The sequence below is a fragment of the Primulina huaijiensis genome, chromosome 15 (assembly GCF_012295235.1).
Source record: "Primulina huaijiensis isolate GDHJ02 chromosome 15, ASM1229523v2, whole genome shotgun sequence".
In the NCBI taxonomy this organism is placed as follows: Eukaryota; Viridiplantae; Streptophyta; class Magnoliopsida; order Lamiales; family Gesneriaceae; genus Primulina; species Primulina huaijiensis.
In genome coordinates this window covers 8,187,543-8,259,631 of record NC_133320.1, presented here as the reverse complement: position 1 = coordinate 8,259,631, position 72,089 = coordinate 8,187,543, and the positions used below count along the sequence as shown (strand labels likewise).

Here is a 72,089-nt window from a genome sequence, read left to right as displayed (position 1 = left end):
ACGAGCTGTTAATGAGAAATCATCAGGCACGACCCACTGGTTCAACGGCATTTCCTGAAGTAAATGTCGTAAGCAAAAATGAATTTAAACCTGGAAACCAAAATCAAAGTTATAGACAAGATTTTGGTCGAGGACAAAATCGAGGTNAAAGATATTTCTTGGAACTAAAACCAACAAAAACAACGGTGAATACAATATCAGGTCCTGTAGACTTGATTAAAGGATGTGGTAAAGCACAATTTTTGTTACCTAATGGTACAAAATTTTTGATCAATGATGCTTTATATTCACCACAATCGAAAAGAAATTTGTTGAGTTTTAATGATATATATTCCCATGGGTATGATACTCAAACAATGAATGAAGGGAATGAGAAATATATGTGTCTTACCACATATAAATCAGGAAAGAAATATGTGATTGAAAAACTACCAATGCTCCCTACTGGATTGCATTATACACATATACGTCCCATTGAATCAAACATGGTAATTGATAATTCTTCAATATTAACCAATTGGCATGATCGATTAGGACATCCTGGTTCAACAATGATGCGAAGAATTATAGAAAATACACATGGTCATCCATTGAAAGACCAGAAGATCTTTCAGAATAATAAGTTTCAATGTAAAGCATGTTCTCTTGGAAAACTTATTATAAGACCATCACCAGCCAAAATCCAAACTGAATCACCAATGTTTCTTGAACGTATTCAGGGTGATATTTGTGGACCAATCCATCCACCATGTGGACCATTCAGATACTTTATGGTATTGATTGATGCCTCCAGCAGATGGTCACATGTATGTTTATTGTCAACTCGAAATGTTGCATTTGCAAGATTACTTGCTCAAATAATAAAATTGAGGAATCAATTTCCCGATTATACAATCAAGAAAATTAGACTTGATAATGCTGGTGAATTTACTTCCCAGACTTTCAATGATTATTGTATGTCTATGGGAATCATTGTTGAGCATCCTGTTGCTCATGTACATACTCAAAATGGATTGGCTGAATCATTGATTAAACGTCTGCAAATGATTGCTAGACCAATGATTATGAAAACAAAGCTCCCTATTTCTATATGGGGACATGCAATTTTACATGCTGCTTCATTAATTCGCATCAGACCAAGTGCATATCATAAATACTCCCCATTGCAGCTTGCATTTGGTAAAGAACCAGACATTTCTCATCTGAGAATTTTTGGATGTATGGTGTATGTGCCTATTGCACCACCTCAACGAAAGAAAATGGGACCTCAAAGAAAGATTGGAATTTATATTGGTTATGATAGTCCATCGATCATTCGATATCTTGAACCACAGACAGGCGACGTGTTCACAGCACGTTTTGCTGATTGTCATTTTAATGAGGAAATCTTCCCAATGTTAGGGGGAGAACAGAAACATACCGAAAAAGAAATTACATGGTATGTATCATCATTGTTACATCTGGATCCAAGAACAAAACAATGTGAAAAAGATGTACAGCAAATTGTGCACTTGCAAAGAATAGCAAATCAAATACCAGATGCATTTGCAGACACAAAAGGGGTAACTAAATCATATATACATGCTGCAAATGCCCCTGCTCGAATTGAAATTCCGAAGAAACAAATTGAAGATAGTCATGATGTCATTAAACGCCTGAAGCGTGGAAGGCCAGTTGGTTCCAAGGATAAAAATCCTCGAAAAAGAAAATTCATAGAGAAACACAATGATCACAAAATAGAGAATGATGTTCCTGAAGAAACACATAATGATCACAAAATAGAGAATGATGTTCCTGAAGAAACACATGATGATGAAAATGTTTTGTCAGAACCACAAACTGACGAGAATCATGAAATCTCTATCAATTATATTAATACTGGAAAAATATGGAACCGAAAAGATATAGAAGAAATTGATGATATATTTTCTTATAATGTGGCAATCGACATCATAAATGATAATGAAGATCATGAACCAAAATCTTTTGGTGAATGTAAAAATCGGCAGGATTGGATAAAATGGAAAGATGCCATCCAGGTTGAATTGGATTCGCTAAATAAACGTAATGTTTTTGGACCTATAGTCCTTACACCTGAAGGTGTAAAACCTGTTGGATACAAATGGGTTTTTATTCGAAAGCGAAATGAGAAAAATGAAATAGTAAGATATAAAGCTCGACTTGTTGCACAAGGTTTTTCTCAAAGGCCTGGAATTGATTATGAAGAAACGTATTCTCCTGTGATGGATGCAATTACGTTTCGGTATTTGATTAGCTTGGCAGTATCTGAAAATTTAGAAATGCGTCTTATGGATGTTGTTACAGCCTACTTATATGGATCACTTGATAGTAATATATATATGAAAATCCCTGAAGGATTTAAGATGCCTGAAGCACAAAGTTCAAAACCCAGAGAATGTTATTCTGTGAAATTACTAAGATCATTATATGGGTTGAAGCAATCCGGCAGAATGTGGTATAATAGGCTAAGTGATCACTTGATGAAAAAGGGATATGTAAATAATTCAATATGCCCTTGTGTTTTCATTAAGAAAACAACATCCGGATGCGTAATTATTGCTGTATGTGTTGATGATTTAAACATCATTGAAACGAATAAGGAAATTCAAGAAGTTGTGTCATACTTGAAAGAAGAATTTGAAATGAAAGATCTTGGAAAAACCAAGTATTGTCTGGGTTTACAAATTGAACAAAAAGAATGTGGAATATTTGTTCACCAGACAAATTATACAGAAAAGATCCTTAAACGTTTTAATATGGACAAATCAAATCCTTTAAGTACTCCAATGGTTGTTAGATCATTAAACATAGAAAAGGATCCATTCCGTCCATGTGAAGATGATGAAGATATTCTTGGTCCAGAAGTACCATATCTAAGTGCTATCGGTGCCCTTATGTATCTTACAAATTGTACAAGGCCTGATATATCTTTTGCCGTAAATTTATTGGCAAGATTTAGCACATATCCAACAAAGAGACATTGGAACGGAATTAAACATATATTCCGTTATCTACGAGGAACGACAGACTTGGGACTTTTGTATTCAAAAGATGCTAATCCAAGTATAATTGGTTATGCCGATGCTGGATACTTATCTGATCCACACAAAGCACGTTCTCAAACTGGATATGTATTTACTCGTGGAGGCACTGCAATTTCTTGGCGTTCACAGAAACAAACACTTGTAACAACTTCATCAAATCATGCCGAGATTATTGCACTACATGAAGCAAGCCGTGAATGTGTGTGGTTAAAATCAATGACTCAACATATCCAAATCTCATGCGGATTATCATTCGACGAGAAGCCTGTGATACTATATGAAGATAATGCTGCATGTGTTGCTCAAATGAAAGAAGGATACATAAAAAGCGACAGAACTAAACATATTCCTCCTAAGTTCTTCGCATTCACCAAGGAGCTTGAGAAGAATAAATGTATTGATGTTCGTCACATTCAATCAAGTGAAAACTCATCAGATCTCTTCACAAAGGCACTTCCTACGACAATATTCAGAAAGCACATATATAATATTGGGATGCGCAATCTACGAAATTTGTGAAGAATTGTTCGTGTCAACATGAGGGGGAGTTTACGTGACTGCACTCTTTTTCCCTTACAATGGTTTTTACCCCAATAGGTTTTTCCTAGTAAGGTTTTTAACGAGGCAGTATAAAAACACGTAATGAAGACAAACATTATGATCATCATCACAAGGGGGAGTGTTGAAAAATTATTTAAAAATGTAAAAAATATTTGTGTTGAAAATGTGAATGTTGAATGTTGAAAATTAGGTAAAATTAGGTGTTGAATATTAAAAATTAGTGTGTGATGATGTAGGTAATGAAGTATTTTATTTTTTTGATTATTTGTAAAAATTTTCTATAAATAGATATCTCATTTGTGAAGAAAAACACAATTGAGTTGAGAGAAAAATATTATAAAGTGTGTAGTGTGATAATTTTGAGAGTTTGAGATTTTTACTTTTTACCGTAAATTTTTATTTTTTCACAACACCTCTAAAATAATGCCAGTTGTGACTTAGATTGGCCCTACAATTTAGATTTTGCACGCCTCTGCCTGATATTCAAAGTAAGGGAAAAAATTTTTGGAAAAAATATTCAATGGAATGTAGCATATTCGGAGTCAAATTATTAGATTTGCAGGTCCATTAAAGCGGAAAATAGTGTCAGGAACAGTTGATCCTCCGAAATTTTGGTCGGAAAGGATTATTTTTGTAACTTTGATACATCCAAGTAAACTAATACATAGTTTCATAAAAAGGAATTGATCTTCGTCCAATGTGAATGTAATTTGGAATACAAATGCTATGCCACTATAATTTCAAAGTGTTTATTTTATTCGAAGTTAAATAAAATTTTTTATTTAATTTGATAATTATTATTGTTTGTGATAATTTACGAGATACACAATTTGTAGATAATATGTGATATTATTGAATTAATATAATATTGAATAATATATGTAAAAGGATGATCGAGAGCTATGACCAATTTGCTTGGTGTATATTAGGATTTCTTACGTATTATTGCATTTTAATTATTTGATAATTAAAAGTAGACATGGTTTATGGTCCGTCCCTACTCCATTAATTTGTATCCTAATGTACCATGGATATTTAACGTAAATATTATAATTAATGGGAGATTAAGATTTGAAATCGGTGGGCCCAATCCTCGGAAATAGTTTTGAAGATCGAAGATACGTCAAATATTGGAAGCTTATGTAATATTGCATTTGCATCCCTACATTTGCTTAGGTTATGGACATGGATCCGTATATGGCTCGTTCGGATTAATTAGCTCTCGGTTATCAATCATCCTTTATTATTTATGATGTATGTGATATATTATAAATAATTAGTATGTGCGTTATTATTAAAATAATAACAAGAGTTGCATGAATCCGGCAACCATACAAACGACACAGCACAAGTTTTTAAAATTAATGATGAGACAATTTCAAAATTAAAATATCTCATTTTGGATGAGATCCAAAATTTAAATCAAGCCCATTAAAAAAAATAACTAAAATAAAGTTTATTCTTTGTCTTCCATCAACGATGATTGTATAATGAACGCTACCTGCGGTCGGTGTCTGGCTCATAAAATTGGAGAGGCTTGAATGCCAGAAAACTGTGACTTCTAATGACATATTTGATGTGAATTACGTGAAACTTCCATGACTTCAGCTCATAAAATTGGAGGATTTTGATGCGACTTTGATTGTTGCACACCCAAGAGCAGGTTGTCCACAAGTAGTATAATTTGATGAGTCCAAATATCGTATACATTGGGAAGCTAAGGTAATTACAAGTCCACTACAATGTCATTTTGTTTTGTTTTTTTATTATTTGAATCTTTAATTGATCATTTTTAATTGTTCAAATTTTAATTTAAGTAGTTGAGATTAGAGGATCCACTCTTGGTATTTGAATAAAGTTATCATTAATGAACATTATTGAAATCCACTTAATAAAATGGTTTCAATATATATTAAATAATCATATTTATATCATGTTATATATTATTATCTTATAAGTATATAATATATACCAAAACTTATAAATAATGTCAAGTATTTATTGTGCTATATATATTTTTGTAAACACTAAATCAAGGTTCCCACTTTAAATGGTTGGTAAAACCAAACAAACATTTTAATGGTACAAAAAATTAAAATTATGATATATTCATATATAATAAATCAAGGTATCCACTTTGAATGGTTGGTAATATCAACTAACATTTAAATGGTTCCAAGAATTTAGTGTAACATATAGCAACAATAAATCACAACTCCCACTTATAAGTAGAGTATAATAATGCTTAAAAAAATAAATATATCATAAATAATAAATAATGATTAAATAATATAAAATATAGATTATTCTCATATCAAGAGTTTTCACCTTTTCATCTCAACTTTGGTAAGTTAGCTACTCATTATCCAAAGTGTAAAACTTTGAATATGAAATTAACATGCTAAATATATTGAAATGAAGAAATAAAAGAAAAACGAAGAGAGAAATATTATGAACTCAAGAGTTTGTTCATAAAATGAAGGATATCTCAATACATTACAATGCAACCCTATTTATAGCCAAATTTGGGGAGACAACTCCAAATAAAATATTATTTTCTACACATAAGTCTTCATTGGTGTTCCAAGAAATTATGTCATCATACACACCACTTTTGAAAATCTTCCGATCTGATTTTGCTTATTTACATAAAACAAAACATGTAGATAATTGAGTTGTTTGAATTGTGGTTTTTTTTAATACCATTTGACCAAGTAACTTGAGAGATATGGTCAAAATACTAGAGCATGGTAAAATTGTCACTCCTTTAGTAACTTTATTTGTTGCTTAATTTGATCTCAATTGTGAGAAGATTTTTATCTCATGCTTGCCACCAATATTGTAGATATTAAAATCAACTTTCTACAGGTCCAAGAATCATCTTAATCCCATTTGTAAAGCCAAGATTATTCTTGTTTTATCGAACATGTAAAAATAGTAAAAACTTATAATTACACAACAACTTATATTTTATACAATTTATTATAAAACATATAATATTTAAAAATTTAATAAAACAAAAACTATAATTTTATATTATATAATATTTAATTCATGTACAATTTTTTATGTTTATCACACCCCCTAACCCGCTTATTGCTAGTCCCTAGCAATTTAAGCATTAATATCAACACAAAACATATTGATTAATTTAAATAGAAATGTAATCGGAACTATCTAAATGTTTAAATTAAAGTTGAAAACAGTCAAAGTTATGTCAAGATCATCATAATTATAATTATGAAATAATTTGAGTTGATCAATTCAAAGCTTATGTTCATGTAATTAAATGTACATGACCTTCAGAAATTCCTAGTAAGAGTCTCAACTCCATATCCTCACAGGTTAATAAATGTGTCAATTCATGGGAACAATTTCTCTCATGGAGTTGGAATACAGATAAATGCTCAGGAAAATGGTTTACAGAATGCAGACAGACAAACGAGCCAAATTAATCAAAAGATAGGAAATCTATTTATTCAAAACATAGTTATTCTTATTATAAATTTTTTTTCCTGATCATTTTTTCATAATATCATGAAATCAGACTAAGTTTATGCTCTTTGACCACATATTTATTTAATTTGTACAATATATTTCCCTCTTTCTATTTTTTTTCTTTTTTATGAGAGATAAATGGTTCATAGCATATAACTTTAAAATTACATAGATCTTCAATATTTTTTTATTTTTTTCAGGAAATATTGTTGGGATCGGGAAAGAGTTTAGAAGGGGGGAGGGGGGAATAATGAACTCTTTCAAATTTTCTTTTCTAAAAATAGTTTTCAATCATTTTTTAAGGCGGTTGAAAATTCTTTCTCAAACGGTTGGAAACGTGAACCACTGATGAGTGCAGAAAACGGTTCACAATTCCCAATTGACAATTCAAACACGTTTAGCAAACTTGACAAATTGCGGTTGGAAAAGTAAGAGCTTGCAAGAAGTAAATAACACAATATTTTTATGGATGTTCGGAGATTGAATACTCCTACGTCACCCCTTCTTCATTTTTCAGGAAGGATTCCACTAAAAGACTTTGGCTTTACAATGTATTTGCAATAGCCCACTCCAATCAGGACTTATCACACTGCCTGTATTGGAACTCTTAGTGATAACTTTACACTTCTGGATATTAAGAACACTTTGTTCACCAGATACCAAAACTTGATCTAATACCCAAAAGGTTACTGATGAGAATAAACGATTTGGAGTGAGTAGCACGAAAATGATCTTAAGATGATCAAATAATTTTCTGTTTAAAGCGTGCTGATTGAGCGATGAAGTATGTGAACTTTTAGAGCGCTATGAGATCTTTTCAAGTATGCAAGCAAGCTGAAGTAATTCGATTGTCAATCGAGCTCTGTGTTTGCTAGCACACTTTTCCGTTAATATACACGATTTTCTTAACGGTCGGGAAGGACATAGCAACGTTAACCTGATTCTCTGAACAGATGAGTCGCTGTCGTCTTTATGAGCATTAAATGTTCTTTAATGAACGCATTTAATCTTCCTTTTGCTCTGCTTCATTCTGAAGTGTTTTTTCCTTTTATGGTAACTGTTTTTAGCATCAGAACAAGAAGTCTATACTTGGTCTCTCTTCTTTGGGATAGGATCATAAATGCAGATCATTCTTGGAACAGATGTATATACGTTGACTTCAAGATGGTGTAACACTTTGAATGAATTAGGCCGGTCAGAGAATGTCTTTTAAAAATAAGTAGTACTTCTTAAATGATCCGGTTTTGATAAGCGATTGAAACTCCTTTGAGCTTTGGCCGATTAGAAAGATACTCCATCATTTGAGCTGGACGGTTGAACTGATATATGTCACACATATGAACCGCAGAGCTATCTTATTTTTGTCATACACCAAAATTCTTGGGAATAATATTTTCTTTAACAATTTTCCCCTTTTTGGTGATGACAAAACCTAGAATATTCAAGATGACTAATTTCCCTTCTTTGAACCTGAACTTTGATCCCCAGCTTTTGCTTTGTTCTCCTTTTCTCTTGACTTATGTAATTCCTTCATTACAGATAATTCTGCTTCTTGAATTACTATTTTCCGCTCTCTTTCCCCCTTTTTGACATCACCATGAACAAGGAAAGTCATAATTCAAGCTGACTAATTTCCCTTCTTTGAACCTGAACTTTGATCCCCAGCCTTTGCTTTGTTCTCCTTTTCTCTTGACTTATGTAATTCCTTCATTACAGATAATTCTGCTTCTTGAATTGCCCTTTGCCGCTCTCTTCCCCCTTTTTGACATCACCATGAGCGAGGAAAGTCATAATTTCTGCAAGCTGAGCACCTTGGGCATCGAGGCGTTGTTCTAGATTTGTCTGAAGACGAGTCATTTGCTCCGAAAAACCAAGGCACATGTTAAGATGTGTAGAGTTGTGTTTTTCTTGCTTGATTGAGAAACTTGTTTCTATTGAGGAAAGATCAGTGCGGAGAGCCGACTTTACTAATTGAAAGGCCTCTTGTAGATCAAATTGTTTGCGATTGAGCGCCAGAATTGTTTGATCCATAGTGATCAATTTTCTCAGAATCCGATGTTGACAACTTTCTTCCAGAGCTTCTTCTTTTTCAGGTTGACCTTCTTCGGATAATGACCTGTCTTTGAAAGAAACCAGTTGAGAGGAAGATATCTTACCCGCAGATGTTGATGGTTCAGTCTCATGGAGTTCAGCTGTAATATTCTCAATTATCTGATCAATATCCTCAGTGGAGGCAGAGATTTTAGAGCCGATTTCAGTTGGTTCCTCAGGCTTTGCTGACGGAGAACTTGGTTCTGAAAGAGCTGTTGGATCATCTTTGGTGGGGAAACCTGGTGAAGAGACTGTTTGATCTCGAAAAGTGAAAGCGTTATCAAAGTCATATAGAAACTTCTCTGCCTCATCAACAAAAACAGTTTGAGAAGCTGAAAGATCAAGTGGAGGCAGTTGGGTAGACTTAGCCATGGCAGAGATTGTTGGAGACTCAGATGGAATATTGGTGGTGATCTGATGACTCTGTGTTTCAGTACTTGGAAAGTATTCAGGCGTGATTTTTTCAGAGAGAGGCATAGTGGTTTCTTCATCACCCGGTAGAGTTGTCAAGGTAAATACTGGTGAAGAGGGTTTTGTGCTTGTACCGGGAGAAATAGATGAGGAATCCTTTTTAGTAAGGATGGCTTGAAGCTGTTTAGAGCACGGGTCTTCATCTATTTCCATTATAGAGTCGAACTTACCCTGTTCTGTGGTTGGTGGAAGATTGAGATCTTGTCTCATGAAAGCAACCTTCATGGCAAGTGATAATGCATCCATCTCAAGTTGAGAGATAACAGCTGAATCGTCCGTAGCCGTAGGACACAAAGGATAAAAATTTGTTCTTTTCAACTGTATGATGATTCGGAGAGTGCTTTCTTTCATTTGAAGTTCCAGAAACTCTCGTCAACGAAGAGCGGTTTGAATACCAGCCGTTTCTGTCCATTCCAAAATGGACTGTTCAAGCTTAGCGGCTGTTTTATTTTTCCGGTTTGAAGTAGCGAATCAAAAGTTACAGCAGTTCGATATTTAACCCATCTATCAAACATTTTATCTTTTTCTGGACAGCCTCATTTACACGCTCGCTTGCGAGTACTATTGCCGTATGGACTGCATTGTTTTGTGGTGGATTCTCAATCATCACCTGTTTTCCCTTATCTGAGGAGAGAATAATGGGAACTCCAGAGTAAGAAGACTTAATCTCTTGTTATGTAATTTGAATCCCTTTCAACTTAGTGACTGAGATTGCTGGGATAGGGGCAGGAACAAGTGGAGCCAAAAGGTGTTTCACCAGTCTGATATTTGCTGTCTTGGATGTTTCAGTTCTTTTCTTCTTAAAAACTTGAGAGACAGGCATATCATATGTGGATTCTTCATCAGAACTGGATTTTAGAACCAGCTTTCTTTTGGTTTCTTTGGGTGGTGAAACCACCTTTGATGTCTTCTTCTTCTTCACAAACTCTTCCCCAGTCTCGGTTTTGACGGAGACTATTTCCTCAGCCGGTCGATTCTTTTTTATAAATTTTTCAACCGATACCCAGTTGAAGAGCTTAGTTTTGCCAACTTCAATCATATCAACCGGTTGAACCCCGGCATCAATTAGCACATGGCAGATTTGAACCGCAAAACCTTATGATTGATTTTCTTTGTTGATCATAGCCACCAATATCCTGAAGAGAACGTCAGACCAGTTTACTCGCAATTTGGATGAGATAGTGGCCATAACAAAAAATTTCTCCAAAGTTATTTTATCATAAACACCGGCTCTGGCATGCAGTCCTTTGGCAACTATATCTGCCAGCAGTCTGAATTCAATATTTAAGTCTTGTTTTCGACAAGTTGGATGAGAAATTGGAGAGTCTATGTCTTAGAAGGCACTACGCCAAATGTCAAATTTTCCATTTGGCAGTGTGGAGAAACCAGTAACTCCATCTGTGGGTAAGCTGAACAATTCAGCAAACATCTTCTGGGTGAACTGAAGTTTTTTGTTTTGGACGATACAAATAATTTTGCCGTTCTTCATCTGTGCAGACTCAAAGAATTCCTTTAGTAGTGTGTCGTAGTACTTATAGCTACAACCCAGAAAGGAGCGAAGCCCAGAATGTTCTATTGTGCGAAACCTGGCTTGCATCGATTTGTTGGGTGTGGCAAATATTGACGCGAAGTTAACAGCGACTGTGTTCTGAGCAATGGAAGCAGCCATTTTCTTGATTTACCAAGAGGGTTTGAATTCAGCACCTGAAAGTTAGATGAAAATGCGATCGAGTTGCAATAGCAAGGTAAGCTCAACGAGGTGGCAAATGTAGAGTAGGTATGTGCGGTTCAGATAATCACCAGTCAGTCCACGTGGAGGACTGTTAGTGGAGAGAATTTTGTAAATTTTGAAAAATTTGGGCGGCGGTAAAATAGTTAATTTGAAATTTCAAAAGTCAAAAAAAATGTCACGTCAGTCAGAGGCAATCGAAAAGTTTGAGTAATTTTTATGAAATGACGTGGAAGTATCGTGCCCAAGAAAAATGAACTGTATGCGTAATGTAGTTAGGAGGAAACGGTTGAGAAGTCTATTTAATTAATGACTTAACAATTTTTCCCCTAAACATGTGGATTAAAAAACTAATCCTGGATAATGAACCGTCGATGGCTTAGACAGAAAGCCTCTTTAAATTCTAGTGTATGTCAATATCAGAGAGATACCCTTCAAGCAGTTCATCAATAAATACAAGTATAGGGGTTAGTTTTACAGACAAAATATATCAAGATGGCGAAAGCAGGCAGTTCAAATGAGCCAGATTTAGTGAAAGAGTTTATGGAATCGGTGATAGCTTCCCACAAGGCTGCTCTTGAAGATAGCGTTTTTAAGAAGACGCTGTCAGTCTGGACAGAGGTCCAGGAGCTACGGGTCCTCACTGCTAAGGTGATGGCACTTCTGATGAAATATCAGTGACTTCTTTATGTCGCTGATGCATCATACATCTTCTCTGATGATGGAGTCTACCTCCTCATGCTCTTAAAAATGCAGATGACTCTGAGGAAGATTGCTTCCTCAGATGACTTTTTACGTACCTCTACCGGTAGGCACACCGCTTGGTTGGACAGCTGGTCGAGTCCGGTTGAAGATGAAATTAGGGATGTATTATTCCGACTGTTTTAATAAAATATTTCTATTTTGTATTACCGACTGTCTCTTTATATTTCCATTTATTTCCTGCAATACAAACTGAACAAACGCAAGAACTAAATACATCAAGATAAATTAATTAGTCCAAGCATATTGCAGAAATGAGAAAACTTAGCCTTTGGTAATGGTTTTGTGAAAATATCGGCCGTTTGTTAATCCGTATGAACATATTCAAGCCGTATTTCTTTTTTCATAATGTGTTCTCGGATGAAGTGAATTCTGATATCAATATGTTTTGTCCGAGTGTGCATAACTGGGTTGTATGTGATTGCTATTGTGCTGGTGTTATCGTAAAAAATGGGTGATTCAGTAGCTTGGATGCCATAATCTTTTAATTGTTATTGTATCCAAAGCATCTGAGCACAACAACTTCCAGCCGCAAGGTATTCCACTTCAGCGGTTGATGTAACAATTGACGTTTGTTTCTTACTGAGCCATGATATCAACTGTTTGCCTAAAAATTAACATGAACTGCTCGTACTTTTTCTGTCGACCTTGCACCCCGCATAATCTGCGTCTGAGTACCCTACAAGATTAAGACTTGAATCTTTGGAATACCAAAGACCCACATTAGCAGTTCCTTTAAGATATTTAAGGATATGTTTAGAGGCAATAAAATGAAACTGCATAGGTTTAGCTTGAAACTGTGCGCATAGACAAACCAAAAACATAATGTCCGGTCGGCTATCAGTCAAGTATAGCAAAGAACCTATTAACCCTCTGTACATTTTTGTGTCCAAAGAGATTCCCCCTCCATCTTCATCCAGTTTAATTGATGAGCTCATTAGGGTGGAAGCTCGAGAGCAATTTTCCATGCCGAATTTCTTTAGCATAACTCGAGTGTATTTGGCTTGATTGATAAATATACCATTTTCGGACTGCTTGACTTGCATTCCTAAAAAGTAATTTAATTCGCCCATCATGCTCATCTCAAAATGATCCTGCATCATCTTAGAGAATCTCTTACATAGCTTAGGGTTAGTTGATCCAAAAATAATATCGTCCACATACATTTGTTCAAACAATGAATTATCATTTTTTGAGAATGTAAACAATGTTTTATCAACCGTTCCAATAGAGAAACTATGCTCAAGCAAGAATTTGGTTAATGTGTCATACCATGCTCTCGGGGCCTGCTTCAGTCCATACAGAGCTTTGTCCAGTTTGTAAACATAATCAGGAAAAGTGTGATTAATAAAGCCAGGTGGTTGTTCTACATGAACTTCATCATTTAATAATCCATTCAAAAATGCAGATTTAACATCCATTTGATATACTTTGAAATCCTTAAATGCTGCAAAAGCCAGAAATATTTTGATAGCTTCTAACCTGGCAACAGGAGCAAATGATTCATCAAAATCTATTCCTTCCTCCTGTCTATAACCCTGAGCTACTTGTCGAGCTTTGTTTCTTATGATTGAACCGTTTTCATTCATTTTGTTTCTATAAACCCATCTAGTTCCAATCACATGAGTGTTACTAGGCCGAGGGACTAGATGCCAAACTTTACTTCTTTCAAACTAATTAATTTCTTTTTTCATGGCCTCTATCCAATTTGAGTCATGTGATGCGTCATCAATTTTCTTAGGTTCTATCTGAGAAACAAATGCAGCATGCATAACTTCGTTTATCATTTGATTTCTAGTTCTAAGAGGAACAATAGGGTTACCAATGACCAGCTCAAGTGGATGATCCTTTTTTCCACTTGAGACATGGTCCATATGGATTCAGTTAGGTTGGTTGAATAATTTCCTCTTCTTGCTCCAGTGCTTCTTCCATTTGTGCTTGTTGGATGTCCTCTGGTTCGTTCACCTGTTTAGTTTGTTCTTGAGTGGTTGGATTTTTTTTCGATGTGTTTCCCCCTGTTTTTCTCAGATCTACCTCATCATCACTTCTTGCTTCAAGGTTAGTTGCATCACGATTATTTATTAAATCATGTATACTGTTACTACTGTTGTCAAGACATATAGATGATTCATCAAATACAATGTGTATGGATTCTTCAACAGTGAGAGTTCTTTGGTTATAAACTCTGTATGCTTTGCTCACTGCTGAATATCCTAAGAAGGTGCCATTATCAGCTTTAACATCAAAAGCAGTGAGACGTGTTTTGCCATTAATGTGAATGAAACACTTACAACCAAATATGCAAAAGTATCCAACTTTTGGCTGCTTGTCGGTCCAAATTTCATATGGAGTTTTCTCATGATTTTTATTGATCATGGACCGATTTTGAGTATAACAGGCTGTGTTAATGGCTTCATCCCAGAACCTTTGTGAGATACCAGATTCGGCTAGCATGGTTCTAGGTGCTTCTTTCAATGTGCGGTTTCTCCTTTCAGCTACTCCGTTTTGTTGAGGTGATCTTGCTGCTAACAATTCATGTTTTATGCCATGATCTTCAAGATAGGATGACAAGAATAGGTTTATAAATTCAGTTCCTCTGTCATTCCTGATTCTGTCAATTACTACATTTTTCTCGTTTCGAAGTCTTTTGAGCAGCTTGATTAATTGATCAGCGGTTTGGTCTTTAGAGTTTAGAAATATTACCCATGTAAATCTGGAGAAATCATCAATTACTACGAGAGTGTATTTCTTTCCCCCTAAGCTTGTTACAGGTATTGGTCCGAACAAGTCCATATGGAGAAGTTTCAGGCATCTTGCTGATGAGTTTCTTCCTTTGCTCTTGAATGTTGCTGACAAGCATTGCAAATTCTATCTTTGGAAAAATCAATGTTAGGCAATCCAGATACTAATTTAAGTTTGCTGATAGTAGCAATGGATTTGAAATTAATATGATTGAGTCGCTTATGCCAAAGCCAATTTTTATTTCCATTTAGGGCTACAAAACAAGTAGGTGCGTTAAGACAGTCATCATTCCATTTAACTTTGTATGTTTTTTGCTCTCTATGGCCAGTTAACATGATATTACCTGCAGCTGTTTTGACAGTACATATGAGTTTTTGAAATTCTACGGTGTAACCACTGTCACATAGTTGGCTTATGCTTATCAGGTTATAACATAGATTTTCTACAAGAAGTACATCTCTAATAATAATTTTGTTATGGATAATCTTACTCTTACCAACAGCTTTACCTTTAGAATTGTCGCTGAAGGTGATTGTTGGACCTTTGTAGTTGATTACTTCTGACAGGAGATCTTTTCTTCCAGTCATGTGTCTAGAACAGCACTATCCAGGAACCAGATTGATTCCTCCAAGTTCTTCTTCTTTGACACCTAACATTATTGAAAAGAGAAATTGGTACCCTTTCGTATTTGGGTCCTGAGCTTATTAGACCCTTAGGAATCCACACTTGAATTATCCTGAAGGATTTTTCATGATGTGTCCTAAGGAGAGAGCTGTTATGTGCATATTCAGGTGGTGTATACAGTGTCTTTTTCTTTCCAGTATGTTGTTTGGACCATCTGTCATTGTCACTCTATCTGTATCTCTTTTGAACAGGTCGGCTATTGTGGTAATGGTTAGGTCTAATTTTTGAATGATATCCAGTTGAACCTGACTCTCTGCAAGCCCAACCGTTATGAGCGGTTGTACTGTGTCTGAGCCATGATCGATTGGATTTAGCATTCTCAATTTCAACATATCCTAGACCACATCGCCTTCTGTTGTTTTCAAGATTTACATTCTGAGTGCCTTGATCTTCAGGTTTATCATGTTCATATACCGTACTAGATCTGACAAATTTAATTGGTTTTAAATTGCCTTTTTCTAGTAGCGGTTGAGTTTGTGCTCCAGAGGTGCTGTATTCATTAATGCTATAACCTAGCCCGGTTCTGTCTCCGGCTGGTTTTTGCATTTCCTGCATCTTATTCAGAGAAATAGAGGATTTGTTCCAAGTGTTGACAGTATTTATCAACCGTTTGTTTTCTTTCAAAGTAGCATGGAACAATCTTCGCAGATCATCATTCTCAGCCGTTAGCAGACTTAACTTTACTCTCAACCGTTAACCTCTTTTTGCTGCGAACAGTTAGAGAGAGTTAACTTGTTTTCCAAGTTTTGTTTTTCTGTTTTGGCTTCTATGAACTGCTATGATAGCTTCTTAAACTCATCTACCATGTCGTGAAGTGCGGTGACAAGATCTTCTCGTGTGAATTCATCAGAGTTAAAGTCAAATACCATTTCATCAGTAGATTCTTGATCTTCTTTGGCCTTGAGACACTCTACTTTCTCATCTTCGCTTTCACTTGAAGATTCTTCAGAGATGGATTTCTCTGATTATGATTCAGCCCATTTGCCTTTGTCTTCTTCTACAACTAAAACTCGCTGATTCTTTTTTTTGATATATTTCTTGTCGTCTTTAGATCGTCTTCTGTCACCATGTTTCTTTTCATCTTTCTTTGGCATGTTGCATTCTGCAATGAAATGTCCTTTCTTTCCACAGTTAAAACAAGCTTGACCATCATCAGTATGGTCCTTGTTGAAGTTTGTTTTATTCATCTTTGATTGATTCTTTCGCATAAATTTGCTAAATTTTTTAACAAATAAAGACACGGCTTCATTGCTTAATTGCTCGGCCGATTTCTTACTTGTTGACTCTTCGATCAGAAGAGTCACACTAGTAGCTGCCAAGGTCTTTGTTTGTTGGGAGGTATATGGATCTTCTTCAGTTCGTATTCCTAGCTCGAATTCAAATGCTTTAAGGTCGGCGAAGAGATCATGAAGTTCCAGTTTGTTCAGATCTTTAGATTCTCGCATTTCTATGGTCTTTACGTCGCATTCTCTGGGAAGAGCTCTCATAACCTTTAAAGCAATTTCTCTGTTGGAATATTCTTTATCGAGTGAAGTGAGTTCGATGATGATACTGCTGAACCATTCGTCAAATTCTGCAAGAGTTTCTCCAGTCTTCATTTTTGCATTGTCAAACTTTTGGATAGCCACAGTCAACTTGTTTTCCTCAGTCTGATCATTTTCTTCGCATAGTTGAGTAAGCTTTTCCCATATTTCATTTGCAGTAGTGCAGGTCTTCATTTCGGCCAATATATTCTTGTCCAGAGTCTTATAGAGGATGTCTTTTGCAACGTTATCCAGATTTGCCTTCTTTTTATCCTCAGCTGTCCATTCAGATCTGTGCTTTTCAACCATCTGACGAGCACCTTCAGTTTTTGTTGCGGCTGTGTTTACTTTCAGAATTTTCATTGGCCCGTCAGTAATGACATACCACATGTCGTCATCTTGGGCTGCTAGATGTTCCTGCATGCGAATTTTCCAAACATCATAATCTTCTTTAGAGAACATCGGAATTTTATTGAAAGAAGCCATAAGAGTTTAACACGATGTCAGTGTTTGAGAAAACCCCGCTCGGATACCACTTGTTGGGATCGGGAAAGAGTTTAGAGAGAGAGTGAATGAACTCTTTCAAATTTTCTTTTCTAAAAATAGTTTTCAATCGTTTTTTAAGGCGTTGAAATTCTTTCTCAAACGGTTGGAAACGTGAACCACTGATGAGTTCGGAAAATGGTTCACAATTCCCAATTGACAGTTCAAACACGTTTAGAAAACTTGACAAATTGCGGTTGGAAAAGTAAGAGCATGCAAGAAGTAAATAACACAAGATTTTTATGGATGTTCGGAGATTGAATACTCCTACGTCACCCCTTCTTCATTTTTCAAGAAGGATTCCACTAAAAGACTTTGGCTTTACAACGTATTTGCAACAGCCCACTCCAACCAAGACTTATCACACTGTCTGTATTGGAACTCTTAGTGATCACTTTACACTTCTGGATATTAAGAACACTTTGTTCACCAGATACCAAAACTTGATCTAATACACAAAAGGTTACTGATGAGAATAAACGATTTGGAGTGAGTAGCACGAAAATGATCCTAAGATGATCAAATAATTTTCTGTTTAAAGCGTGCTGATTGAGCGATGAAGTATGTAAACTTTTAGAGCGCTCTGAGATCTTTTCAAGAATGCAAGCAAGCTGAAGTAATTCGATTGTCAATCGAGCTCTGTGTCTGCTAGCACACTCTTCCGTTAATATACACGATTTTCTTAACAATCGGGAAGGACATAGCAACGTTAACCTGATTATCTTAACAGATGAGTCGCTGTCGTCTTTATGAGCATTAAATGTTCTTTAGTGAACGCATGTGGTCTTCCTTTTGCTCAGCTTCGTTCTGAAGTGTTTTTTCCTTTTATGGTAACTGTTTTTAGCATCAGAACAAGAAGTCTATACTTGGTCTCTCTTCTTTGGGATAGGATCATAAATGCGGATCATGAACAGATGTATATACGTTGACTTCAAGATGGTGCAACACTTTGAATGAATTAGGCCGGTCAGAGAATGTCTTTGAGCAATAAGAAGTACTTCTTAAATGATCCGGTTTTGATAAGCGGTTGAAACTCCTTTGAGCTTTGGCCGGTTAGAAAGATACTCCATCATTTGAGCTGGACGGTTGAACTGATATATGTCATACATATGAACCGCAAAGCTATCTTGTTTTTGTCATACACCAAAATTCTTGCGAATAATATTTTCTTTAACAAATATAATTTTTTTTTCAAAATAAGAACTCAAGATCTAAACAATAGATAGCCTCTCTCATTATCAATAAATGCTCGAAAGCTGTTTTCTCAATCCTCTCCACTCACTCACAAAATATTCGTGAGTTTAAAATTTTACACACTTTTATTAGACATATCTTGAACAATATACTTTAATAATTAATCTTATCACAATAGTTAATCACTCGAAAAGATTTCTTAAATCATATTTTTATAGTGATCAGAATATTAAAATTGACTTTTTTTTTCCAAACAAAATTTAAACATCCTTAGATAGATTAATAAATTTTCTAATTAAAAACTTTCAAACTGTTGAAAAGTTATTATTCCCAATAATTTTGGTGTATGACAAAAACTAACCAGCTCGAAATCAGCTGCGGTTCGTTTATAAGATATGCATCAGTTCGACCGCTTCAAAGCTCAAAGGAGTTTCAACCGCTTACTTCAAGACCGATAGCAGATTCAACTTGAAACTTAATGTATCTCAGAACCGGATCATTAAAGAGAACTATTTATTGCTCAAAGACATTCTCTGACCGGCCTAATACATTCAAAGTATTACACCGCCTTGAAGTCAACGCATACTTACATCAATTCCAAGATTGATCTACATTCAATTATTTTTTCTAGAAAGAGGAAGAACAAGCATAGACTTAAAGCTCTGTTGCCCAAAACAGTTTCCTTAAAAGGAACTCCTCAAGAAAAGCAACTCAGAACAATGCTGTGCAAAAAGAACATTAAATGCGTTTATCAAAGATCATTTAATGCTTAACATATCGACAGCAACACGTATTTACAGAGAATCAGGTTAACGTTGTTATGTCCTTTCCGACCGTTAAGGAAATCGTGTATATTAACGGAAGAGTATGCTGGCAGAAACTCTCTCTCGATTCTCAGCTGTAATATTACAACTCGCTTGCATATTCAAAAAGATTTGAGAGCGCTTTTAAAAGTTCATATACTCCATCGATCAATCAGCACGCACATAAAGAGAAATTTATCTGATCATCAAAAGATCATTTACATGCTACTAAATCAAAACAATTTATTCATATCATTAACTATTTGGTTATTTGATTCAACTTTGATATCTGGTGAACTAAGTGTTCTTAAATATCCAGAAGTGTAAAGCGATCACCAAGAGTTCCAAAACAGGCAGTGTGATAAGTCCTGATTGGAGCGGGCTGTTGCAAGAAGTTTGTAAAGCCAAAGTATTTTAGTGGAATCCTTCCTAAGGAGGAAGAAGGGGTGACATAGGAGTATTCATTCTCCGAACATCCATACAAACCTGTGTCACTGTACTTTCGCAATCATTTATCTGTCTAGTCTTTATTCATTGTTTTAGCCTGATATTGTGTTTTAAGTTGCATTGAAGATTGTGAAACGTTTTCCGCACTTAATAGTGGTTCACATTCTCAACCGTTTGAGAAGACGTTTTCAACCACCTAGAAACTGTTGAAATCACACTCGTACACGAGAAAATTTGAAAGAGTTCATTCACCCCCTCCCCCCCTCTAAACTCTTTCACGATCCTAACAAGTGGTATCATAGCGGGGTTTTCTCAGACACTGATATATTTTGAATACATATGGCATCTTTCAATAAAATTCTTATGTTCTCTAAAGAAGATTATGATGATTGGAAAATTCGTATGCAGGCACACTTAGCAGCCCAAGATGACGACATGTGGTATGCATCACTGACGAGCCAATGAGAATTCTGAAAGATATCCTTTATAAGACTCTGGACAAGAATATGTTCGCTAAAATCAAGACATGTACTACTGCGAAGGAAATATGGGAAAAACTTACTCAACTATGCGAAGGCAATGATCAGACTAAGGAAAACAAGTTGACAGTGGCTATCTAGAAGTTTGACAACGCAAAGATGAAGCCAGGAGAAACTCTTGCAGAATTTGACGAACGGTTCAGCATCATCATCATCGAACTCACCTCACTCGGAAAAGAATATTCCAACAGAGAAATTGCGTTGAAGATTATGGGAGCTCTTCCCAGAGAATGGGATGTAAAGACTATAGCAATGCGAGAATCAAAAGATCTGAACAAACTAGAACTTCATGATCTCTTCGCCGACCTTAAAGCATATGAGTTCGAGCTAGGAATACGAACTGAAGAGGATCCATCCACATCGCAACAAATAAAAGCACTGCCAGCTACCATAGTGACTCTTCCGGTAGAAGAGTCCTCAAGTAAGAAATCGGCCGAGAAATTAAGCAATGAAGCCATGTCTTTATTCGTTAAAAAATTCTGTAAATTCATGCGTAAGAATCAATCTCAAATGAATAAACCTCACTTCAACAAGGACCATACTGATGATGGTCAAGCTTGCTTTAATTGTGGAAAGAGAGGACACTTTATTGCAGAATGCATCAGGCCAAGAAAAGATGAAAAGAAATCAGGTGACAAAAGACGAGTTAAAGACAACAAAAGATTCACCAAAAAAAAAAGTCAACGAGTCCTAGTTGCAGAAGAAGACAAAGGAAAATGGGCTGAATCAGAATCTGAAAAATCTAATTCCGAAGAATCTTCAAGTGAAAGCGAAGATGAGAAAGTAGAGTGTCTCATGGCCAAAGAAGATCAAGAATTTACTGATGAAATGGTATTTCATTTTAACTATGATGAATTCACTCGATTAGATCTTGTCACAGCACTTCACGACATGGTAGATGAGTATAAGAGGCTGTCACAGCAGTTCAATGAAGCCAAAACAGAAAAACAAAACTTGGAAAACAAGTTAACTCTCTCTAGTTGTTCGCAGCAAAAAAAGGTTAACGGTTTGAGAGTAAAGTTAAGTCTGCTAACGGCTGAGAATGATGATCTGCGAAGATTGTTCCATGCTAATTTGAAAGAAAACAAAATGTTGATAAATACAGTCAACACTTGGAACAAGTCCTCTATTTCTCTGAATAGGATGCAGGAAATGCAAAAGCCAGCCGGAAACAAAACCGGGCTAGGTTATAACATTAATGAATGCAGCACCTCAGGAGAACAAACTCAACCGCTACTAGAAAAAGGTAATTTAAAACCAATTAAATTTGTCAGATCTAGTACGGTATATGAACATGATAAACCTGAAGATCAAGGCACTCAGAATGTAAATCTTGAAAATAACAGAAGGCGATGTGGTTTAGGATACGTCGAAATTGAGAATGCTAAAACCAACAGATCATGGCTTAGATGCAGGCCTATTACAACCGCTCACAACGGTTCAAATTGGGCCAGCAGAAAGCCAGGGTCAACTGGAAATCATTCAAAAACTAGACCTAACCATTACCACAACAGCCGACCTGTTCAAAAGAGGTATCAATTGAGTGACAATGACAAACGGTTGAAACAGCATACTACACAAGCATTGCATACATCACTTGATTACGCACACAACAGCAACTACTTTAGGACACAACATGAAAAATCCTTCAGGATAATTCAAGTATGGATCCCTAAAGGACTGATAAACTCAGGACCCAAATAGAAAAGGGTACCAATTTCTATTTTCAATAATGTCTGGTGTCAAAGAAAAGGAACCTGGAAGAATCCATCTGATTCTTGGATAGTGGATGCTCTAGACACATGACTGGAAACAAATATCTCTTATCAGAAGTAGTTAACTGCAAAGGTCCAATAATCACCTTCGGCGACAATTCTAAAGGTAAAGCTGTGGGTAAGGGTAACATTATCCACAACAAAATTATCATTAGAGATGTACTTCTAGTAGAAAATCTTTGTTATAACCTGATAAGTATAAGCCAACTATGTGACAGTGGTTACATCGTAGAATTTCAAAAACTCTTATGCAATGTGAGAACCACAGCTGGTAATATCATGATAACTGGACATAGAAAGAAAAATACATACAAAGTCAAATGAAATGATGATTGTCTTAGCGTACCTACTTGTTTTGTTGCTTTAAATGGAAATAAAAATTGGCTTTGGCATAAGCGTCTTAATCATCTCAATTTTAAATCCATTGCTACTATCAGTAAACTAAATCTTGTATCTGGATTGCCTGACATTGATTTTGCCAAAGATAGAGTTTGCAATGCATGTCAATTAGGAAAACAGGTCCGTTCAAAATTCAAAAATAGAGGAAAAAACTCATCAACTAGATGCCTGGAACTCCTTCATATGAACTTGTTCGGACCAATACCCGTAATAAGCTTAGGGGGAAGGAAATATACTCTTGTCGTAATTGATGACTTCTCCAGATTTACATGGGTGATATTCTTGAGTTCCAAAGATCAAACCGCTGATCAACTAATCAAGCTGCTCAATAGGCTTCAAAATGAGAAAAGCAAAGCAATTGACAGAATCAGGAGTGACAGAGGAACTGAATTTCTAAACCAATTCCTATCATCCTATCTTGAAGATCATGGCATAAAACATGAACTGTCAGCAGCAAGATCTCCACAATAGAATGGAGTAGCTGAAAGGAGAAACCGCACTTTGAAGGATGCAACTAGAACCATGCTAGTTGAATCTGGTATTTCACAAAAGTTCTGGGCTGAAGCTATAAGCACAGCCTGTTACACTCAAAACCGGTCCATGATTAATAAAATCATGAGAATACTCCATATGAAATATGGACCGGTAAACATCCTGATGTTGGGTACTTTCGTATATTCGGTTGTAAGTGTTACATTCATATTAATGGTAAAACACATCTTACTGCCTTTGATGTAAAAGCTGATAACGGTATATTTTTAGGCTATGCAGCAGTGAGCAAAGCATATAAAGCTTACAACCAAAGAACTCTCAATGTTGAAGAATCCATACATATTGTCTTTGATGAATCATCTATATGTCATGACAATAACATTAGCAGCATAGATGATTTGATAAAAAATTTTGATGCTACTAACTTTGAAGCAAGCAGTGAGAATGAAATAGATCTGAGAAAAACAGGTAGAAGCATACCAAAGGAAAATCCAACCACTCAAGAACAAACTCAACAAGTGAACAAATCGGAAGACAACCAGCAACCGCAAAATGTACAAAATAAAGAAGGAACTTTGGATCAAGAAGAAGAAATCATTCAACCAACAGAGCTAAATCCATATGGACCATGTCTTCAGTGGAAAAAGGATCATCCACTTGTGCTGGTCATCGGTAACCCTACTGCTCCTCTTAGAACTAGAAATCAAATGATAAATGAATTTATGCATGCTGCATTCGTCTCTCAGATAGAACCTAAGAAAATAGATGATGCACTACTTGACAAAAATTTGATAGAAGCCATGCAAGAACTGAATCAGTTTGAAAGAAGTAAAGTTTGGCATCTAGTCCCTTGGCCCAATAACACTCATGTAATTGGAACTAGATGGGTTTTCAGAAACAAGATGGATGAAAATGGCTTGATTATAAGAAACAAGGCTAGACTAGTAGCTCAGGGCTATAGACAAGAAGAAGGCATAGATTTTGACAAATCGTTTTCCCCTATAGCCAGGCTAGAGGCCATTAAAATATTTTTAGCATTTGCAGTATTTAAAGATTTCAAAGTATATCAAATGGATGTTAAATCTGCTTTCTTGAATGGATTGTTAAATGAGGAAGTTCATGTAGAACAACCACCTGGCTTTGTTAATCACACTTTCCCTGAGTATGTTTACAAACTTGACAAAGCTCTATATGAACTAAAGCAGGCCCCGAGACCATGGTATGACACATTAACCAAATTCTTGCTTGAGCATGGTTTTTCAAATGGAACGGTAGATGAAACATTGTTTACGTTATCAAAAAATGATCATTCATTGTTTGTACAAATATATGTGGATGATATTATTTTTGGATCAACTAACCCCAAGCTATGTAAGAGATTCTCTAAGATGATTCAGGAGCAATTTGAGATGAGCATGATGGGCGAATTAAATTACTTTTTAGGACTGCAAGTCAAGCAGTCCGAAAATGAGATATTTATCAATCAAGTCAAATATACTCGAGACATGCTAAAGAAATTTGGCATGGACAATTGCTCTCCAGCTTCCACCCCAATGAGCTCATCAATCAAGTTGGATAAAGACGAAGGGGGAATCTCTGTTAACACAAAAATATATAGAGGGTTAATTGGTTCTCTGCTATATCTGACTGCCAGCCGACCGGACATTATGTTTGCGGTTTGTTTATGTGCACGGTTTCAAGCTAAACCAATGCAATCTCCACTTTATTGCAGCTAAACGTATTCTTAAATATCTTAAAGGAACACCTAATGTGGGTCTTTGGTATTCCAAAGATTCAAGTCTTAATCTTGTAGGTTACTCAGATGCAGATTATGCGGGGTGCAAAGTCGATAGAAAGAGTACAAGCGGTTCGTGTCAATTTTTAGGCGAGCGGTTGATATCATGGCTTAGTAAGAAGCAAACGTCAATTGCTACATCAACCACTGAAGTAGAATATCTTGCGGGTGGAAGTTGTTGTGCTCAGATGCTGTGGATACAACAACAATTAAAAGATTACGGCATCCAAGCCACATAATCACCTATTTTTTGCGACAATACCAATGCAATAGCCATCACATATAATCCAGTCATGCTCTCTCGGACCAAACATATTGACATTAGACACCATTAATTTCATCCGAGAACACGTCATGAAGAAAGAAATACGGCTTGAATATGTTCATACAGATCAACAAACAGCCGATATCTTCACAAAACCATTGCCAGAGGCTAAGTTCTCTCATTTCCGTAATATGCTTTGCTTAATTGATATATCTTGATATGATTAATTCTTGAGGTTTGTTTAGTTTGTATTGCAGGAAATAAACAGAAATGTAAAGATAGATAAAGTAATTCAAAATAGAAATATTTTATTTTTACAAACAGTCGGCGTTGTACATCCCCAACTTCATCATCAACCGCCATCGACCAGCTTCGCAACCAAGCTGTCAGCTTACCGGTGGTGGTGCGTAGAAAGTCATCTGAGGAAGCAATCTTCCGCAGAGTCCTCCGCTATTTTAAGAGCATGAGGAGGTAGACGCCATCATCAGAGAAGACGTACGATCCATCAGCGACATAAAGAAGTCGCTGATATTTATTCAGAAGTGCCATCTCCTCAGCAGTAACACCTACTCCTCCATCAATGGAGGACCGAAGCTCTTCGACCGTTGTCCAGACTGCCAACGTCTTCTCAAAAACGCTATCTTCAAGAGCAGCCTTGCGGGAAGCTAACACCGATTCCATAAATTCTTTCACTAGATATGTCTCACTTGAACTGCCTGCATTTGCCATCTTGATTTATGCTGTTTGCAAAACTAACCCCTCTACTGATACTTATAGATGGAAGGGTCTCTCGCAAATTGACAGACACTAGAATTCAAAGAGGTTTTCTATCTAAAGCCATCGACGTTTTATCATCCTGGAGTAGTATTTAATCCACATGTTTAGGGGGAAAAACGGCTCAGTCATTAATCAAATAGACTTCTCAACCGTTTTTTCCTAACTACATTACTGATACGGTTCATTTTACTTGGGCAGAATACCTCCACGTCATTGCGTAAAAATTACTCAAACCTTTTAACTGCTTTTGACTGACGTAACAGCTGTTATTTTTGAAATTACAAAATTACTTATTTTACCGCCGCCCAAGATTTTCAAAATTTTCAAAAATTCTCTCCACTAACAGTCCTCCACGTGGACTGACTAGTGCGTAATTGAACCGCACATACATACTATACATTTGCAACCGTGCTGAGCTTATTTTGTTTTTGCAACTCGATCGCACTCTCATCTAACTTGCAGGTGCTGAATTCAAACTCTCTCAGTAAATCAAGACAATGGCTGCCTCTATCACTCGGAACACTGTCGCGGTTAACTTCGCAACCATCTTTTCCATGCCCAACAAATCAATGCAAGCAATGTTTCGAGATATAGAACACTCTGGGCTTCGCTCATTTCTGGGCTGCAGCTATAAATATTCCGACACACTACTGAATGATTTCTTCGAGTCAGCACGCATGAAGAACGGCGAAATTATATGTGCCATCCAAAACAAAAAACTTCTGTTCACACAGAAGATGTTTGCTAAATTGTTCAGCCTACCCACTGAAAGAGTGACTGATTTCTCCACACTGCCAAAAGGAAATATTGATATCTGTCGCAGTACCTTCTCAGACACAGACACTCCAATCTTTCATCCAACTTGTCAAAAACGGGACTTAAAGATTGAATTCAGACTTCTGGCATATATCGTTGCAAAAGGATTGCTCGCCAAAGCTGGAGCTTATGATAAAATCACCCTGGAAAAATTTTTTGTTATGGCTACTATCTCCTCCAAATTACGAGTAAACTGGTCTGACGTTCTTTTTATGATATTGGTGGTCATGATTAACAAAGAAAATCAATCGCAAGGTTTTGCAGTTCAGATATGTCATATGCTGATTCATGCCGGGGTTCAACCGATTGATATGATAGATGTTGGCAAAACTAAACTCTTCACCTGGGTGTCGGTTGAAAAGTTCATCAAAAAGAATCGGCCGACAGATGAAGTGTTGGTCTCAATCAAGACGGAAGCCGGCGAAGAGTTTGTGAAACAAAAGAAATCAGCAAAAATCGGTTCGACCGCCAAGGCAACTAAAAGAAGCTGGTTCTAAATACAAGCTCTGATGAAGAATCCACAGATAACGTTCCAGTTGCTCAGGTCTTTAAGAAAAAGAGAACTGCACAACCAGCTAAGATCAAGCTGGTCAAGCATCTTTCGGCACCATTAGTTCCTGCCCCAATTCCTGCAATCGCAATCACTAAGCTGAAGGGAATTCAAATTGCAGAACCAGAAATTCAGTCATCTTATTCTAGAATTCCAATCATTCTATCCTCAGATAAGGGCAAACAGGTCATGATTGAAAATCCACCGCAAAACAATGCAGTTCATACAGCTATAGTACTCGCAAGCGAGCGTGTAAATGAGGCTGTCCAGAAAAAGATCATGATGTTTGATAAATGTGTTCAATATCGAACGGCTGTAACTTTTGATTCGCTACTTGAATCCGGAAAAATATAAGCAGCCGCTAAGCTTGAACGGTCCATTTTGGAATGGGCAGAAACGGCCGATATTCAAACCGCCCTTCGTCGACGAGACTTTCTGGAACTTCAAATGAAGGAAAGCACTCTCCGAATCATTATTCAGCTAAAGAGGAAAAATTTTGATCCTGTAAGTCCTATTGCCATGGATGATTCTACAGTAATATCTCAACTTGAGATTGACGCTTTGGGACTTGCTATGAGCGTCGCTCAAATGCGTCAGGATCTCAACCTTCCAACCACGGCAGAACAGGGCAAGTTTGATCCTCTGATGGATATTAATGAAGATCTGGATTCAGCACAGCTTCAAGCCATCCCTACTAAAAAGGATTCTTCATCTATTTCTCCTGGTACAAGCACTAAACCTTCTTCACCAGTATTTTCTGTGCCAGCTCAATCAGGTGATGAAGAAACTACTACGCCTCATTCTGAAGAAATCACGCCTGAAGCATTTCCAAGTGCTGAAACACAGAGTCATCAGATTGCCACCGATATTCTATCCGAGTCTCCTACGATCTCTGCCATGGAAAAGTCTACTCAACTGCCTCCACTTGATCTTTCGGCAGATCAAACTATCTCGGTTGATGAGGCAGAAAAGTTTTTATCTGATTTTGATAAAGATGTGACTTTTCAAGATCAAACAGTCTCTCCACCGGTCTCTCCCACTAACAATGATCCAACAGCTCATTCAAAACAGCTGTTGTCATCTACCAAGGAAGTACAGGAAACCAAGCCGATCATGTCTTCACTGCTTGCCCACTCTCATCCATCTAGTCCTTCAGCAACAAAACCCGAGGAACAAATTGTAACTGGCACCAAAACCTCCGACTCTCCGGGTGATATTGATAAAATCATTGCGAGCTTTACCGCTGAACTCCATGAGCTCGATTACTCAAAATCTGCTGGTAAGATCTCCTCCTCTCAATTGGTTACGTTCACAGACAAGTCTTTATCCGAAGAAAAACAACATGCAGAAGAAGTAGCTCTAGAAGAGAGTCATCAACAACAGATTTTGACTCAGTTGATCACCATGGATAAATCCATTTTGGCTCTCACTCAAAAACAATTTGATCTCAAGGAAGATTTTCGATCACTCAAGACTGCTCTCCGTAATGATATTTCCACCATGGAATCTAGTTTTTCTCTCAAGCAAGAAAAACATAATTCTGCACATCTTGAACTATGCCTTGGTCTATCAGGGCAAATAGCCTGACTTCAAACAAATTTTGAACAACGCCTCGATGCTCAAGGTGCTCAGCTTGCCGAAATCATGGAATTTCTTGTTCATGGTGATGTCAAAAAGGGGGAAAGAGAGCGTCAAAAGGCGATACAAGAAGCAGAAATATCTGTAATGAAGAAATTACATAAATTAAAAGAAATGAGAGATGATGCGAAAAGCAGTGGATCAAACTAAAAGGTTCATAGAAACTTTTCTTGCTAATTTTCAAAATTCATCTGGTTACTATGTTCATTGTAATTTCATTCACATAATGAAATACAATATTTTCGATCATATATATCTTCGTATAGCCATACAGCTAGGTTTCGTCATCACCAAAAAGGGGAAATTGTTGAAAAATTATTATTCCCAAGAATTTTGGTGTATGACGAAAACTAACCAGCTCAAAATCAGCTGCGGTTCGTTTATAAGATATGCATCAGTTCGACCGCTTCAAAGCTCAAAGGAGTTTCAACCGCTTACTTCAAAACTGATAGCAGATTCAACTTGAAACTTAATGTATCTCAGAACCGGATCATCAGAGAGAACTATTTATTGCTCAAAGAAATTCTCTGACAGGCCTAATACATTCAAAGTATTACACCGCCTTGAAGTCAACGCATACTTACATCAGTTCGAAGATTGATCTACATTCAATTATTTTTTCCAGAAAGAGGAAGACCAAGCATAGGCTTAAAGCTCTGTTTCCCAAAACAGTTTCCTTAAAAGGAACTCCTCAAGAAAAACGACTCAGAACAATGCTGTGCAAAAGGAACATTAAATGCGTTTATCAAAGATTATTTAATGCTCAACATATCGACAGCAACACGTATGTACAGAGAATCAAGTTAACGTTGTTATGTCCTTTCCGACCGTTAAGGAAATCATGTATATTAACGGAAGAGTATCTGGCAGAAACTCTCTCTCGATTCTCAGCTGCAATATTACAACTCGCTTTCATATTCAAAAAGATCTGAGAGCGCTCTTAAAAGTTCATATACTCCATCGCTCAATCAGCACGCACAGAAAGGGAAATTTATCTGATCATCTAAGGATCATTTACATGCTACTAAATCAAAACCATTTATTCATATCATTAACCCTTTGGTGATTTGATTAAACTTTGATATCTGGTGAACTAAGTGTTCTTAAATATCCAGAAGTGTAAAGCGATCACTAAGAGTTCCAAAACAGGCAGTGTGATAAGTCCTGATTGGAGCGAGCTGTTGCAAGAAGTTTGTAAAGACAAAGTCTTTTAGTGGAATCCTTCTTAAGGAGGAAGAAGGGGTGACGTAGGAGTATTCAGTCTCCGAACATCCATAACAAACCTGTGTCACTTTATTTTTCGCAATCATTTATCTGTCTAGTCTCTATTCATTGTTTTAGCCTGATATTGTGTTTTAAGTTGCATTGAAGATTGTGAATCGTTTTCCGCACTTAATAGAGGTTCACATTCTCAACCGTTTGAGAAGACGTTTTCAACCGCCTAAAAACGATTGAAATCACACTCGTACACTAGAAAATTTGAAAGAGTTCATTCACCCCCCTCTAAACTCTTTCCCGATCATAACACAAACATATAATGTATGATATTTTTGCAAAATTTGGTAAGATACAAACAACAAACATGGTTTTATTATAAAAATAATATATCTATTTTTTTTAAGAAAAAAGTTTGTTTTCCCCCCAATCAGGATTTGACATTGTCACTAATGTCAAAATAAATATTAATAAAATGTACATAATGAAAGAGATATCACCTAGAATTTTATTGAAGATAACAAACTGAAAAAAACACAAACCAATCCACGACTTTTGAATCAATGATCCAACTTTCTTTTCTTACTGATGGATTGTGACCAATTGATATTTGTTATCTTCGGATCAGGCATATGAATAAAAGCCTCCAAATCATCAATTAATTGGTCGGCAGTCGAAGTAGAGATGAGCATCCTTCGTGACTTTTCTGAAATGAAATTATGTTCCATAGCTTTATCAAGAAATGTCAACAAACAGTCATAATAATTATTGATATTCAACAAGCCCATATGTTTATTATGGATATTAAGTTGTGCCCAAGAAACAGTGTGAAAAATTTCTTCTAATGTACCAAAACCACCTGGTAGTACGATAAAAACATTATAATTTTCAATTATTTTGGTGATTCTTTCATACATAGAAGAAACTTTTAATTCCTCCTCAATCGTAACACCTGTAATATTTCCTTTAGCTAAAGCTGTAGGAATTATTCCCAAAACATGACTACCTCCAAGATGAGCAGATATTGAAACAGATCCCATTAACCCAATATTACCTCCCCCACATACGAAGTGAATTTTTCTCTCAACCAATATCTTTCCAAGATTATTCGCTGCTTCTACAAATATTTCATTTTTTACAGAACTCGACTCACAAAATAAACAAATATTTTCCAATGTTTGTGCAGAGGATCCAGCCATGTTTTTACTTTTTTTTTAGTGTGCAAAAATAGAGAGAAAGTTGAGATACTTTATAGTGGTAATATTTATCTTTACAAAACTATGGGTCACAGCTATAAGCAGAATAAATAGTAAAAACAATAATGACACACATGCATATAGACAGTAGTGTGATTGTGGCTCACAATTTTCCTCTTGTTTTACGTCCATAAACGACTTTAACGCCTTCTATGAGTCGAGGATATGCTTCCCATCCAATTTTCTTATAAATTGTCAAACATGGTCTTTTTTAGTCGGATTCTCAATACTATTACGATGACGTTCATCTTGGAATTATTTTCATAAACGGAGAAGTTCAATATGCACGTGTCCACTAGAATACGTCTCAAAAGTCAACAAGATGTTATCTGAAGACTCTGTACTCAGCTCAGTATTAATGAAACAAATTTTATCTTCTCTGTTATTAGAAACATATCCCAAAGATCTGCATTGTTCGTCACAGGTCCATCTTGCACACTTATGACAAACACCTAATCTTTTGGCCCTTCGTTTTTTCACATAAGTGTTTTTCCTAATCCAGGCATATATCGAATGAGCAATGACTGTGGAACTTCTCCTCTTATTCGGACCTTAGCTTCTATTACAAGACGAATATCTTCTGTAATTTTTTTTTTGGATTAGCAATCTCAATCTTTCACACCTATCTCTAAATTTTTCTTAGAACATTTTTAGAAACATAGGGAAAATATTTACAAAATTTTGAGAGAATTTTATTCATTTTGAAAAGAAAATAAATGATTTTTTTTTTAGTTTTTGTGTCAGCAATTGTGGAAAACTGATTTAACCGACTATGAGAGTCACGTAGTACTGTTATCCGGCATTTAACCGGGAAAATAAAAATATTAAGGAAACCTCAAACAAAAACAAACAAAATTAAATGAAACACAAAAAATCAAGGATCGGAAAGGGAAATAAACTCTTCTTGAAATATTTCATTTTCTAAAAATAGTTTAATTATTTGTCCATTTACTTTAAAAACATCGCCATTTTTTTGATTTATAATGTCCACAGCTCCATAAAAATACACATGTTTTACAACATATGGACATGTCCATCTTGATTGTAATTTTCCTGGGAATATGTGAAGTCGAGAATTATAAAGAAAAACTTTTTTACCAATCTCAAATGATTTTCTAAGAATTGTTCTATCATGAAATGATTTGATTTTTTTATAAATACTTGAATTCTCATACGCGTCATATCTGAGTTCATTAAATTCATTAAGTTGCAATTTGAGTAATTTGTTGGCATCATCTATGCTTGAATTAAAAGTTTTGATCGCCCAATAAGCTTTATGTTCCAATTCCACAGGCAAATGACAATGCTTTCCGTAAACCAACCTATAGGGAGACGTATTCAATGATGTTTCAAAAGCTGTTCAATACGCCCAAATTGCATCATTAAGTCCCTTAAACCAATCTTTTCTATTTGGGTTAACAGTTTTTTCCAAAATTTGTTTTATCTCCCTATTAGCTAATTCAAATTGTCCATTTGTTTAAGGATGATAAGGAGTAGTTACTTTATGAGTAATACCATATTTTTTTCATTAATGAAGCAAATGATTTATTAACAAAGTGAGTTCCCCATCACTTATCATGGCTCGAGGAATTCTAAATCTACTAAAAATATTTTCTTTCAAAAATTTGATGATGATTTTATGATCATTTGTTCTAAATGGAATTGCCTCTATCCATTTGGAAACATAATCAACTGCAACGAAAATATGCAAGTATCCAAACGACGGTAGAAAGGTCCCATAAAATCAATTCCCCAACAATAAATATTTCAATTTCAATGATAGGATTCAAAGGCATCATGTTTCTTTTTGAAATCGCACTCAATTTTTGATAATTTTCACTAATCTTGTAGATTTCATGGGTGTCTTTAAATAAAGTGAGCCAATAAAATCCACACTGCAAGATTTTTGCAACCGTTTTCTTTGAAGAAAAATGTCCTCCGCATGCTTCTGAATGACAAAATTTAATTACATTACTTACCTCATTGCCGGTTATTCAACGTCGAAAAATTTGATCTGGACAATACTTGAACAGATACGGATCATCCCAATAAAAGTTTTTACCTCATTCAAAAATTTTCTTTTATCTTGGGAACTCCATTGCGGTGACATTTTTCCTGTCACAAGAAAACTATGTCAGCAAACCAAGGTGTAGTAGTGACTGAAAATAGATGTTCATCAGGAAAATTATCATCAATTGGTGTCATTTCACGAAATGAACATGTTATTAGTCTCGATAAATGATCAGCTACGACATTCTCGGTACCTTTTTTATCTTTGATTACAATGTCAAATTCTTGGAGCTAAAAAATCCATCGTATCAGTCGTGGCTTTGCATCATGTTCGGTCAATAAATATCTAATAGCAGAATGATCAGTAAACACAATATTCGTTGATCCAATCAAATAAGAACGAATTTATCTAATGCAAATATTACAGTAAGTAGTTATTTTTCAGTTGTGGAATAATTCATTTAAACATTGTTTAAAGTTCGACTTGCATAATATATCACATAAGGCTTACCGTTTCTTATTTGACCCAATACTGCACCGACTGCATAATCACTATCGTCGCACATGATTTCAAATGATAAAGACCAATCAGGAGGTTGAATGATAGGAGCTGATGTTATAAGTCGAATGATTTTATCAAAAGCATTTTGACATTATTGAGTCCACTCAAATGCAGTGTCTTTTGTTAAGAGGTTACAAATAGGTTTAGTGATTAAACTAAAGTCCTTTATAAATCTCCTGTAAAATCCAGCATGTCCCAAAAATGAGCGAAATTCTTTAATGGTTTTTGAAGGGGGTAAATTGACAATAACATCAACTTTTGCTTTATCAACTTCAATTCCATGAGATGACACGACATGTACCAAAACAATCCTAGAAGTAATCATGTAATGACATTTTTCTCAATTTAAAATAAGACATTTTTCCTCACATTTTTTTTAAAATTTTTTCCAAATTTTCAAGACAATTATTAAATGTATTCTCAAAAACAGTTAAATCATCCATGAAAATCTCCAAACAATTTTAAACCATGTCACTAAAAATGCTTATCACACATCTTTGAAATGTTACTGGGGCATTGCATAAACCAAATGGCATCCTTCTGAATACAATCTTCGAGTGAAATGCGAATTTTATAATACCCTGAATATCCATAAAGAAAAAAATAGCAGGGATGACTTGATAATATTTCTAAAATTTGATACAAAATTGGAAATGAAAAATGATCTTTTCTAGTGTCGTCATTTAATTTTCTATAATCAATACACATTCGTCAACTAGATGGGACTCGACTTGTTAACAATTCACATTTTTCATTTTTATCACTGTGATGCCAGATTTTTTGGAACTACTTGTATTAGGCTTACCCACTTACAATCAGGAATAAGGTAGATAATCCCAACATCAAGTAGTTTGAGAACTTTAGTTTTTACAACATCTTTCATGTGTGGATTTAATCTCCTTTGTGGTTGTTGAGATGTTTTAGCATTTTCTTTTAAGTGAATTTGGTGAATGTGAATTAGTGGATTAATGTCTTTGAGATCTTTTAGTGTCCAAACAATTGAATTTTTATGTCTTTTAAGCATATCAACTAATTTATCTTATTGATCACTTGCTGTTTTGGAAGAAATTACCATCAGATAGGTTTCATCTTCTCCAAAAAATGCATAATTCAATTCTTCTAGCAAGGGTTTTAACTCCAATAGGGGTGGTTAATCTTTGTTCTCATATTTTGCCACAAACTCTTTCTCTGATCCTAGTAACGAGTGATACATAATCAAATCATCAAGATCAATTTCAACATTTTCTTTAACAGTATCAATTAAAAAAATATCTAATTGGTTACGAATACTCCATTATTGAATGTTTTCTTCCACAAGAGTTTCAATAAGTGAAACGACCTCTAAATTTTTATTTTTTTAATACTAAAGCATAAATCATAACTCAAAAATACCAAATAAATAAACTTAACAAATGAAATCTCGAGTATACAGAATAAATCCTAAATCATCGGCTAACCAAAACTCCTAAATCGACCTTTAAAAAGATCGACTAACAATAAAGTAAAGAATAAAAATATCTCTAATAAAAATCATTAACATAATTCTTTAAATCATTAATATGTCTAGTTAGTGCGGAAACATAAAGGCCCTCGGGTGTGTATTCGATCCACTCAAGCATCAGAACCTCCCATAAATCATCTAAACCTGCATCATACAAACCCAGTAAGTCTAAAGACTCAGCACGTTCTAAACATGGATAGCAAATAATACATATACATTCACATGTATTAAAATCATATTTTTATTTAAAATATCTTTTGAACATGAATAAACCATTTAAAATCATTTTAGCATAATTAAATCATAAATCGTAAAATTATTTTAAAATAACTTTAAGCATAAATAAATCCTTTAAAAATCATTTTTAAATATCTTTGAGCATAAATAAATCATTTTAAAAAATAGCTTTAATCCTCATCATAAATCATATATCATAAAAATCAATTTTATCATAAGCTTTCAATCATATATCATTTTAGGTGAAGTTTGATCCTTAAAAGTGACTAGCTTTTATCTTTTGGTCGACTGCAGTCTTAGCTCCACATGATCCACGGGGGTGTGCACTAGGCTCCACCGTGGAAAATATGATCGTCGGGGCTCCCTCGGGAGCCTTCTCCCATAAACGGACTCTCTCTGGGCACTTTTCCCACAAATGGGCTCCCTCTGGGACCTTCTCCCGTAAATGGGCTCCCTCTGGGGCCTTTTCCCCTCACGACATCCCCACAAAATCATATATCATATATCATATCTTTTGTCACAGTCAGTTCACATCCCTCAAAATATTTTCCTTCCTTTAAAATTCATAAAATAAGATTGCTTTCCAAAAATAGCATTTTAAACAGTTTAAATTGCAAAGCTTTATCATAAATCATAAATATACATATTATAATTAAAATCATCATTTTAAATCATATAATATCATTTAACAAGCGTTATGATCCTTCGGGACGCTGCCAAGCGTTTTCGTATTTTCCTAATTGTAAAATTACCGTTTTGCCCATGAACATAAAAATTCTCGAATTTATCTTTTTCTCACTTTTAATGACATGGGATTATTATAAATAATTATTCAAGCTTAAATATAATTTCCATAATTTTATGAGGCTTAAAACTAGGTTTTTCAATTAATTCTTTCATTAGCGTTTCGTGCGGCGATTAAATCTCGAATAAATCCCAAACTCATTATTTTGATCCAAAATTTTAAACATAGCATTTTTTTTTTATTCTACCCTTGTGAGCCATGAACCACACCCGCGACCCATGGTTCTAATTTTCCTCCTTTAATTTTCGAAATTGACACATATATGAACCACTCGAGCCATCTCCCAAAATACTCGAGCCACGCCCGAGCCACCTCAAACCAAACCATAGCCAACCTACCTAGGCACCCTCCGGACCAAGCCCAAGCCCCTGAACCTAGCCCTGGCTCGCTCAAACTAACCTAGACAAAAGCATAACCTGCACAAGGTAGACAACTCACGCCTATGGACTCCTAGCGAACCTAGGACACTTCTAGCCGAGCCACCACCGAGCCCACCTGACCCTAACCTTCCCTGGATCAAGCCCAAACTAGCCCAAGCCCTGGATCAGAAAACCAGTATCTGCGCGTTACCTGGCTCTCCCTCACGGTTTCTCATTTTTCCTCGAGCCGCAGCAACCCAGCCACTCCAGCCCCTAGCCCGACCCCTGCCCATCACCCTAAGACCCTACTGGACCATCCTGGCTCGTGCCCAGGCCAGCCGCAAGCCTCTCTTCCAAGATTTTCCTTCTCGCACGCTCAGGAAGAGTCCTCGCTCAAGTGGACTCTTCCCTAGCCACTCCCCTTGAGCCCTATCCATGCTAGGACTCTACTTGACCCTGACCCACATCAAGCCCAGGCCCCAACCCAAGCCCTATCCAAGCCGTGAGCCCCCATGCAAAGTAACGAGCCACCAAGTCTTGTGCAACCAAAAAAAAAACTCACGGTTCTCTTTCTAATTCTTCCCATGGTTTCAGCTTGTTTCCTTCTATCAATTCATCATGTTTTAATCATAAACAATCATATTTTATCATGTATTGGCAGCGTGTCCGTTGGAATCAAAAAAAATTTCAAAACAAGCTTAAAATCGTTAAAACTTTGAAAATACGTAATGTATCGTAAAATAATCGAACACCTAATGTTTTTCACCAATACACAATTAAATCATGCATAATATGATTTTTATGATGTTAAAAGAGTTTAAGAACGTGCCTTTGCTTTTATAACACTCGAATTTTCAATCGTCGGCCAGGAAGGACTAATGGGCGACTAAGAAACACAAGCTTTTCTTCCTCCAATTTTTCAAAATTCTAATGTCTGTATTGCGTGTGAAAAACGGCTAATGACAAGGAAGTATGGTGAAAGGAAACTCTAAAACACTATTTCTGTATTTTAATTAACTTGTACTTGGGCTTAGGTTTGGGCTTGTTTGCTTTGGGGTGATAGGGTCTACTTAATTTAGCTTAATTAGGCCCAATTGCCCTTATTTAATTGTAAAATAATATTCTACAAAAATTCGTTTTCGAAAATATTGCATTTGGTATTTTTAAAAATAATTCATTGGCCCAAAACCAATTTTCCGTACAAAATCGTGCTCGTCTCGTAAAATAACTCCAACAATTTTAGGAAAATTAAATCATTTTTAATCATATTAAGAAGCCTTGCCATTATTTAAATAAAAATACATATTCTTGTCTTGGTCGTCCCCGTTCTCCTTTCCCCTACCTATTATCGAATATTCGGGTAAAATCCTTAATTTCATGAAAACATGTCACATAATCATTTAATCATGCAATCATACATTTAATCGTATAATAAATATCATGCAAACATTTAAAAACAATTAAATAAAACAATTAAGCAATTAAAATAATTTTGCATTCATGTGGTTTACGTAGGTTGGTTTTTCGGACGTTACAATAGGATTTTCATCTTCACTTTTATCTCATTTGTCATGTGGTTGCTTACAAAGATTAAAAACATTAAGCTCCAAGGTCATGTTACCAAATGACAACTTCATTATTCCATTCCTGCAATTTATTAGAGCATTAGAAATTGCTAAAAATGAACGAGCCAAAATTACAGGAATTTCATTACAAGCTTCGATCAGTTGTATATCTAAAACTATGAAATCGACATGATATACAGAGTTATCAACTTGGACCAACACGTCTTCTACCATACCTCTTGGCACTTTAACAGATCTATCGACAAGTAAAAGTGTTACCGAAGTAGGTTTTAACTCGTCTAGATTGAGTTCTTGATAAACTGAATATGGAAGCAAATTCACACTAGCTCTAAGATCAAGCAAGGCTTTTTTAATTTTTCGTTCTCCAATAATACATGAAGTGGTAGAACAATCAAGGTCTTTGTATTTTAAAGTATTATTATTTTGAATGATTTCACTTATTTGTTCGATTAAAAATGCTTTCTTTTTCACATTCAATTTTCTTTTCACAGTGCACAAGTCTTTCAAAAATTTGGCATATGATGGTAGCTGCTTTATTGCATCTAATAAATGAATATTTACTTTTACTTGTTTACAAATATCGTATATATTATAATTCAAATTTGATTTTTTGTATTTTTCAAAGCATGAGGGAATGGTGGTGACACTGTCAGTTGATCCTCCTCTTCGAAAGTTATGGGTTCCACTTCCTTACACTTTGGAGTTGATTTATCATCATCTTCACAAGGTTCAAGAATGGATTTTTCCACAACCTTACCACTGCGAAGGGTACTGACAGATTTTACCTGATCCATCGGTTGGGTTCAAGAAGTTCCAGTTTGTGAATGATGATCCTTGGGATTAGGCTGTGGTTGTGAGGGAAATTTACCTTTTTCATTAACGTTTAAGTGCAGATGCAAATTTAGCAAGAGTAACTTTCAAATCTGTCATGGTTTGAGCAGTTGGAGTATTGATAGACTCTTGCTTTGTAATGAAAGCATTCAATATATCTTCCAAATTCCTTTTAGGTGGAGGAACATAAAGTGCATAATTTTGAAAATTTTGTTGATTTTGGAAATATGGTTGTGAAAATTGTGCAGCTTTATCATCCATCCAACTAAAATTTGGATGATTTCGCTGAGCTGGATTGTAACTTTGAGAAAAGAGTTCAAAATTTGGCCTTCTGAAATTGTTTAAAACATCGGTTTGTTCATGGAGACATTCTTTAAAAGAGGGCAAAGTGGGACAATTTTTGTAGAATGATCACTTGTATCACAGATGTGACACGCAATTTCTTTGACAGATTTTAATTGACCATTCTTTTTCAATTCAAGTGCCTCAACTTTTCTTGCCAAATAGGTAAATCTGGATCGGAGATCATGTTCATCCTTGAGGGTGTACATACTTCCACCAGATGTGGGAGATTGAATCTTGTTTGATTGTTCGATTGTACCTGTTGTGTCCCAATTTTGAGCATTTTCAGCTAATTAATCGAGATACTCAATTGCCTCGTTTGGATATTTATCTTCAAATGTTCTATTATACATAAATTCAACCATTTGCCTATCTTTAGGTGTTAGGCCTTCATAAAATTGAGAAACAACTCTCTAAATTTCAAAACCATGATGTGGACAAAGATTAAGTAATTCTTTATATTTATCACAACACTGATAAAATGGTTCTCCTTGTTTTTGAGTGAAGTGATGATTTACCTTTTGAAAGAATTTGTTCTATAAGATGGAAAAAAATTTCAAAAATTGTTGTTATAATTCATCCCAAATTCGAATAGACCCCGATCTAAGATTTCGTAGCTAAGTTTTAACTTTATCTTTTAAAGAAAAATGAAAAAGCTTAAGTCGAATGATGTTCATACTTTAATTTAGATCATTATATGTGTTACACACTTCTTCAAACTCTCGTAAATGGCTGTATGGATTTTCAGAATCTAAGCCATGAAAGTTGGGTAAAAATTGGATAATACCAGGCTTAAAATTGAAATGAGATGCATCAGGGGGAAAAACTAGACATGAAGGTTCACTAGTACGTGTAGGATTCATGTGATCTCTAAGTGTTCTTCGTCCATTATGATCATGTTGAGATTGAATTTCATCTTCATTTTGTTGGATGTGTTCTTTCGTCATGGTTTGTGAAAATAAAGGGTTATTTGGAATTAGTCGACCACTAAGTGTACGTGACCAAATGCTCATGCAATGAAAAAGAAAAAAAACACACAAAAGCAATAAAAATTCAAAGAAAAAAAATAAACAATAAACAAAATTAAATAGACTTAAAATTAAATTATACTTCTCTGCCAATGGCGCCAAAAACTTGATGTGACTTTTATTGTTGCACTCCCAAGAGCAGGCCGTCCACAAGTAGTATAATTCGATGAGCCAGAAAATCGTATCCACAGGGAAGCTAATGTAATTACAAGTCCACTACACTGTCCTTTACTTTTGTTTTTTTAATTGTTTGAATCTTTAATTTGTAATTTTTAATTGTTCAAATTTTAATTTAAGTATTTGAGATTAGAGGATCCACTCTTTGTATTTTAATAAAGTTATAATTAGTGAACATTATTAATTAGTTAACATTATTGAAATCCACTTAATAAAATGGTTCCTATATATATTAAATAATAATATTTATATCATGTTATATATTATTATCTTATAAGTATATAATATATACCAAAACTTATAAATGTTGTCAAGTATTTATTGTGCTATATATATTTTTGTAAACACTAAATCAATGTTCTCACTTTAAATGGTCGGTAAAATCAAACAAACATTTTAATGGTATCAAGAAATTAAAATTATGATATATTCATATATAATAAATCAAGGTATCCACTTTAAATGGTTGGTAATATCAAACTAACATTTAAATAGTTCCAAGAATTAACTCTAACATATAGCAACAATAAATCAAAACTCTCACTTATAAGTATGGTATAATAATGCTTAAATAAATAAATATAACATAAATAATAAATATTGATTAAATAATATAAAACATAGATTATTATCATATCAAGAGTTTCACCTTTTCATCTCAACTTTGAAAAGTTAGCTACTCATTATCTAAAGTGTACAACTTTGAATATGAAATTAACATGCTAAATATATTTAAATGAAGAAATAAAGGGAAAAAAAAGAGAGAAATATTATGAACTTAAGAGTTTGTTCATAAAATGAAAGATATATCAATACATTACAATGCACCCTTATTTATAGTCAAATTTGAGGAGACAACAACAAATAATATTATTTTGTACACATAAGGCTTCATTGGTGTTCTAAAACATTATGTCATCATACACATCACTTTTAAAATTCTTCCCATCCGATTTTACTTTTTCACATAAAACAAAACATGTAGATAATTGAGATGTTTGAATTGTGCTATTTTTGTTTTACCATTTGACCAAGTAATTTGAGATACATGGTCAAAATGCTAGAGCATGGTAAACTGTCACTCATTTAGTTACTTTATTTGTTGCTTAATTTGATCCCAATTATGAGAAGATTTTTATCTCATGCTTGCCACCAATATTGTAGATATTAAAATCAATTTTCTACATGTCCAAGAATTATCTTAATCTCATTTGTAAAGCCAAGGTTATTTTTGTTTTATCGAACATGTAAAAATAGTAAAAACTTATAATTACATAACTTATATTTTATACAATTTATTATGAAACATATAATATTTAAACATTTAATAAAACAAAAACTATAATTTTATATTATAAAATATTTAATTAATGTACAATTTTTTATGTTTATCACAAACCCCAACCAGCTATTGCTAGTCCCTGGCAATTTAAACGTTAATAGCAACACAAAACATAATGATTAATTTAAATAGAAATGTAATCGGAACTATCCAAGTTTTTAAATTAAAGTTGAAAATTGTCAAAGTTATATCAAGATCATCATAATTATAATTTATGAAATAATTTGAGCTGATCAATTGAAAGCTTATGTTCAGGTAATTAAATGTACATGGCGTTTAGAAATTCCTAGTAAGAGTCTTAATTCCATATCCTCATAGGTTAATAAATGTTACAATTCATGGGAACAATTTCTCTCATGGAGTTGGAATACAGATAAATGCTCAGGAAAATGGTTTACAGAATGCAAACTGACAAACGAGCCAAATTAATCAAAAGATAGGAAATCCATTTATTCAAAATCTAGTTATTCTTATTATAAATTTTTTTCCTTGATCTTTTTTTTCATAACATCATGGAATCAGACTAAGTTTATGCTCATTGACCACATATTTAATTAATTTGTACAATATATTTCTCTCTTTCTATTTTTTTTTTTTTTTTTAGAGATAACTTTAAAATTACATAGATCTTCAACAATTTTTATTTTTTTTCCCGGAATTGTCATTTTTTTTCGAAATAAGAACTCAAGATCTAAACAATAGATAACATCTCTCATTATCAATAAAAGCTCAAAAGATATTTTCTCAATCCTCTCCACTCACTCACAAAATATATGTGATTTTAAAATTTTAGGGACTCTTATGAGATATATCTTTGGTCATATACTTTAATAATTAATCTTATCACAATGGTTAATCACTCAAAAATATTTCACAAATCATATTTTTATAATGATCAAAATATTAAAATTGACTTTTTTTTTCCAAACAAAAATTTAAACATCTTTAGATAGATTAATACATTTTCTAATTTAAACATTTCAAAAATATAATATATGATATTTTTGCAAAAATTTCTAATATACAAACAACAAACATGGTTTTATTTTAAAATAATATATCTATTTGTTTTATTTTTATTTTTTTTTCAGAAAAAAGTTTGTTCTCCTCCCAATCAGGATATGACATTGTCCCTAATATAAAAATTAAAATTAATAAAGAGTACATAATGAAAGATATATCACCTAGAATTTTATTGAAGATAACAAACTGAAACAAACACAAACCAATCCACGACTTTTGAATCAATGATCCAACTTTCTTTTCTTACTGATTTATTGCGACCAATTGATCTTTGTTATCATCAGATTAGGCTTATGAACAAAAGCCTCCAAATCATCAATTAATTGGTCAACAGTCGAAGGAGAGATGAGCATCCTTCGTGAATTTTTTGAAATGAAATTCTGTTCCATAGCTTTACCAAGAAATGTCAACAAACAGTCAAAATAATTATTGATATTCAACAAACCCACAAGTTTATTATGGAAATTAAGTTGTGCCCAAGAAACAGTGTGAAAAATTTCTTCTAATGTACCAAAACCACCTGGAATTGCGATAAAAACATTATAACTTTCAATCATTTTGGTGATTCTTTCATACATAGAAGAAACTTTTAATTCCTCCTCAATCGTAACACCTGTAATATTTCCTTTAGCTAATGTTGTAGGAATAATACCCAAAACATGACTATCTCCAAGATGAACAGATGTTGAAACAGATCTCATTAACCCAATATTTCCCCTCCCACATACGAAATGAATTTTTCTCTCAGCCAATATATTTCCAAGATTTTTCACTGCTTCTACAAATATTTCATTTTTTCTAGGACTCGACCCACAAAATACACAAATATTTTTTAATGTTTGTGCGGAGGATCCAGCCATGTTTTTACTTTTTTTTTTAGTGTGCGAAAATAGAGAGAAAGTTGAGATACTTTATAGTGGTAATATTTATCTTGACGAAACTATGGGTCACAGCTATAAGCAGAATAAATAGTAAAAACAATTATGACACACATGCATATAGACAGTAGTGTGATTGTGGCTCACAATTTTCCTCTTGTTTTACGTCCAGAAACGGCTTCAACGCCTTCTATGAGTCGAGGATATGCTTCACATCCAATTTTTTTATAAATTGGCAAACATGATCTTTTATAGTCGGATTCCCAATACTATTACGATGACGCTCATCTCGGAATTGTTTCCATAAACGGAGAAGTTCAATATGCACGTGTCCACTAGAATGCGTCTCAAAAGTCAATAAGATGTTATCTAACCCTGTACTAAGCCCATTTTTAATGAAACCAATTTTATCTTCTCTGTTATTAGAAACATATCCCAAAGATCTGCATCGTTTTTCACAAGTCCATCTTGCACACTTATGACAAACACCTAACCTTTTGGCCCTTCGTTTTTTCGCATAAGTGCTTTTTCATAATCCAGCCATATATCGAATGAGCAATGACTGTGGAACTTCTCCTCTTAATCAGAACTTAGCTTCTATTACAAGACGAATATCTTCTGGAATTTATTTTTGCATTAGTAATTTCAAACTTTCACACCTACCTGTAAATTTTTCTTAGAACATTTTTAGAAACAGAGGAAAAATATTTACAAATTTTTGAGAGAATTTCATTCATTTTGAAAGGAAAAGAAATGATATTTTTTTTAGATTTCGTATCAACAATTGGGGGAAACTGATTTAACCGCCTATGAGAGTCACAGAGTACCGTTATCCGTCATTTAACCAGGAAAATAAAAATATTAAGGAAACCTCAAAGAAAAACTAACAAAATTAAATGTAACATAAAAAATCAAGGATCGGAAAGGGAAATAAACTCATCTTGGAAGATTTTATTTTCTAAAAATAGTTTAATTATTTGTCCATTTACTTTAAAAACATCGCTATTTTTAGAATTTTCAATGTCCACAGCTCCATAAGGATACACATGTTTTACAACATATGCGCATGTCCATCTTGATCGTAATTTTTCTGAGAATATGTGAAGTCGAGAATTATAAAGTAAAACTTTTTTACCAATCTCAAATGATTTTCTAAGAATTGTTCTATCATGAAATGATTTGATTTTTGCTTTATAAATATTTGAATTCTCATACGCGTCATTTCTGAGTTCATCAAATTCATTAAGTTACAATTTGCGCAATTTGTTGGCATCATCTATGTTTGAATTAAAAGTTTGGATCGCCCAATAATCTTTATGTTCCAATTTCACAAGTAAATGACAATGTTTTCCATAAACCAACATATAGGGAGACGTATTCAATGATTTTTTAAAAGCTGTTCGATATGCCCAAAATGCATCATTAAGTCGCAGAGACCAATTTTTTCTATTTGAGTAACAGTTTTTTCCAAAATTTTCTTTCTCCCTATTAGCTAATTCAACTTGTACATTTGTTTAAGGATGATAAGGAGTAATTACTTTGTGAGTAATACCATATTTTTTCATTAATGAAGCAAATGTTTTATTAACAAAGTGAGTTCCCCCATCACTTATCATGGCTCGAGGAATTCCAAATCTAATAAAAATATTTTCTTTCAAAAATTTGATGATGCTTTTATGATCATTTTTTTGACATGGAATTGCCTCTATCCATTTGGAAACATAATTAACTGCAACTAAAATATACAAGTATCCAAACGACGGTAGAAAGGTCCCATAAAATCAATTCCTCAATAGTTAAATATTTCAATTTCAATTATAGGATTCAAAGGCATCATGTTTTTTTTTTAAAGTTGCACCCAAATTTTTGACAATTTTCCCAGATTTTGCAGATTTCGTGGGTGTCTTTAAATAAAGTGGGCCAATAAAATCCACATTGCAAGATTTTTGCAGCTGTTTTCTTTGAAGAAAAATGTTTTCCGTATGCTTCTGAATAACAAAATTTAATGACACTACTTACCTCATTTTCGGGTACGCAACGTCGAAAAATTTGATTTGGACAATACTTGTGTAAGGTCCAAAATTAAGACGACGTAACCCAACGATATGCAAATCTAAGAAATATGAAAAAATAAGTAATTTTATGATTTAATTGCTTAATTAATTATGTGTCATGCATGACTATATGTTAAATATGATTTTATTAACATCATGCATAAAATTGTATTTTTAAGGAATATTCAAGTTGCGATTGAGGAACGGAGACCGAGGGCTGAAAAACGTAAAATGTTTTTATTAAATAATTAATTTTAATGGTTTAAAATATGGTTGATGGTTTTCATATTTTTTAAAATAAAGGGTTTTGAGGTGATTTTATACGCCGGGACGTAAAAATTATCGGTGTTGGTTTTTCAATAAAAATGAGAACGTTTTGGCAACCCGGTTAAATTCGCGAATTTATTTAAACAAAAAACTTTGATAACATTTTATTAAATCCTAATTAAGACTAATGGGCTTATTTTAGTGGCTTAATAGGCCTAAGCCTAGTTAGCAATCTAATTAGCTATTTAAAATTTTTAATCACCTAAAAACCCTACACTCCAACCCACGCCTCCCACATTCAAAAAAATTCAGAAACTCTCCCCAAAGCTCCCCAGCACACAGGGCAACCCACACACCACAAAGTTATAGGAATTTTTGAAGGTTCAAGGTAGAAACTAGCCAAGGTTTTCTCCGTTCTTCGTCGCCAACGGTTTTTCGTACGTTTAAAACTCAAAGGCGCGTCATATTCTTTTTTTCAAACATCTATCACACCATATTATTTATTTGAGCATGTTTTGAATAAAAACAAGTTACAAATCTTTTTATTTTCGCACATGCATCCTAGGTGGTTTTTAACACATGTTTTTTGATCTAGAAACCATGAAATTCATGTACCTAAGGGGCTGCCATGTTAGGAGTATAATTAAGGATGTTTACACAAAGCTTTAGGCTCATAAAACTCAACCAAAACGTTGCACAAACATGTATAAAACAAGTCGGGACCGAAATCAAAACATCTTGATCATAGGAGCTCGGTTGATGGGGAATTGTCGCTTGGCTTGGCTGGGGCTGGACCAGGCTGGGCTAGGGGCATGTGTGAGTTAGGGGAAGAGTCCTAGGCACGCTAGGACTCGAGCACCAGAGGCTGGGAGGAGTCCTAGCTAGGACTCCCTCCCGAGAGCATGAAGGGATGCGCAGGGTGTGTGGCTTGCGCAGGAGTCAAGGGCTTGGCTTGGGGGCTTTGGGCTGGGTTAGGTCGAGTGATAAGGGTCCTATAGAGAGCCTAGATAGGGTGGTTCAAGGTCTGGGTGGTTCGAGAAAGCTGTAGGACCAAAAAACGACAGCTACACAAAAATGGGCTCACGTGATGGCTGGTGCGGCTTCTGGTGTTTTAGGAGCTTGGGCCGTTCTAGGGCCTGAGGCAGTGGTTATGGTAGTTCCTTAGGGTCTTAGGATGAGTCTCGGTGTGTTGGTTCATGGGCTGGTTGGCTGGACAGAAGGCTGGAACCAGAAACATGAGGGAGGCAATATGGGGGGCAGCCTGCGCACAGCTTGGGCGTTCTAATCAGGAGCTTCGCTGCTGGGTCCTAGGGATCGGGCTGGTCTGGGAATGGTCTGAGTGTGGTCTAGGCTTGGTAAGGATCGGACAGAGAAGTTATGGCGACTCTACTGCAACTGCTACAATGGTGATGGGAGTGGATTGGGGGAAGGTTTTCTTCTTTCTTCTTTCCTTTCCCTTTCCTATAAATGGAAAGGTGTGTATATTTTATGTATTTTAATATTAATAATTGATTACTAGATGTTGAAACATTTCATGTTCGCAATCTTGATTTTGATGTTAACAAAATTTATTATTTTGTTTCTAATGATTTATTGTAGTGCGCAGGAAACTGGAACTGACGAGGCTTCGAACTAATCAGTTAATTGAGCCAAACTGAAGCTATCAAGACGCAACTGAAAGTGCCAGCTTATTGCCCAAACTGAATCAGCTCAACTGATATATCAAATAACAATTCAACTTATTGTCCAGCTGATAGGTGGTTCAGCAGGAAAACTTCAGAAGCCCGGCCAGCTGATGAAGAGCTCAATTGATGAAGCGCCCAGCTGACTAGTTCGACTGAAAGAGTGAAATCTGTTCAACTAACGAATCAATTGATTTCACCAGCCCAACTGAAGATCAGTTCCGATGACCAGTTAGGAGAATCAGTTAGGAATCAATCAGTTGCAGATCTAGTCAAGCTTATGGATTCCAGCTACGCACAAGGATACAAATCATCTATACTATTGGTAGTACAATAATGGACGTTGCAGCAAAGCTTAAAGCCAAAATGTTCCAGAAGACTGTCGAAAAAGTCGAGACACAAAGTCCAAGGAACAAATTCAAGATGCAACAGATAAATTAATTAAGTCTCACTGTACGATCAGTTTTCCGCCAATAAATAGAAGATCAGTGAAGACCAATACAACAACAAGAAAAAGAGAGGTGAGAAAAATAAATAAAGGGCACGCTTACTGCTTATCAGCTTACAAGGAAGCAACCGCCCAGTTGAGGGAACACTCTAGAGTTTTATCAGCTTAGATCAGAAGCATTTTTCCCTAAGTGTGTGAGAACATCTTTCGGGTTGTTTTCAGAGATCAGTTCTCACACACGCACACACCACCACCCAAAATACAGTCTTGCACAAAGACAATAAACTTGTGTATGTAGTCTTTGACACACAGACGTTAAACAAGTGTTGGCTGGAAGGTGCTTCCTTCAGTCTAGTCTGGGAGTTCAGTTAGCCAGTGGCTAAGTTCTAAGCTGGGTGGATTTGTATAAGTAGTTGTATAAATCAAAGTCTTCTAGTGTATCCTACCCGAGGAGGTAGAAGGGGTGACGTAGGAGCAGTTGAAGTCTACGAACATCTATAAACATATCTTGTGTACTTTAACTGTTAACCCCTTGCTTTAAACTGATTTGATCAGTTCGAGTAGCTATCAGTTCAGTTCTCACCATAACGGAACTGATACATGCGAGAACTGATCTCCATTATTTTCAGTTATTCAATTACACGAGATTAAAATTTTTAACTGATCAGTTTTCTTAACGAAAGATTACTTTGAATGTTTTTCACTTGGTTTCTAACCAAACTCGATTTAATTCATCGGTGTAAACATTCTTAGAACACGAGCTATTGCAGCTCATTGGAGAATATTTTGTTTGATGCACCTCAAGGTGCCTAGCAAACGATCATTCAATTGATATCAGAGCTATCTTTTATAAGAAGGACATTTGAAAACTGATTTTTTTAAAAATATGTTTTAAATTTGTATTTAAAATGGATTTCAAAATCCTCTTAAAAATTTTATATGAGTTTACTGTTTGAAAAGATAAGGTCTTGGCTGTGCAACTAACGTTGTAGCCACTTCTCTCGACTCCTTAATTTTGTTGTTTTAGCAGCTTGCAGGTTGTTGAGTCTAAGATGAAAGCAGTTTAGCTAAACCAATTCAGTGGACAAGATTTCAGCTGTCAGCCTACCAGTTTAACTGATCAATAAACAAAGCCAAGCTATGTTGAGATGTTGGATGATTTAAGCGGAGCTTAATCATCAGCAGTATGCTGCCGCTTCATTGTCATATCAGATCATAATAGATGATCAATGCGGTTAAGCATTAGTTGAGTCCAGTTTGAGTCAGCTTAACCAGTTAGCCATCAAAGAGATCAATTTCAAGTCAAATTAGCTGCTCTTCTGGCAAAGAGACTCAAAATCGCTGCAGCATTCAAGGGAACCAGTTGTTAGTATATTCAATTCTATTATGTGTAAACTAACTGATATTTGATGTTATTTAAAGTATGCTATTGTAGTAGTAATTTCCCTTACACTTGCTGGTGTGCGTAAATGTATAATAAAAGGGACGCTTATTTGATTAAATAAATATCATGCTAACCCACTTAGCCTTCATATAACTGAACTATTATCTTAATATTTGTTGCCTAAACTGCTTGAATGATGTTAATCGCGTAAACAATTATATTTTTGAGGGAGAGTTTTTCTTTAAAATTATCCCTCGAAGTGAAAAATGTTTTTAAACTCGTTTTTTAAAAATGTTCTTATCCCTCAAACTGAAAAACTTTTAAATGTCCAACTTAAATCATAAAAATACATAGACATTTAAAAATCATAATTTAACCTATAAAAATTCATAAACATTTAAAACCAACATTTTAACATATTAAATCGTAAACATTTAAAATAAACATTTTGACATAAAAATCCATAATCATATAAAATAAACGTTTTAGCTTATTAAAAATCCATAAACATTTAAAATAATCATATTAGCATATAAAACAGTATTCAGAGCACTGCCATGACGTTTACTAATTACTAAGTGTAAAATGACCGTTTTACCTAGATGTAAAATTTCACGTTTTTGACTTTTTCTTAATTGCATCGACTCTAACATGTCCCAAATAATTATTTAAGCCTACATGAATTTTCTCATATTTTTATTTAGCTTAAATGAAGGACTTTTAATTTAATCTTTAAATAAGACGTATTACTGCGTTTTAATCTCGAATTAAACCAAAACTTAATATAAAATTCCCAAATTTAAAACTTAGACTTTTAATAATTATTTGAGCTAAAATATAATTTTTCATAATTTTATAAATCCTAAAACTAGGCGTTTCAATTATTTCGTTAATTAGCGTTTCGTGCGGCGATTAAATCCCGGATAAATCCAAAACTTATTATTTTGATCCCAAATTTTAAACATAACATTTTTAATATTTATTCTACCCTTCCAAATCATGAGACACACCCGGGGACTCATGCATTCAATTTTTGTTCTTTAATTTTTGATTTTGACACATTAACAAACCCACCGAGCCTTCTCCCAAATTACTTGAGCCACGCCTGAGCCACCTTGAGCCAAAACCTAGCCAACCCATCTAGAGACCCTACTGACCAAGCTCAGCCCCAAAAACTTCATGGAAGTCGACCTAAAATTCTGCACGTGTGTGTGTTTGTAGTGTCCTTGTTGCATTGGGACTCCTAGCCGCCTAGGACTCTACCAGCCCTTAACCACCGACCACCCATAACCCTAACCTTCCCTGGACCACGCCCAGACCATACCCAGACCAACCCAAGCCCCTGGACGTGAGCAGCAAACCACTGAACCAGTGGCAGCAACTTCACGCGCAACACTTGCTGCCATGCATCCCTCACGTCTTCTTGAACCAGCAGCTAGCCAAGCCGCCACAGACCCTGCCAGGCCCTTTAGCACCGTCATAGGACCCTAAAGAGTCGACCTAGCCCAGCTCAGAACCCCCAGGCCAAGCCCCTTCTTCCCTGCACAACAGCACACCTGCATTGCCCCCTTTGAAGCTCTCGGGTGCTAGGACTCTTCTCCTGACCCAAGCACGTCCCTGGCCCAGCCCTGGTTGCAACCGAGCCAAGCCATAGCCCTTAAACCCTTGTACCCGAGTCCATCAACCCCATGACAACAAATTAGCTTCAGCCGGTGTTCTTTTGTGTTTGTGCAGCGATTCTTTGTGTATCTAGGACTCTAAAGCTTCGTATAAACACTGTTGACCATATTCATAACATGGCAGCCCTCTTATACACATAATAATCATGTTTTTAAATTAAAACACAAGTTTTAAACATCATATAATGTGTTTGTGCGAAAATCTTCAAAGGTGCTCCATGTTTCATGCAATGTCATACATAATCACATAATATGGTGTGATGATGAGTAAAAGAAGAATATGACGTGCCATTGTGTAGATTACGCACGAATTCTCGTTGACGATCGCGAAGAACAGGGCAAGAACCTTGGCTTGAAATCTTTCCTTGAGCATTCGAATTTTCTCCCTCAATTTGTTGTGTGGGTTGTCGTGTATTTGAGTGTTTTGGTGTGCTCAAATTCTGAAATTCGAGGCGTGTGCTTTTGTGAATGGTTTGGGGTGTTTTACATAATTTATACTAATTAATTCTTTAATTAAGCTTAAGCCCACTAAGCCCCCAATTTAAGCCCACTAGTGCTTGATTTAGGAATTAATTAAAATATGATAATAGTTTTGTTTAAATAAATTTGTGAATTTATTAGCCGAGTTGTCAAAAATTTTTTATTTTTGTTGAAAAACCAACACCGATAAAAATTACGTCCTGGCGTATAAAATCACCTCAAAACCCTTTATTTTCAAAAATAAGAAAAAGCATCACCCTTAATTTAAATAATTAAAAACAACTATTTAATAAAAATATTTTCTATTTTTTTCAGCCCTTGGTCTCCGTTCCTCGATCGCAACTCGACTAACCTTTAAAAATACATTTTAATGCAACCATGTAGAAAAATATAATTTAAACATGTAAATATGCATAACATAATTAATTTATGCAGTAAAAACATTTAATTAAAATACAAAGAAATTTAATAATTTGTATGCATGTTGTTCGCATGGACTTTTAAATTTTCTGGGCGTTACAGCATGCCTTTGCATAACCGGCTTCACACTTTCTTTGGTATGTCGTATAATACTTTTGAATTTTTTTCTCGAGTTCTTCCAAAGATGTAAAGCATTTTAGGTCCCACTGAGATGTGAAGTGATACTCTAGCACCCATAGTTGGAGACCATCTTCGGAGATTATAACATAATATAGCTTACCTTGGGATTCTCAAATACACATTTCCGATATGCTGCACAATTGTGATGCAGGTACAGGAACTGTTATCAACCATAATATCTCGTTGTTAGGGTCAAACATCAGAATTTGGTTGCCATATGTGAGCCAATGCAGAATTCCTGCAACTAAGATGCCTTTGTTTTTAGCCAGATTGTACTTGCATTTACAACATTCTTGTGATCTTCTCCACAACCTTGTTTTTGAAGAATATTTAAAACCAACGTTAATATAGCAACAAATTTATAAAAACCGCTGCCAAATTAGTGTGGTTAAATAAAATATAAAATAGCGACAGTTTATACTCGTCGCTAAATTAGCGACAGTATTTTAACCGTCGCTATATTAGATCGGCGACGGTTCTGATTTATCATAACCGTTGCCAAATTTGCGACGGGCACATAACACTGTCGCTACATTAGCGATGGTTTTTATTAACTGTCGCTATTTAGATCGACAACGGTCTTTTAAACCGTCGCTAAATAGCGACGGTTTATTAAATCTGTCGCAATATAGCGTCGGTTTTAGAATACCCGTCACTAACGTAGCGACGGTAGTAACAGACCCGTCGCGAATAGTGACGGGTATGTCTAAAACCGTCGCTAAATGTCTTTATAATCGACAGCTTCTTGCTCATTTTTTCACTACGATTTCTTCTCTCGCTCTTTCTATACTTACGTGTTTGTGTCTTCTCCGACGACCCCGTCTTCCCCTTTTTGAGGTATCGAACTCGAGTTTTCATATTTTGAATCTTATTATATTATCTTGTTCAGATTACGTACTATATTTTATATCGCATGTCAATTAATTAAGTGTTGAAAATATTTAATTTCGGATTTGTAGATGAGCATAGATGATTATTTATAAATGTGTACAAATAATTTAAAAAATAGCTAATATTTTTAATTTATATTATAAAATAAATTTTTTTAAAAAAATTTATAGAATTTGTGACTATTTTAGGTTATAATCGTCGCAAATTAGAGACGGTTTTCCTGAACACGGCTGAACCGTCGTATTAATAATTAGCGACGATTTACATAATTAACAATAAAATTAGTCAATTAATTACATGATTTTGACGATAATTGCTAAAATCTATTGTCAAAACAGAGTTATATTACTATAATTTATTCGACAAAAGTACAAGATTAAAATAGACATTTTACATATTTAAATTTCCAAATTTAAATCAGTTTTTCTCTAAACAAAAATTAGATTTCTAAATATCATTTTTTAATTTCAAACCAATTCCAATTAAAAATCTTAAGTCACGTTTGGATTGATGTATTTCAAATATATTTAAATATATTTTTGTAGTTTTAAATAATTAATATCATAAATTTCAAATTCAGTCATTCCATGTATATATAGGATTTTATATTAATTACGACGGATTTCAAATTCAAAAATAATGAAGACGTTTGAAAATTATTCTATTTGACTAATGTGCAAATAAGTAAACAGGATTTAATATTTCTCATTTCTGATACATTTCTTGTTGGAAATAGAAGCTGCATTTTCAACAATGTCATATATGAAAGGAGATTTGCTTGCAAAAACTAGGAAACTCGTCAAAGGGCTAGCAAGAGCTGAGCCAATGTGGCTTAAAGCCATGGAAAAGTACGTCGATTTTTCTTCTTTTACTTCAATTTTATGAAGAAATTGGTTCACATTTTTTATTTTTGATTTGTGTTTTCGTGATATTTTGTAGAGCACCGCCTGCGACGTTTCCTCGGGCGGAGAAAAAGCTGAAGTCCATAAGTTTACCCGAGGATGTTTATGTGAATAAGTTTTTTCAAAAGCATCCCGATTCCAAGCATGAGGGGGCGATCAGGTATTTTGCTAGATCCCTTTTTCTCTCCATCTTTTCCGTCTGAGATGTTCATCTTGTTAAATTTTTTAGGGTATTTTATGGAAGAGGGCTAAAAGAAAAGGGAATAGGTTGATTCTTGGTTATACACAAAAGATGTTTTAATTTTGATATCATGTGTGATTTGAGGATTAATATTAAGTAAGCTGCTCATTGGATTGTAAGATTGTGTTTCTACTGTGAGTTTATAGATTTTCTGCAAATTTATAGCCATTAAAACCTTTTAGCTTATGTCAAGATTAAGCCGATTGCAGGTACTATTGCCTGATGACAATCAACATCATATTAGTTATTTCTTGCATTAATTTTTAACATGATTAAATAATGTTTCCTTGAATATGTTCAGCAATTTAACTCTTTTTTTCCACCTAATCACAGATCTATATTTTCTCATGTTGTTCGATCCATGTCATGATGCCTAACAGTCCCTTTTATATATATACCCACAAAGGTGAAACAAATAGGCCGAAAACAAAACGTGTTGTGGAACACGATGCATATAGATCTGGATGTATCGAATTTCTTTTCCTTTTTTGTCGATGCATGATTATTTATGATGGCAAGAAGAAGACTCTTGTTCATCACTTGAGGAAACTGCTAACATCAGATGTGTGTTTTGTGTAATTTTACATCACACTGATTCTTCGAAGCTAACACCACCTGAGATATTTTTGTAATTAATAATGATAATTTCCTTTAGATTAATGAATGAGGTTTGATATAAAGGACATATGCACACAACATATGTTTGTCGATGAACCAGTGGCTACTTCTGCGCATCCAACTTCTAGTTCAGGGACTCTGAGCTTCTCTATTAAGGAAAAAATCATTCAGAGGTCTAATTGTGCATTTCTGTATTTATTTGATAATACTAGTTATAAAGTATGATTCAATTAACTCTTGAGGAAAGAATGGTTTGCGACGATTTTGTGGAGAAGATGTTGAAGGTATATATGACTCAGTCTTGAGTTTAACTAACGAACTCACTATTTTTTCCCTTTTGGTGATATTATTGGGATCTGATTTTTATTTTTTTTTGTTAATTGAGAGATGAATAACATAATGTCACAGTAAATCTTAATCTTCGTCAGAGTGAGAGTTTTTCACACATTGAAACTCAGGAAGTTTTATTTTATGTACTTCAAACATTTTTGTGTTACGATATTATGATATTTTTTTTCATATTATACAATAAGATATATCTATGTCACATAAAAATCAAATAAGTGAACAAATAATTATACTCCAAGTATCCATTGTTGTGCATGCAATGATTATTCTTTGGTCGATGATGGATTGAATTACAGTTGCCTGGTCAGTGGCTTAACACATATGAAAGATTTTGAAGTTGATACATTAAATACAAAAATGGCATTTGTTATATTTTGTGTTTATATTCATATTTGATGACATATTTGTTATTCAAAGACCTTTTATAGTGATTGAATGTATGTATTCACTTGTTTTTTTCTAAAGACGTCGTTCATGAAGATATTTCTTGTTTCCTTCTTTTTTATAATTGACAGGACCAAAGATCAAAATAAAATATATACAAAAGGAAAATGAAACCCCTAGGTGAATTATGTGCTTTATGGAATCAAATTGTGCCATTTCATAAGGAAGAAGAGGTTTTAGTTCTGCATGTTAGACTTCTGTTTGATCTTATTTAGTGACCGAGTTTAACTAAGAGACAGTTTAGAGAAGTGTATGTCCATTTTTCAGGATAGTGAATATGAATCACTGATTCTTGCACGTGAACAGGATATCTGGTTTTGATCCACCTGCTGCCCGTGTATTTGCTTGGAGGGTGCTTGAGTTAAAGGATCATGGAATTAGTGATGAGGATGCTATAGCCGTTGCCGATGTTTGTTCTCTGTCACCTACTCTCATTTATTGTCATAAATAAAGTAGTCAAACTTGAAAATGAAATCCCATTTGTTCACCCTCTGAATCGTGGTTTCTTTGTGGGTAGATGGAATATCGAAATGAAAGAAAAGCCAAAAGGAAGGCATTTGCTCGGCTGAAACAAATTGCTCGGATTCAAGGAAGGAGCCCACCTCCAAATCCATATTCGAGTGCTATCAAAGAGATACAGGCTGAGGAAAGAAAGTTTGTTCATGATCGATTTTATGATTCTGCCACACGAGAAATCTTGCAGAAACTGAAACAGGAGAGGGCAGCTGAGTTCCAGGACAGAAGAGGAGGGTTCATTGGCTCATGAGGTGACTTTATCAAAACATAAGTAAGCTTAAATGCTTATTATTGGAGCTGAATTTTGTTTAGATTTATTCCCAGTGGCTCTGGCCGCATCACGTTTTGAACGGATCAAGATTTCTTAGATGATTAATAAAAGAGTACACTAGTAGCGGATGTATTTGGAATTGGCTTATTGTGTATTCAAGAGATATTATCCCAACATTTGTATTGAAGTTTCCTTCAGTGGTCATGGATGCATTTGAATCTCCTTGATTCTTTCTATAAAAGCTTTTAACACTACAAGTTGGTTGATCAAACGGCAGTTTGAACTGCACATGTTAGAAACTAGGTGGACATAGAGAGAATTGGGAAAAACTGCTAGCGTGTTCCAGCAGCTAGTTAAATAGCTACTTCATTATTTCAAACAAATGAAGCTATATTTTCCTTAGGACCATGGATTTATTCAACCTTGCCATGTGAAGTAGAAATTTTCCAGGAACATTTTTACAAAATTTCTACTGAACTAGGTTCAAAGATTCCAATAAATACATTTGGCTTTTGCAATAAAAAAAATTAAAAATTGAGTAGACAAAATTAATTTATACAGAAATCTAAAATCACTGCCACTTTTCCAACCTTCGTAAAAACAGGGGCTAAGACGAAAATCTTTGAATTTCAACATACCATTTCCTAACATTTGCAGAATCTATCTAAAACAAGACCAACACATTTCTCCTACTCATCAAGTGGAACCAAGCTCATAGTAGTTAATTTATAAATTAACTAATTAGTTAATTTAATTCTAAACTCCCAAAAGAAATGATTGTTTAAAACATCATCAACCACTTCCCGAAAATCAGAGTATAAAAATATTAGACATGCTTAACATTTTAAATAAAAACGTGGGCGGTCCTCGGGTCTAGCCTCCTGCTCAGTCCAAGCCAGCTCCTTGGTCCCCACCTCTAGTCTCCTCAACATCCTCCTCACCTGCGTCGATCAAGTCTAGTGAGTTTAAAGCCTCAACACGTATAAACTGGAAGTAGCAAATAATACGTAAAAAAACCATATGCATCTTCAAAATAGAGCGTACATAACGGAATATGAACTTGATCTTGTTGACATAAACTTACTGGGAACTTAAACGTAAAAGCATAACATATACGTGTCATGGACATAAAAACTTTCGTAAACATACTTGTATGGTACATACATGAGCATACATATCATAATTTTTGCGTAGAGTCATGTTTCAAAGCAAGTGACTCATACATAAAATTGCCTAATCATACTAAACCACAGTACCGGGCTGACAGGGAAAAATCCACTGCCACATACATGAGATCCCCGTTCATGCTTTAACGGGTGGATTGGTCCCCGTTCATGCTTTAACGCTTTCCAATCCTGATCTAATTTGGTCACAAGATATTTAGCATACTTCAAAAATTTAAAAATATTTTCTTTGCACGTCAACATACTTACTTGGCGTTGTGGGATTCGTTGCTGCAACATACTAAAACAGATTCAATACTTAACTTGCATAACTTAGACTTAATAACCATGCTTATACTCAAGCTTATTCATTTCCTTAGGACGTTCTAAATTTCCCGTGACTCAACCTTGTTAATCATTGCGCTAAACCAAGACATCATCTTAAAGCATTCAATATATTTCTCAAAATGTGAAGTACACGGACCCCGTGCCCAAGTCCGGCCCCGGATCCGTGTAGATACTGGAAAAAGAGACTCTGAAGGAAGCAAAGACACGGACCCCGTGTCCGAGTCCGTTTACACCTCCGTGTACCTACTGGAAAAGTGACACTCCGAGTGTAACAAAGTCACGGACCCCGTGTCAGGGTCCGTGTACTAGTCCGTGTAGCCTCAGAAAAGACGAAACCTGCGGGAAACTTATCATGACATTTCTTTCTTCCAACCAAACCAAATGGACTAAGAATCGACACCTCGAGACACATCCTAGGACACTGAAACGACCTCGATTTTTTTTTATTCAAAAGCATAAATCATAACTCAAAAATAACAAATAATAAACTTAACATATGAAATCTCGAGTGCATAAAATAAATCCTAAAGCATCGACTACACAAAATTCTTAAATTGACCTTTAAAAAGATCAACTAACAATAAATCAAAGAACAAAAATATCTCTAATAAAAATCATTAACAAAATCCTTAAATCATTTATCTATCTAGCTACTGCAGAAACATAAAGGCCCTCGGGTGTGTACTGCTGCACTAGATCGACTCAATCGTCACCGCCTCCATAAATCATCAAATCCTGCATCATACAAACCTAGTGAGTCTAATGACTCAGCACGTTCTAAACATGAATAACAAATAATACATATACAATTTTATATGCGCGAATATAATGATCGTACAGTGAGACTCAATAATTGTATCCGTTGCATTTTGAATTCGTTCATCGAAATTTGTCTTGTACATTCTATAACGCTTTGTCTTTATGTTCTTGATGCAACGTTCATTATTGTCCTTTGATTGGACAATTGTTTTTTTACCTTCGCGTTGAGCTGGAATCCACTAATGTTGACTGTCGGAATCCGCAACTGATTGCTCTTAACTGATGTTCTGAACTGATCAGTTAAAATGGTCTTCAGTCGGTGAGGTGAAATCAGTTGGCTCGTCAGCTGAACTAATTTCACTGATTCAGTCGAACTGGTCAGCTGGACTCTTTATCAGTTGAACTCTTCATCAGCTGGCCGGGCTTCCGAAGATTCTCTGCTGGACCACTTCTCAGCTGGACACCAGTTGAATTGCTTACGGTACATCAGTTGACTGATCAGTTCGCGATTTCAGTTGGCGCGTTCAGTTTTTCAATTTCTTCAGCTCGTAACTGATCTCAGCTGTGCACTAAGGTAAGTCATTAGAAACAAAATAACAAGTTTTGTTAACATCAAAATCAAGCAAATGTTACGAATGTAATGCCAGGTTACCGACCGTAGGAACCATATTCAGTACCTTCTGTTATACCTTGACCTCTTCCACGACCATGACCATGGGTCGAGGTGTGAATGCTCAACAACAGTTGAATCTGTTCGCCATGGACCTTCGCTTGTTCTTGTAATAACTTACTGAATTCATCTACAACTTTGGCAGTCTTATCAGTAGTAGGGGTCCTATCATCCCCTTCGGTACTCTTTCTTTTGGGAGGTATGACCTACACATATGCTCACTTTAACATAGATAGGAAGAAATGATACATCAATGGCAATGAAATAGAATCAATTCTCAATGTTAAAATCAATAGATGCAGGATCAAAAACATACCGGATTGTCCTAGGTAGAAGAAGTCATATATGGCCCGAAGAACTTTCGCTCTGATACCAATTGAAACAACCCACTCCCATGGCATAACATTTAAAAAAAATAACATACACGGAAGCATTTGCATTTAAAAGGGAAAGAACAATATACCATGTACATCATAAGAATTTTCCAAAATACATAACCATTCACAATCATATCCTTCCACAGCTAGCCAAAAGCCAAGATAAATTTTTCCCCATCATTCATTTAGCAAAAATACATGATATTTTAAAACTTCACATGATCACTAAACCCAAAACAAAAGTGACATGGCCAAATAAAATCTTTTCCATTGCTTTCTATATGACTAGGGAAACATAAATACTCGTATAACATAAAACATTACCAAATCTTAAAACATAACCATTTATAAACCATCATCAAAATATGCCCAAAAGCCACCAATATTTTTCCTTGTTTCATTTGACAAAAAACAAGGTACTAAAAGTTCTAATGTTTCATTATGCCAAATATAAATGATACACTTCAAAAGTTTTCCCCTTCATCATGCCTTATGACTTCTTCTCCCTTGGACGATCCGTTTCACTCTTTCTTGTCAACTGCATCACATGACATTAACTGGAATGAGATAAACTCAGTAAGTAGAAATATTTACATAACAAATACATAAACATGGCTTGACTTGAACATGGCTATGGCAATGGCAATGAGAATAAAACAATATCATCTTCAATGAGCAAGGCATAATCAAGGCAATATAGATGGTATATCATGGCATGAATTAAAGGAAAGGAAATGATAGTTCTGTGACCTGTGACCTGTGATCTGTGGATAGTATCTTGAAGATATAAATATATCAACACTGTGAGAGATACTCATAATCATGAAATTGGCCAATGACATGCATGAATTTACTATCATTCATTGGCTTTAATCATAGGAAATTTCATTGAGGCATTTTCACAAACACTTGTTAGGGACAATGAATTACTAGCTCATTTGTCAATGGATTCAATAGAAATCTTTGAACAATGAACATATATAACAATATACATATCAATTATATGCCAATGGAAGGAGCTAGTTAACAATAACATGGCTTGATACATATATAAATCATGTGAGCACAAAGGAAAAGCTTCCACTTACAACCCAATCAAGCACTATGATGGCTAAAGTGATCTTGAATGTTTCATACAACAATAATCACAATAATAACCATAAATCATTACCAATAATCCAAGGAATCAATCAATTCAACTTAACCCTTCAATATAAACCTCAATATCTCTAACCCTTCCAACTCCAATAATAAAATTCTTACCTTGAAGCTTGAAATCTAAGGTAGGAGATACTAAAAAATCAACTAAGAGCCTTGAACTTGAAGTGGAGAATGAAGGAGAGAAAACCTTGTAGAGAAATAAGCTAGAACCGATGGAGAATGAGGGAAAAGAAGATAAGTGTGAAGAAGTATCTAGAAATGAGTATATAAGCCTTCCAATCCATAAAAAATGTTTTTTATTTTTTTTATACAGGCTGATGGGCGCATATGCGGGCCCCGTTCTGCCCAAACACTAAACTTCAGCACCCGGCGCATATGCGCACCACATTCTGCCGAAAAGCTCATTTTTAGCTTCCGAATTTGCAAAAGAGGCCAACATGAAGTTGTAGCCCTATGTGTTTTCTTGCATCTCCAATTGACCTCATGTCATTTGAAGGTCTGAGTAAAGAGTTATGCTCATTCTCCCAACATGTGTCAGTGCAGGAACAACGATACACACGCACACTTCGGGCCACTTTCGGCTCGTCTTCCCTGATGATTTGAACAAAACTCAAAACATGAAAGTTATAGTCTTATATCTTGTCGTTCTAATGGAAGTGGCCTCACATCAATTGGATCAATAAACAAAACATTATGCTAAAAATCCCAACTACTGTCATATTTTTCATGCCGTTTCTGCACTTCCATTTCCTATTTGGTCCAAGATCAACTTTCTATTCTACCCATTCATTTCTATAATCACTTCCAACTATGAACATAATATCAAAACAATAACCATAAACAATGATCATATTTTAACCATTCCAATAAACATATTTCCTAAACACCCAACCAAAAATAATATCATAAATAATAAAATGCTAAAAGGTTGGGATATTACAATCTCCCCTCCTTATAAAAATTCCGTCCCCGAAATTTGCTTACCGTCAAATAAATTCGGAAAACGATGTTTCATCTCCTCTTCTGGTTCCATGTGGCTTCTTCAATCACATGATTTCTCCAAAGAACTTTGACAAGACCAATTTCTTTATTCATTAACACCTTAACCTTGCGATCAAGTATTTGAACTGGAACTTCCTCATAGCTCAAGTTTGGTAAAAAGTCCAAAGATTCGTAGCGAAGAACATGAGATGGATTAGAAAGATATTTACGAAGCATAGAAACATGAAATACATTATGAACTCGATCCAAGTCCGGTGGCAATGTAAGACGATAGGCTCGGTCTCCAATCTTATCAAGAATATCAAACGGCCCAATGTATCGAGGACTTAGTTTACCTTTCTTGCCAAATCGCATAACTCCCTTGAGCGGATCTATTTTAATAAAAACATGATCACCAACCTCGAATGCTAAAGGCCGTCGTCGCACATCAGCATAACTTTTCTGTCTAGGCTGAGCGGTCTTCATTCTCCCTTGGATCAATGACACAACATCTGCGGCTTTTTGAACCAACTCCGGGCCCAACATCTTTCTTTCACCAACCTCTTCCCAATATAGAGGAGATCGACACTTCCTTCCATATAAAGCTTCATAAGGTGCCATGCCGATTGAAGACTGGTAGCTGTTATTATACGTGAACTCTACCAAAGGTAACTTAGAATCCCAACTTCTCGGGAAATCAATCGTACAAGCCCTTAGCATATCCTCCAGAATTTGGATAACCCTTTCAAATTGACCGTCGCTTTGTGGATGGTAAGCGGTACTAAAGGACAATTTCGTTCCCAAAGCTCGATGTAAACTCTTCCAAAACTCTGATGTAAACCTTGGATCACGATCAGAAACTATCGATACCGGTATCCCATGAAGTCTCACAATCTCTTGAATATACGCGTCAGCATATTGATTCATAGAATACGTCCTCTTGACAGGAAGAAAATGTGATGACTTGGTCAATCGATCCACGATCACCCAAATAGAATTGAAGCCCTTCTGCGTCCTTGGAAACCCAACAACAAAATCCATAGTTATGTGTTCCCATTTCCATTGCGGTATCGGTAAGGATTGCAACAATCCCGTCGGTCTTTGATACTCAATCTTTACCTGCTGGCATGTTAAACATTCAAAAACAATAAAATGATATCTTTCTTCATACCTTGCCACCAGTAAAGACGTCGAAGATCTTGGTACATCTTGGTACTACCAGGGTGTACAGAATATGGCGCTATATGAGCTTCAATGAGTACATCTCTTTGAATGTCATCACCCATAGGAACACATATTCTACCTCGAAAGGTCAATAAACCATGACGATTCAACCCAAACTCAAAAACTCCTGTCAAATCACTCTTTCTCTTCAACTCTAATAACTGAGTATCCAGCTGTTGTTCCTTCAAAATTCGATCAAATAAAGTTGAGTGAGGAACCAGTGCAGATAATCTAGCAACTGTACCTGGGGACAACAAAGTGATTTCTTGTCTTTGTGAATCAAGCAATAATGGTTTAGAAATCATAGAACCCAATAAAGAACTCGATTTGCGACTCAAACCATCCGCAACCACATTAGCTTTACAAGCCAGGATGATAGCTAATGGTGCAATCATAGTCTTTCACAAGTTCCAACCATCTTCTCTGCCGCATATTCAATTCCTTCTGCGAAAACAAATAACTCAAAATTTTGTGATCCGTAAATATTTCACATTCTCACCATAAAGATAGTGCCGCCAAATATTTAAAGCAAACACCACAGCTGCCATCTCCAAATCATGAGTGTGATAATTCTTCTCGTATTCCTTCAACTGACGAGAAGCATTTGAAAGGGGATCGATTAAGGTGCTTGCTTGCGCAACGGAAGTTTCAAAATTATAATTCATACAAGAAAACCGAGCACCCTAAACTATAGTGTGTAGCAAATACAATAAAACACAAAATATGTCATACATAGGGTGTTTTTAAGATTTTTACCTATCAATCTTAAAAGATTGATTGTGGCTCCAACTTAGTTGCCAAACAACTAAGCTCTTCAAGGATGACAATCTACAAGCTTCCCTTTGAGCACTCCTTGCTAAAAAATTAAGCCACCACCAATAAGCTAGAACCCTTCTTATTTTGCACTAGAAAAAAAAAGAGGATTTTTCTTTGAGAAATGTTTTCTTTCCTCAACAATTGAAGAAGAAAATTAGAGAGATTTGGGAGTGAAATTTTCGGCCAACTAGTGTGTAAGGAGAGAATGGATTTTTCTTGGTTGCGTGAAAAAGTAAAAAGCATTTTTCAAAGGCATGCTTGCCTAGTTTATTGAAAAAGCTACCTCTAACCCTTCATCTCACATGCATGCATTTTATTTGGAAATGTACAATAACAAAGCCCATGGATTTTTATTTAAATGTATCAAACATATTTGATAGCATTTAAATTTTACTTGAATTTACTCAAGCCCACTAGTTGAATAATTATTTCTAATTGAGCTCTACAAGACCCAATGTTATTTAATTAATTCAACAATTGAATTAATTTAATTATTTGGACTCTACTAGGTCCACTAGTGTTTAATTAATTCAACACTTGAATTAATTTAATGTAGACCATAATAATGTTTATCAAAATCACAATTTTCAAAGACATTATTTATTTGGCCAACTTTTAATTTAGGAACACTTACACAAATTAAAAGTTACATTCCCCTTATAGAAGTCGTACTTCTATTTTTCTTTACGCTTATAAACTCCTTTATAAGGCATTCAACACATTGAACTATTTTACTTCTCAACGTGATCTAGAAAGCTAGTACTTGTGTGGCCGTCAATGATTCATAGATACAACTAGCAGTGGGTTCACATCTCCATGTGATTCGGGACTAAATATGACCTTATATAAGCATACCTCAATTGCTCCATTCTTACTTATCAACTCCTTGATAATAAGAACGTCAGAACTCAAGTCTGATAGTACCCAACCAATCATGTTAAACGCCTAGCAGCATCGCTTACATGATTCCCTAGGTATCAAATGATAGTGCCTGCAAGAACCATTTAATTATGGTTAGCGTACAGTACGGTCCCTTCATCTCATATATCTCGACCGATTCGACAACTATTGGTTTATCGAGAGCTGTCAAAGAATCGATACTATGAGTCATGTCGTAGTTGCATCGATGGTGTAACCTATGAAACCCCTTTCATAATTACTACCAATACTCTGATCAGAGATTTCATACTACATACACATAGGACATCCATACCCGAAGGTAAGCGGTGAATCCCTGACTACAATGCATCGACTCCTATATGTTTCGACAAAGCACCCAAGCTTGCCACCTGATGACCTCATGAGAGTCGGTAAACGAGTCAAAGTGCAATGCTAGCACATAGAGTCTCAAAGTTTTCCCGGGTCATAAGGACTAATGGTGTACAACCATAAACTAGGACGTTTTCCACTCGATAAGTGAGAACCACTTGGAAAGTCCTTTATGGAGGGTTGTTCAGTGTACTCTACAAGGAGCACCTATCTGCATGTTCGGACATCACAATGTCCCCTACCAATGAAACATGGTACTCACATCGCAGATACTAGTCTCGAACTCGAGCGGCCTATATCCTTCTTAGCGACGGCTGAATCGACTAGGAACTGTTTAGAATATACAGTATTGCAAATATGAGTTTCATGATACTCATCATATGAGCATCTCATATTCTTTTTACTATTTGTATATTCAAGAACTTTATCTATGCAACTAGCATGGGTATACAAATAAAGATGTGCCAAAACAATAATTTCAAATATTATTAAAATAAAGATTGTTTATACATAGAGTTTCAACATAAACCCTCGGCCAACACTTGGCTCGACGGACACCTACTCTAACAATCTCCCACTTGCACTAGAGCCAAATACCCATATGCTTCACACCCATCGATTCGCGATGCTTCTCGAATAATGGTCCAGGTATAGGCTTAGTTAGCAGATCATCAACATTATCTGCGAAGCCGACTTTGTCAATCAACACTTCTCTTCCTTCCACAATCTCTCGGAGGATGTGGTACTTTCTCAATACATGTTTGGACTTCTGATGAGACCTTGGCTCCTTTGCTTGCGCTATAGCTCCCGTGTTGTCACAAAACACCGAGACAGGAGCAACTCCATTAGGAATGACGCCCAATTCTTGGACGAAATTCCTTATCCAAACAGCCTCCTTTGCTGCAGCAATGTATTCGGCCTCAGTGGTGGAATCCGCAGTACTCTCTTGCTTGGAACTCTTAAAAGAGACAGCAGTACCATTGAGCATGAATACAAACTCAGAGGTTGACTTCGAGTCATCAATATCGCTTTGGAAGCTAGAGTCGGTATAGCCTTCCAATTTCAGGTCTCCACCCCCATAGACCAAGAACAACTTATTGGTCCTTCTCAATTACTTGAGGATGTCTTTCACAGCTTTCCAGTATGGAAGACCAGGGTTCGATTGATATATACTCACTACACTTAGTGCGAAAGCCACGTCAGGATGTGTAGATATCATCCCATACATGATGCTACCAATTGCAGATGCATAAGGAATGCTTGTCATCGCCGCTATCTCTCACTACACTTAGTGCGAAAGCCACGTCAGGACGTGTAGATATCATCCCATACATGATGCTACCAATTGTAGAAGCATAAGGAATGCTTGTCATCGCCGCTATCTCTGCATCAGTCTTGGGAGACATAGACTTGGATAGGGACACGCCATGACACATTGGTATATGTCCTCTCTTGGACTCATCCATCGAGAATCGCTTAACGATGGTATCAGTGTATGTGGACTGGGTAAGACCAAGTAATCTTCTCGATCTATCTCTATAGATCTGTATTCCCAATACAAAAGATGTTTCACCCAAGTCCTGTATCGAGAACTTACTCGCTAACCATATTTTAGTTGATTGCAACATTCCTACATCATTCCCAATGAGTAGAATGTCATCAACATAAAGCACCAGGAATGTCACAGCACTCCCACTGACCTTTTTATACACACAGGGTTCCTCAGGATTCTTAGTAAAACCAAACTCTTTGATTGTACTATCGAATCTAAGGTTCCAACTCCTAGATGCCTGCTTTAGACCATAAATAGATCTTTGAAGTTTGCATACCATATGCTTACTTCCGACAGATATAAACCCTTCAGGTTGAGACATGTAAATCTCTTCCTTAATATCCCCATTAAAAAAGGCTGTCTTGACATTCATCTGCCATATCTCATAGTCATACCATGCAGCTATGGCTAGCAATATCCTTATAGACTTGAACATTGCAACTGGAGAAAAGGTTTCCTCAAATTCAACTCCTTGTCTTTGAGTATATCCTTTTGCCACCAATCGCGCCTTGAAGGTCAATACCTTCCCATCCGCCCCGAGTTTCCTCTTGTAAATCCATTTACACCCTATGAGAACGGTTCCCTCAGGTGGATCCACAAGGTTCCACACTTGGTTCGAATGCATGGAATTCATCTCAGATTCCATTGCTTCAAGCCACTTGGATGAATCGGCATCAGATAACGCTTCCTTGAAGGTCCTTGGATCACATCCATGGCTAGGCTCATCATGGCCCTCTTCAAGAAGCAGACCATACCTCATAGGTGGTCTCGAGAGTCTCTTGGATCTTCTAGGAGCTTGTATCTCCTCTCTTGGCTCTTCGGGTGTGGGTTCTATAATTGTGGGTGTCTCTTGAACCTCTTCGAGTTCTATCATCTCCCTTTTCTATCCAATAGAAATTTCTTTTCCAAAAAGGCTGTATTCCTAGAAACAAACACTTTTGTTTCTTGGGGATGATAGAAATAGTATCCAACTGAATTCCTTGGATATCCCAAAAAGTAACATAAAATGGATCGACTATCAAATTTATCTCTCACTGCCTGCTTCACATTAGCAGGGCATCCCCATATTCTAAGTTAAGAATATTTGGGAGGCTTACGCATCCATATCTCATATGGTGTCTTATCAACTGCCTTTGAATGGACATTGTTCAACAACAATGGCGCTGTCTCAAGCGCATATCCCCAAAAGGATGGCGGAAACTCCGTGAACTCCATCATAGACCGAACCATGTCCATCAAAGTCCGGTTACGACGCTCTGAAACACCATTCAACTATGGTGTAGCAGGAGGAGTCCACTGCGAGAGAATCCCATTCTCCCTAAGATACTCTTGGAACTCGGCACTCAAGTACTCACCACCTCGATCCGATCGAAGTAACTTGATGCTTTGTCCCAAATGTTTCTCTACTTCACTTCTGAATTCTTTGAACCTTTAAAAGGCTTCAGACTTGTATTTCATCAAATACACGTACCCATACCTCGAAAAGTCATCGGTAAAGGTGATGAAGTAGGTATGTCCATGCTTAGTGGTGATGCTAAGCGGACCGCACACATCGGTATGGATCAAATCTAATAACCCTTTGGCTCGCTCCACATGGCCCTTAAAGAGAATTTCAGTCATCTTTCCTTTTAGACAGGATTGACAAGTCGTGAAAGAATTAATATCAGACATATCAAGCATGCCTACTCCCACTATCTTGTTCATCCTTCTTAGGGAAATATGTCCTAATCGAGCATGTCATAATTGTGCCAAATTTAGAGTATCTTGTTTTCGCTTGTTTGTTGTTGTTATCGTTTGGACATTGTTTAGTGGAAAATTTTTCAATTTTAAGTTATAGAGATCGTTTTCAAGTTCTCCAGTACCAATTAAACATTCATTCTTGTAAATGTTGCAAACACCTTTGCTAAATAAACAAGAATATCCATCTTTATCAAGCATAGAAACGGAAACAATGTTTTTCACCAAATCATGTACAAACAAAACATCTCTCAAAATCAACTTAAAATTATTGTTCAATAACAAGTAAACATCTCTCACTGCCTTGGCAGCAACTCTTGCTCCATTGCCCATCCTCAAGAAGGTCTCACCTTCCCTAAGCCTCCTACTTCTTCCCATCACCTGTAAATCATTACAAATATGTGAGCCACAGCCTGTATCCAATACCCAAGAAGTAGAGTTAATTGAAATGTTTACTTCAATATAGAACATACCATTTTAAGAACCCTTCTGGGCAAGATATTCTCTGCAGTTACGCCTCCAATGTCCAGGTTTCTTGCAGTGATGACATACATCAGCAGTCTTGTCAGCCTTAACTGGTGTGGCTGCCACAGCGGGACTGTACGTTCTTCTTGGGACGCTGGAAAGAACGCTTCTTTCCTTTCCTATGTGGACCAGTCTTCGTACCAGATGAAGAACCCACATAAAAAACCGGTTTTTCTTTCTTGATGGTGGCTTCAAACGTAACAAGCATATTCACCAACTCCTCGAGGGTAGGCTCTAGCTTGTTCATGTTGAAATTCACCACGAAAGGATCAAATGAGCTAGGCAGCGACAAGAGCAACACGTCGGTGGTCAACTTCGAAGGCAACGTAAGATCCATGCCGTCGAGCTTGTCCACAAGCCCAATCAACTTTAGGCCATGCTCATGGACCGAGGCCCCATCTCGCATGCGTAAAGTGATCAGCTCCTTGAAGGTAGCATGCCTAAGAGGCCGTGTTTGCTCACTAAAGAGCTCCTTGAGATGCAAATGAATGTCAGCAGCACTCTTTGCATCCTCAAAATGCCTCTGCAGCTCATCATTCATAGAAGCATGCATATAATACTTGGCTTTCAAGTCATGGTCACACCATTCCTTGTAAGTCTGCAATCCCTCGGGAGTGCAGTCAGTCGGAACCTCAACAGGGGGCGACTCAGTCATTGTATATGCTATCCTTTCCGAATTCAAGACGATTTTCAGATTTCTTAGCCAATTGAGGTAATTAAGTCCGGTTAATATGTGTTTGTTGAGTATTGAAGATAATGGATTGCGAATCGAAGACATTGTCAATTTTGTACTGAAAATTAAAACAGATAAATTTTAATGACTATTTTAAAATATTTAGTAAGATATGAAGTATGGACTTTTACTTCATAAATATTCGCTCCCACTGTTTTGACATTTTTCACTACCCTCTAGTGAAAACGGGAAACTCTTTTCCTCAGTAGGTACGTAATGCCCAATTAAGAAATCATTATCCCGAATAATATCAGCCAATCACAATTCCTAAGAGGTAGTTTCCAATTGCATCACCATGCAACCTTCTACAAAAATTTTTGTCTCATTTTTGATTAGGACCCAATAATATGACGTCGTTCTTCTTTACGTGTCAAGCCTTACCCATTGAAGTTGAACCTTAATGGACGGTCTCCATTAATATGAGCCGAAATCATGGGAGTTCCACGTAGTCACATCACCATGTCAATGGATGTCACAGCTTTCCGGTGTCCAGGGCCCCCACAATAATATGAGCCGAGCCCCGAACACGGGTAGAGTTCATCATGCACCCATTGTCGATGGAAGACATGAAAATTATAAACACCTTTATAATTCCCCTTTTTGAGCTTGATATTAATATTGAATCTTATTCAAAATGAAGGTTTTTAATTTTGAAAGATCTCATCATTAATTTTTTTAAAAGCTCTCCATGTTTGATCTTATGTTTGCCGGATTCATGCAACTTTGTTATTATCATAATAATAACGCACATACTCGTTATTTATAACATATCATGCATATATTATAAACAGTAAACAAAACAAGGATGATCAATCGCCCCAATACTAATGGCCCGTGTGAGATAACCACGGGCTAGGTCCAATCTTAGGGAAATGCATGGGATGCAAATGCAACTATTACATAAGCCTCCAATATTTACATGTCTTCGATCTTCATAATCATCAAGGCCACCATCTTCCAATCTTGATCTTTCACTATACTAATATTTACAATTAAATATCCATGGCAAATAGGGATACATCTCATGGGGTGGGAACGGGCAATAACCAAGCCCACTTGAAATTTGATAATTATTACAATCATTCAACACAAAATATCCTAGCATACACCTAGGAAATTGGGCTTGGGCTTTTGATCATCCTTCATGCATAATATCACATATCATACACCATCAATTAATTATCACAATAATCAATTGATCCAATATTATATATCTTGATCCAATCATTAACCGCCACAATTATAAACTAAATTAACAAAGTATACAAACTCCTTTGTCTACTTTCTTATTAATTTATTTATAACTGAATTTCTTGTAAATCACAATTTACTATAAATAATTAAAATCCAATTTCAATTATTTATTTTATGAGAAAATATGTACAACTTTTGTAAATTTAAACTTAATGGCCAAAAAACATTTTTCGCCAAAAAATTTGGGCCCATTTAAATTTCACAAATTATGTTAGCCATCTAATGGCCCAACAACTTCAAGGCCCATGACATTTTGATATTCCAAAACATTTTTAGAAACCTTAGTCGTCATCGCCGTCGCCGGAGCTCCGTCGCGGGATTCCGGCCAACTTACCAAATTTTTTTTAATTTTTCCAAGGGGCTGTTTGGGCAGCCTGCCTGAAA

At 35.5% G+C, this 72,089-nt stretch overlaps 1 protein-coding gene and 2 pseudogenes across 2 annotated transcripts; 1 reads left to right on the top strand and 2 right to left on the bottom strand.

Annotated features, from left to right (window-relative positions):
- Nucleotides 1-29,190: 29,190 nt before the first annotated feature.
- LOC140959277 (uncharacterized) lies at nt 29,191-39,917 on the bottom strand (annotated as a pseudogene).
- A 3,767-nt stretch (nt 39,918-43,684) lies between these two features.
- Nucleotides 43,685-51,627, bottom strand: LOC140959276 (uncharacterized; annotated as a pseudogene).
- Nucleotides 51,628-53,724: 2,097 nt separating this feature from the next.
- LOC140958576 (uncharacterized) lies at nt 53,725-57,396 on the top strand. 2 transcript variants are annotated; one of them, XM_073416072.1, is made up of 5 exons: nt 53,725-53,742; nt 54,533-54,644; nt 54,736-54,858; nt 56,656-56,758; nt 56,867-57,396. In XM_073416072.1, the coding sequence occupies exons 2-5, from the start codon at nt 54,550-54,552 to the stop codon at nt 57,113-57,115; spliced, it is 570 nt and encodes a 189-aa protein (XP_073272173.1). In that variant the 5' UTR covers nt 53,725-53,742; nt 54,533-54,549; the 3' UTR covers nt 57,116-57,396. The 2 variants fall into 2 exon arrangements, with proteins under 2 accessions (XP_073272173.1, XP_073272172.1); XM_073416071.1 differs by lacking the exon at nt 53,725-53,742 and having other exon boundaries at nt 54,495-54,644.
- The last annotated feature ends 14,693 nt before the right edge of the window (nt 57,397-72,089 follow it).

Bases quoted from the DNA above. Each gene is read 5' to 3' on its own strand.
- LOC140958576 (XM_073416072.1), top strand. From the start codon at position 54,550: ATGTCATATATGAAAGGAGATTTGCTTGCAAAAACTAGGAAACTCGTC. The intron at 54,645-54,735 runs GTACGTCGATTT...GATATTTTGTAG, and splicing joins TGGCTTAAAGCCATGGAAAA to AGCACCGCCTGCGACGTTTC. The intron at 56,759-56,866 runs GTTTGTTCTCTG...CTTTGTGGGTAG, and splicing joins ATGCTATAGCCGTTGCCGAT to ATGGAATATCGAAATGAAAG.